This window comes from Vipera berus (assembly GCF_964194415.1).
Source record: "Vipera berus genome assembly, chromosome: 10".
NCBI classification, from domain to species: domain Eukaryota; kingdom Metazoa; phylum Chordata; class Lepidosauria; order Squamata; family Viperidae; genus Vipera; species Vipera berus.
The window spans coordinates 18651451-18723303 of NC_138213.1; the positions used below are offsets into that span (position 1 = coordinate 18651451).

At 46.1% G+C, this 71853-nt stretch overlaps 2 protein-coding genes across 6 annotated transcripts in view; both read left to right on the top strand.

Annotated features, from left to right (window-relative positions):
* Positions 1 to 17524: 17524 nt before the first annotated feature.
* CCDC102A (coiled-coil domain containing 102A) lies at positions 17525 to 51409 on the top strand (the record flags this gene model as incomplete). Of its 2 annotated transcripts, none has more annotated exons than XM_081335936.1 (8): positions 17525 to 18127; positions 24452 to 24678; positions 25995 to 26103; positions 27078 to 27194; positions 29592 to 29801; positions 33886 to 34056; positions 39704 to 39807; positions 51283 to 51409. In XM_081335936.1, the coding sequence occupies 8 exons, from the start codon at positions 17525 to 17527 to the stop codon at positions 51407 to 51409; spliced, it is 1668 nt and encodes a 555-aa protein (XP_081192062.1). The 2 variants fall into 2 exon arrangements, with proteins under 2 accessions (XP_081192062.1, XP_081192063.1); XM_081335937.1 differs by having other exon boundaries at positions 24461 to 24678.
* Positions 51410 to 71068: 19659 nt separating this feature from the next.
* DOK4 (docking protein 4) overlaps positions 71069 to 71853 on the top strand; it is a 78422-nt gene continuing 77637 nt past the window's right edge. For all 4 annotated transcript variants that reach the window (XM_081336108.1, XM_081336110.1, XM_081336109.1 and 1 more), the window contains exon 1: positions 71069 to 71187. The gene's annotated coding sequence lies outside the window, so the exon portion shown is untranslated. The remainder of the gene's footprint in view (positions 71188 to 71853) is intronic.

Here is a 71853-nt window from a genome sequence, read left to right on the forward strand (position 1 = left end):
GGCTGGCTCAGGAATTCTGGGAGTTGAAGTCCACGAGTCATAAAAGAGCCAAGGTGGCCTACCCCAGCCATTGACCTTTAGCGATGCACTTTGGGATGAACACCCTTTGAATGGTGCAGGAATTTGAACACATTTCCAGAAAACACTGCAGACTCCCAGGAACCCTTTGCGCTTCAGTTTGAGATTCAGACGGCACAGACCCAACGCTGTCATCTTCCCACCAAAGGGGTACCTATTTTATCTACTCACATTTGCATGCTTTGGAACGGCTACATGGGCAGGAGCTGGGGCAAGTAACAGGAGCTCACCCCGTCAGACGGCAGTCGGGTCCCGAACCGGACTGTCAGCCTTCCAGCTGACAAGCTCAGCGTCTTTAACCCCTGAGCCATTGCGCCTCTTCTTTTAACTACTAATAAAGTGTAAAGTCCCTTTACTCACAGGAGAGTTCGTTGTCTCTGGATCCCAAAGAACCAATTCCTGGGCACTGATTCCCTGCCCTGATCCTTGGCAAAACACTGTGTGGTCTGAGTGGATGTTAAAAAGGAGAGGGATTTGGATCGCACCATCCCGGCTGCTAGTCTTGAGGGTTAAGGCATCCCTTGTAGACGCTCCTGAGCACGATTGTCCCGTTGCTTTTGGCTGGAGGTAGTTGTGACTCAAGTCATTCAGCAGAGCCCCGCCAAAGGTCTGGAAAACTATCAAGCCCCCCCCCCCCCAGCTCTGACTGCTACCAGCTGGGCACTTTCATGTGGGCAGAAGTCTTTGGGAATAGGACAGTCTGCAAGCAATTAATGCTCACTGTGGTTGTTTCTCGTGGTTCTTGTGTTGGGAAGGCAGCGCAAAGGGGAAAAGAAGCACATGGTTGCGTGAGCTCCCGTAATGGCGTGTGGGGAAGACCTTGGGAGAGCAGGCAAAAGAGATGCTGGCTCCAGGAACGGTCAGATAAGAGACAGCTGAGCCCACAGCTAAAGAGAGGCAGGGAAAAAGGTTCAGAAGAGACCCTAGTTTCTCAGGTTGTAAAGGAGACAGTGTGGGGGACAATAGTACCCTGATTAATTTCAAGATTCTCTCAGTGTAACATTTTAATAAAAATAGAATTACTTCATCCGATTGTGATTCTTGTCTGGTTCACCCCACAAAAATATGATAGCAAAAGCCAGCTTCTTTTGTTTTCTAGAGCAGGGCTGGCAAAAAAACAAAAAAATCGTAAATTGCAGTCACATGACTGCAGGGGCACTGAAAATGGCCGCAAATGTAGGCCTGTTGCTGAGCAACTGACATGCAGTCATGTGACCCAGGGGCGGCAACTATTGGAACTATATTGCAAATTGTCCTAGGAAGGCCCACTGTGTCCTCCAGTGGTTACTAAGCAACCGGTTGTAAGTTGAGGACTTTTCAAGTGCAGGAAATTGGGAATCCAAGCAGTACAAATGAATACGGGTTTATTGCAAACTAATACTCTCTACAAGAATCTGAACTACTAACAGTCCAAGCAAATTGGCGGTAGATAAGAGTCAGTGGAATTCAAGGAGGGCTGGACTTAACACTTGTGGGGGTGAAGGGACTCCAGACTGATGATGCACTTGATCCTTCCCTTGGGCTCAGCCTGGTCATCTCCTGCAGCAGAGTTCCCCAACCTTTCCAGGTTGGCGGTCTGGTGGGGGCGGGAGGAGGAGAAAGAGGGGGTGGTTTTGTGGGAGAGGCAGGTGTGAGCGCACACACAAGCACCCATTGCTTGCACAAGTGGGAACACGAGCGCCTGCAACACTTGTACAAGTGGGGCTGCGAGTGGTTGTGATGCTCATGCAAGTGAGGCCCCGAGTGCCCATGATGCTTTGTGAGTGGGCTCATGAGCCCCTGCTGTGCTCGTACGAGTAGGGCCCCGAGCAACCACGATGCTTGGGCAAGTGAGGCCCCAAGCCAGCAATTCACGCGGCCGGATTGCGAATAGGCCACGAACTGGTAGTGGGCTGTGGCCCACAGGTTCTACAGGACTACCTACATATTCTTTGGAAACACACAATTGTGCTTTCTATTGTGAAACAGAGACACAACCACCACTTTACCTCCTGATGACTCTCACCTGATGTGACCTTCCCATAAGACCCATCGCAACACCCTCACTTGACATGAGCTCCCCATCAGAAGACCCACCAACCACACGAAGCACTTATAAGCAGAAGACCACCGACACTGACGTCCCCTAAATTTGGCTGAAGACGTTACCCAGCCTGGTAACGAAATGTTCAGAAACCAACCCACAAGCTCAGAGAACGAGCCTTCACTCCCATCCTACAACTGAGCTATAGATATTCACCACTGTCGCAGAGACACCACTGTTTTCTCCCCTCCCTTGCCTGTTTATCGTCAGGGAAGCCCTGAGAAGCTTAGGGCCCCAGCCTCACCCAGGTGTGATACCTCCAGAGCAAATTTACCAACCTACCGGTGTCTCCTTGTCCTGTTTGATTTATTTAACTTCATAATTTAAACAATTATTCTTGTGGATAAGCCTTCCTTCAACACAAGCAGTGCATGTCTGGATTTGCAGAGTCTTCTGTTTCGCCCTGTGCTGTGATGCTGCCGCCCCCAAGGAAACTGGACTGTGCCCCAACCTAGGAATTAAGGAATTAATTCATTAGGCTGATCTTTGCCATGAGAAGCCAATTTCCAAGGAATTTGATGAAGATGATGATGATGTAATGCATTTCTCAAAAAGCTTTCTTCTCCACGAAGGATATTTCAGTTATCTAATTGGGTATTTCTCAACCTCAGCAACTTCAACTATGAGTGAAGTGATTACTGCGACTAGCAAGATAAAATCTTGGGTGTGTTTTGGCATGAATGTTTGTGCAAATCAATGGCGGGTCGGTCATAGCCCTGCTGCTACTGAGAGCCCTGGAAAGGGAGGAAGGTTAGCCTGAAAGGTCAAAGGGCAGGGCTGTTGATCTAGGCTTGTCCTGGGACAAAAGTGAGGGGACCTGTGCAGCTGTTCTTGGAAAACAAAGGTTTAATGAACTGATTAGTAATTTATCCAAATGGAGGACTGTAAGACATCACAGTCTCCGGAGGAGAAGAGAGAACGTCCATAAAGCCAAAGTCTTTGATTTAGGATAGTAGATCCAGATGTTCTGATTCATCATTGACCAAGGACCGACTGGATTTTTCCAACATGCAGGCATCCAAGTTAAGGTCAGATAACTTGGATTGTTTAATCCTCTTGTGACAGTCTTCCTGCATGTAGGGCCTTCCAGAACTGGGTGGGGGGCTGTGAATCCTGTTATTTCCCAATTCACCCCCGTCAGCGTGTTCTAGAAAGGGCGGTGCAGCCCTGAAATCTCCAAAACACACATTTTTGCCCCTAAACCCAAAGGTGCTTTGGTACTTCCACGAGCAGAATGGTGTGCCTATTGGTAGGGTTCCCATAACTGACCTTTTTACCTTCAGATTCAAAGCACAACTGATAGGGGTGAGCCACTGTTAAATTTCTTAAAGGTAAGGTAAAGGTTCCCCCGCACATGCGTGCTAGTCATTTCCAACTCTAGGGGCCGGTGCTCATCTCCGTTTCAAAGCCGAAGAGCCAGCGCTTGTCCGAGGACATCTCCGTGGTCACGTGGCCGGCATGACTAGATGCCAAAGGCGCATGGAATGCTGTTACCTTCCCACCGGAGTGGTCCCTATTTTTTTACTTGCATTTTTTACGTGCTTTCGAACTGCTAGGTTGGCAGAAGCTGGGACGAGTAACAGGCGCTCACTCTGCTACGCGGCACTCGGGATTCGACCCGCCAAACTGCCCACCATCTGATTGACAAGCTCAGCGTCCTAACCCACTGAGCCACCGCATCCCTTAAATTTCTTACCAAATGAGAAAAATCAGCTTTTGACTTTGGGAATTGAGAATTACATCTGATCTGACTAGAGAATATTTCGGAGAATAGTTGAGCCCTGTTCTCTGTGTCAGCCCCTCAAATATTGGAATACTGCTATCATATCCCCCCTTCCCAGTCCTTCTTTTCACTAGACTAGACAAACCCAATCCCTGCGACCGTTCTTCACATGCTTTAGTCTCTAGGCCTTTAATCATCGTAGTTGCTCTTCTTTGCACTCTTTCTAGAGTCTCAACATCTTTTTTCTATCGTGGTGACCAAAATTTGGAAGAGTTGAAGTCCACCTATCTTAAAGTTGCTAAGGTTGAAAAACATCACTTTAGTGATTTCCTTAAACAAAACAAAACAAAAATATCCATGAAATGACACAGAGATCTATCCCACTATTTCTTGCTCCGTTGCAAACATTCCTCTTGGTGCAGTTTTAAGATAGTGTGAAATTTCTGGGCCTAACCGGGCCTCTGAGAGACAGTTTGGAGACCTCTTCAGACATTTCAAGGCTCTCAAATGCCTTCCCCAAACCAGCTGCCCACCTCCCGTTCACTCTTCTGTTCCCTATGCCTGTTCTCTCCACGTCCAGTGATTTATGCCAGGTCCCCTTTGAGTTAACAGGTCATCTCTTTCTTAGCAGCCTTTCCTAGAAAAAAGGGTTAAAAGTCAGCGGGGTGGCTAAGAGACTTCTTTAGACTGGCGAGGGATGGGAAGGGCTGGCTTTCTTTTCTTAAATACAACCCCCCCCCCTAGTTCTTGTGGAATGTTTTAAACCCTCCTTCCCTCACTTCTGACATCTCAAAGGCACCAACTTAGCAACCACAGGTAAGATGCTGGGTTTTTCAATCTTGCCAACATGTTTTGGCGTTCCCAACTATTGTGTGCCTATTGGCCAATTCCTACATTTAGTTAGTTAATTGTTAGTTAGTTAATTATTAGATTTATTTGCCACCCATGTCATCTAAAAGGGATGCGGTGGCTCAGTGGGTTAGGATGCTGAGCTTGTCGATCAGAAGGTCGGCAGTTTGGTGGGTCGAATCCCGAGTGCCGCGTAGCAGAGTGAGCGCCTGTTACTTGTCCCAGCTTCTGCCAACCTAGCAGTTCGAAAGCACGTAAAAAAATGCAAGTAGGAAAATAGGGACCACTATGGTGGGAAGGTAACAGTGCTCCGTGCACCTTTGGTGTCTAGTCATGTCGGCCACATGACCACGGAGACGTCCTCGGACAAGCGCTGGCTCTTCGGCTTTGAAACGGAGTTGGAAACAACTAGCATGCATGTGCGGGGGAACCTTTACCTTTACATGTAATCTAAAGGTGACTGGGTGGCTCGCAAACATTAAAAACCAGCAAACATCAAAACGATAAAACAATAACTGTGATAATGGTAATTTACAACTGAAAGATGGGGAGGAAGAGAGCAGGGAGAGGAGAGGGTCTTAATACAATAGCCACCCCCTTTGGGGGGCCCGGTCAACTGGCAGGGCCAGCTCTTCAGGTCCCTTATAAGGTCAAGAGGGTGGGTGCAGATCTCACCTGGAGGACCAAGATGTTCCCAAGGGCAGGAGCCATGACAGAAAAGGCTCTTCATCGTAGCCAAAATTCCTTGACCACCAGGATCCAGAGCATGCCCCTTCTGGTGGCACAGGTGGGGCAGGCCATTGGAATGAGCTGGTTCCTTAGCTCAGTGGTCCCCAACCCCCAGTCCAGGGACTGGCATCGATCCGTGGCATGCTGGAAACTGGCTGTGCAAACAAGCAAAGCATCGCATCCGTGGGATGCAGGCAGCACACCGGTCCACGGTCCCTCCGGTCCGTGGAAAATCCTCTCTCCACGGAACTGGTCCCTGGTGCCCAAAAGGTTTCAGGCCGCTGCCTTAGGTAGCCTGGCCCCGTGCCATGAAGAGCTTTAAAGGTGACAGCCAACACCTTGAACTGGACCCAGAAGCAGCTTCCAGAATAGCAGCATGACATGGGCCAACCTGCCCCCCCCAAAAAAACACCAGTCCATGCTGCTGTATTCTGCAGCAGTTGTAGCTTTGGAATACTCTTCCAGGGCAGCCCCATGCAGAGCGCATTGCAATAGTCCAAATGTGTGATAACCAGGGCTTGAGTGACTGAGCACAGGGACTCCAGATCCAGGAGGTTTTAGACAGCTAAGGAGGCCACGAGAGAGCAACCAAATTCTCCGTGGGTCCTCGTGAGCTGGCCCATCCTTTTCTTGGCATCTGTCTCACACTCTCTGTTTTCCTCTGCAGTTTATTTTTGAAGGCTCTGCTTAGTTAAAAATAAGTTTGTGAAAAGCTGGTCAGCTGCAAAGCCAAGCACCCTGAATCATCTGGATTTCCAAAACTGTCTCCAGCCCTGTAGATATATTTGGAAGGGGAAAAGGCTCACTATTCTGGGGTCCAGGACACACGGTGTAGGGCAGCCCGGCCTGCTTCTTCTCTTTGAGAGAGAAGGTCTTTGGAGTTGGTGCAGGCTCAGCTGGCAGGATCTTTGGCAAATGCGCAACTGTCTCGATCCTGGCTCTTTCATGAGCACAGACAGAACAGCCTCACTCTGAACGAGCAGTTGTAGAGAGCAGCTCCTGAAGCCCAGGAAATGAGGCAGCTGCTTTAATGAGCTGCAGAGAATGACGTGGTTGTGCCCCCTGCAAAAGCAGCTTTCCGGCTGGTTCCCACCCCCAGGAAGTGGCATCCATTCCATGGCACCTTAAGGATAAGAGGCATTCTGGAGCTGGCGTAATACAAGAGGTCCTCGGCTTACGACCAGAAATGGGACCAGAATTCCCATCGCTAAGCAAGGCAGTTGTTAAGTGACTCGCGCCCGATTTTATGACCTCTTTGCCATGGTTGTTAAGCGATGCACAGCTGTTGTTAAGTGAATCACGTGGTGGTTAAGCAAATCTGGCTGCCTCCATTGAGTTTGCTTGTCAGGAACCGGCTGGGAAGGTTGCAAACCGGGACCACGTGACCCCAGGGGTGCTACAACCGTTGTAAATTTGGGTCGTCCTCAACGTACGACCACAACTGAGCTCAAAATTTATGTTGCTGAGTGAGAAATTTGTTAGGGGAGTTTTGCCCTATTTTGTCATTTTTCTCGCTAAACTTGTTAAGCCAATCCCTGCAATTCTTAAATTAGTAACACGGCTATTAAGTGAATCTGGCTTTCTCCGTTGACTTTGCTTGTCAGAAGGTCGCAAAAGGAGACCGCAGGACCCCGGGACACTACGACTGTCGTAAACGTGAGTCAGCTGCCAAGCATCCGAATGTAAACCCACGTGACCCTGGGGATGGCTGCACATGGTCGTAAGTGTGAAAAACGGCCCTACGTCACTTTTTCCATGCCATCGTAACTTTAAACGGTCAGTAAATGAACTGTTTTAAGTCGAGGACTCCAATACATCCTGGTTGCCAAAGCACCCAGATTTTAATCTCACAACTATAGGGATGCTACAGTGGTCATATTACGACCGATTTATTTCACTTTCTTCCGTGCCCGTAACTTTGAACTGTGGCTAAATAAATGTTTGCAAGTCAAGGACTATAGAGAGTCCTCAACTTACAACAGTTCATTTACTGACCATTCAAAGTTACAAGGGCACTTAACAAAGTGATTTATGACTGTTTTTCACACTTACGACCATTTGCACCATCCCCGCCATCATGTGATTAAAGTTCAGACACTTGGCAAATGGTCCGCATTTATGACGGGCGTGGTGTCCTGGGGTCATGTGACCCCCTTTTGCGACCTTCTGATAAGGCAGGTCAATGGGGAAGCCAGATTCACTTAACAACCGGGTGACTAACTTATCAACTGCAGTGATTCACTTAACAACTGAGGCAAGAAAGGTCATAAAATGGGGCAAAACTCACTGAACAACAGAAATTTTGGGCTCAGTTGTGATCGTAAGTCGAGGACCACCTGTACCTGTATATGAAAATCATTTCTGCCTAGATTGGTTCTCCTGGTGGCCTTCCTTTCTGCTTTTGCTTCCTTTGGAGGTAATCTAGCAAGCCCGCTTCTCATTCCTGCTCCGAAATTTTGCCAAGTTCCTGACCTACATTCATTCCAGCCATTTTAACCCGGGCGTAAAGGCCAGAAGCATCCTAGGAAAAAGGAAAACTGCGTTGGTCCAGAGGCAACATTCTGCCTTTGCTGTTGCGTTCTGGGTTCGAACAGAGTGTGCAGCATCTTGAACTGAGTGCTTTCCTTTGCGGCTGCTTATGGACAGATTCTTGTCTAATGGATTTTCCACGTGGGATCAGGTTTCTACAACATTTTATTGTAGGATTTTAAAAGAAGGGTATTTCCCCCCCCCCCAAGCTGACATAAATTCTTCTTCATCCCACTTTAAGGATTTTAATTGCGGCACTGTTTGTTCACATATTCATTTCACCCTGTGCAACGTTGGGGTCTGGCTGAAAGTAAGGAATTCCACTCCGGTCCAAATTGGGAAGTTCGGGGGACGGGGGGGGGAAGGGGGAGGTGACAAATTGTTGAGGAAAGGCCACGTAGCTCGGAAGACCATCCACAGGTGATGTAGGACACCCGTAATACTAGCCATTTGTTTAAGTATTTTTGTATTTACTAGGCATTTACCTATAGCCACTCGTGTCTTAACCATATGGAGAGCAGTTGGCTCCAGAGAGAGGCAAAGTGGGAGGCAGCCAAAGAATTTGGAGAGAAGTGCCTAGAAAAGGCTCTCCAGGTTTTTTCATTTTTATTTTTTTGGCGTCTGTGGGTGGAAATAAACACAAGACAGGCGTCCTCCGACAGGCAGCAAAGGGCCCTTGAAGCAGCCAAGCGTCTGGAGCCATCGAAGCCGAGAGCGTGAGAAAGAGAGGAGGGCCGGCAGGCAGAGACCCAGCCCCCCCCCCAACTGGCTGGCAGCCAGTCCCCCTCTGGAAGGTCGAGCAGGCAGCCTCCGCACATGTTAGCAGCAACCCTGGTGAAAAGATGAACTAGGATTTGGTGTAACCTTCATTTGCAAGTCCCAGGCGGAGGGTAAGTTGGCCCACTTCTTGAACGCCTGCAGAGGCTAAAGAAGCGTTGACAGTTGTTTGTCTTTGGGATCTCCACTTCTTCCAATCAGAATAGAGCTGGAAAGGGACCTTGGAGGTCTTCTAGTCCAGCCCTCTATAAGTCTCTTCTTAAAAACCTCCAGTGATGAAGCGCCCACGATTTCTGGAGGCAAGCTGTTCCACTGGTTAACTGTCCTCACTGTTAGGAAGTTTCTCCTTAATTCCAGGTTGCTTCTCTCTTTGATTATTTTCCATCCATTGTTTATTTTCCTGCCCTCTGGTGCTTTGGAGAATAGGTTGAAACCCCCCCCCTTCTTTGTGGCAGCCCCTGAAATACTGGAACCCTGATATCATGTCCCCCCCCCCAGGCCTTTTTTTCTCTAAACTGGCCATACCCAGTTCCTGCAACCATTCTTCATACTGTATGTTTTTGTCTTTCGGCCCTTAATTATCTTAGTTGCTCTTCTCTGCACTTTTTCCAAACTCAGTTGGTTACCCCTGACTCTTGAGTTTAGTGTGGGAGGCTCCTCTTGTCCTCTCCCACCATTTCTTTTGTCATTCCTTCTTTTTGGAGGGGCTACGCGCACCTTCATCCTTTCCTCGTGCCCCCGCCCTTTGCCAACGATGGTTAAATTCTGTCAGCGAGACCATCATGCCTGGCATTTGCTATACATTGCGTTGCCTCCACTCAAAGTTTCCAGCCTCGGTTCCTCTTGTTGTGATTCAGGGTCAGCCTGTGGGTTCGGCATTTGGGTCGGACGACTCAGAGGGGGAGGAGGGTGGTGTTGGAGAGGTTGCTGAGGGGGTTGGAGAGCTTGCTGATGAGAGCCCTCAGCCAGGCCCCTCCCACCTGGTTACGACGCAGACCCAGCTGTGTGAGCCTGACAGCGTGGATGAAGATGACCCACAGCTGGCCCTGTTCAAGGACGCAGGAGGCAGTCAATCAGGAGTAAACAGGAAGGCAATGGGGCACCTCGGAAGGAGGCAGAGAGAAGCCACGCCCTGAACTGTATAAAAGGGGAATGCGTGGGAGGGCTGGTTTGCTGAAGGCAACCGCTTGAATAGCTCCTGTTTCATGGTTTGTGTCTTGTTCTGTTTGCTTTTGTATCCATAAATTTGGCAGGCTTAGTTCCAGCCTCTTGCCTTCTTGTAAAAGGGGTTGGCCCTGCCTTTTCTGCAGGGCCGGTAGCAGGCTGGTACAGAACACCTCTCTTGGGTTCTTCATCAATTGAATTGTCCTAGCTGGGGATGATGGGGCTTGAAGTCTAAGCCCTTTGGAGGGTGTTAACTCAAATAGCTCGGGGTGAACGTTTTTCTCTCAGTTCTGTCCAGCTCTTGTATTGCCCCTTGCTTTTTAGGAGTTTTTTGGTTCATCAAGATCTGCCCCCCCCCACCTTGGTTGTCTTCTCTTCCATCTTGGGGGTCTTCCTAGCGCTCAGCTCCTGCTTGAAAAGCAGCTGTGACAAAGAGCACTTCAGCAGAGAACCATCTTGTGCACTCATTATGACCATTCTTGCATCAGGAGTACCTTCGGACTCATGGCCTAGTCATCTCACAGCCTGCCTAGTGCTACACATTCTACGTGGGGCTGCCCTTGAAGACTACTCAGAAACTACAGCTGGGTGGCAAGGCTCTGTCGATGGCGGTCATTTCTGACCATCAGCCCCATTGTTCCGTTCAAATCGCAAAAACAGTGACAATCAGCTGTTTCGCGGTTTGGGAATCCTCCCCTGGGGAGAAGAGGGGAGGGTGAGCATTCAGGTAGAGGTAGAGCTCCCCTAGACCCCCAGAATTATCAATCTGGGGGTCGAAGGGTGAGAGCTCCCTCGGAGCCTGAATTAACTCCGGACTTGGGGACTCCTCTGTTTTAAGGCTTTAAAACAGAGCAGGATGCTGCAACCATCCCTGCACTCAATATTGTACTCTGGATTACTTGGACACAGGCAGAGCTGAGCAGGAGAATATTGAAATAGCAAGTATATGATCTTTAACTCCGGTTTAACTTAAAAGAAGCGGAGGAAGATGGCGCCGGAATAAATTTTTTGGAGGAAGCGGGAAGAACAAAAGAATAAGGAAAATAATATAAAAGATCAAGGATGAAGACAGAAAGTGGATTTTTAAGGCTGTAAAAGACTCTGTTAAAAACATTTGAAGTTGGCTTAAAAGAGATTTAAAAGATTTGGATATTTAACAGTAAAGCAACAAAGTTGCAATTTGGGTGGAAAAGTGAAAGTGTGGGTGTTAAAATGGCTTCCAAACCACCTAGATTTACTGTTTCTAAAAGTGCGGGGGCATCACCAGTTCAACAATCTGGACTTTAGACATTGATGCTACCCCCCGCAGCACCTACACCCACATTAACACTAAAAGATTTAAAAGATGCTTTAAAACTTCAATCTGAGCAAATATCTGAGCAAATGGCAGAGCTCATTAATGAGAAAAATAAGGAAATACGAGAGGATATTTTGCTGGCATTTCAGGGACTGACAGTTTGTATTGAGAGTCTGGATGAACGCATGGAAGAAGTTAAGCAAAATAATTTGATATTGGAGGCTAAAATGTGTGAAGCTGAGAATAAAATGGATAAAATTGATGATGAGGTGGTAATGATACAATATAGAGACATGGAGTTTGCCTTGAGGATAAGAGGTTTGAAAGAAAATCCACAAGAAAATTTGGAAGAGATATTGGCAAAAGCTGTGGCGCCTATTTTGGGTTGGTGAGCTGAAGATTTTATATTGGAAATAGATAAAATATTTCGTGTCAACTCCTGGATTGCTAGGCAAAGAAAATTACCAAGAGATGTGGTTGTTTATTTTACAAAGAGAATGATCAGAAATGTGATTATTCAAGCCTTTTATAATAACAGATTTAAAGTGGCTGATCAAGAGGTCTTAATTTTGAAAGAAATTCCACCAAGAATTTTAAGAAAAAGGAAAGAGTTTGTTTTCCTGGCAGATGAATTAAATAAATGACAAATCCAGTTTAGATGGGAGATACCAACTGGGATAGTGGTGAATTATGCTGGTACAAGATATCGTCTTAATACAGTTCTGAAGACACGAGATTTTTACTGTAAGATATTGAAAGCAGACCCACCACCATCCCCAGAATTTAAAAGAGGGAAGGAAGAAGGAGTGCGACAGATACAATCGGAAGGTATACAGCGAGGTGAAGAAACCACCTCGCTGATTCCAAAAGAAGCACAGCAAACTCTGGAAATTGTGCAGCCCTTGGTCTCATTAGAAGAATCAAAGTCTCAAAGAGTGACATGGGCTGCAACCAGACAAAAGGAACAACAACAGCAACAGAAACAGTATCCTACAATTACAACTCAAGAATCTAATAGTGAAGCAGTGGGAGGAGCGAGACCAAAGAGGCAGATGCTTGTGGATCTGCAAGATATGCTCCGAAAGCTTCAAGTCGCAAAAGATGGCGACAAAGTTTCTAACATGGAATGTTAATGGTTTAAACTCACCACAAAAAAGAAAGAAAATATTTCAGTATTTGAAACAATTTAAAAATGATGTTATATGTTTGCAGGAGACGCATATCCGTGTATCTGATCAAAAATATTTGATAAATTCCAGACGGTATACAGTTTATAGCATCTGCTCCAGAAAAGAAAAATGGTGTAGTTATTTATGTGAAGAAGACTTTAACAGCTAACCTAATTGAAGCAGATAAACAAGGAAGATATATTATAATTGAACTTTTAATAGAAGCGAAGAAAATACTTTTAATCAGATTATATGCACCTAATCAACAACAAGGAGAATTTTACAAACTTCTACATAATAAAATAATTCAATGGGATTATAAATCATGTATTTTAATGGGAGATTGGAATGGAGTGCTGGACACACAAAAAGATAAAAAAGGACCTTTTAAAAGTACTCCAAATCATGCTAGATTGCCTAAATCTTTCTTTGAGTTGAAAGATGATTTGAAACTGAGAGATGTCTGGAGAGAACGAAACGTGGAAGAAAGGGATTTTACTTTTTTTTCTGATAGACATCAATCTTTTTCCAGGATCGACTTTGTATTAACTACTAATGATTTTTTTCTAGGGTTAAGAAGATTAAGATATGTCCAAGAACTTTATCTGATCATAGTCCAGTATGGATGGAATTGGACAAGGGGAAGGGAGATAGGAGATCTTGGAGGTTAAATGAAAATTTATTTAGATATGAAGAAAACGTGGAAGAATGCAAAAAACAAATGAAAGAATTTTTTATTATAAATATGCATAAGGGTACACCCATTGAAATGGTTTGGGATGCAAGTAAAGCTTATATGAGAGGAGTGTTAATATATTTGAATAATAAATATAGACGTAGATTGGAATATAAGCATAAAGAATTAGAGGAGGAAATAAAGATGAAAGAGAATGCTTTTATTTTGAACTCATCTAATAAGAGGCTGAAAGAAGCAATTAATTTGTTAAGAGGGCAGTTTGATATGTTGATGGCAGATCAAGTGGCAACTAATTTACGATATGTCAAACATAATACTTTTTACAATGCTAATAAGCCAGGTAGATGGTTAGCTTATCTGTTAAGGAAAAAACAGAAATCACGTAATATAGATAAGATAGAATATAAGGGTAAAGAGGTGTTTCAGCAAAATCTTATTAAAAAGGTTTTTGTTGAATTTTATTCCAGATTATATGCTAGGGATATAACTCAAGGTTTAGATATAGATAGGTATTTACAAGAAGTGAATATCCCTATACTTACACAAGAGCAAAGGGAAGGGATGAATCAACTGATAACTGCTGAAGAAATTATTTTAGCAATTAAACAACTAAAAGTGGGTAAGGCACCTGGAACAGATGGTTTGACAGCCATTTATTATAAAAACTTACAATTAGAGTTGGTGGAACCTTTAAAAGAATTATTTAGAACAATTCAATCTGGAGGAGAAGTGCCTCCATCGCGGAAAACAACATTTATAACATTGATTCCAAAGGAAGATCAAGATCTTACCCATTCTAAAAATTACAGACCTATATCGCTTTTAAATACTGATTATAAGATATTTGCAAAGATTTTAGCAAATAGATTAATGAAGGTTATGCAGCAAAAAAAATTGGGTCAGGAATGTAAAATTTACTCAGGCACAAAATTTAAGAGAAAATTTTTATAAAATGTTTTATAGATGGCATTTAGATCCTAAAAAATTAGCACGTATGTATCCAAATTATCAGCCTAAATGTTGGAGGTGTGGTTGTGAGGATGCAACGTACTACCATATATGGTGGACTTGTAAAAAAGTTAAAGCTTTTTGGATTAAAATTTGGTGGAATATGCAGAAGATATTTAAGAAAAAGATAAGGTTTACTCCACAGTTATTTCTGTAGGGTATTATTACAGATTGTACCGTTATAGAAACTAAATTGATGTTGAATTTAATAACGGCAGCAAGACTTTTGGTTTTGCAATACTGGAAGAAGGAGGAGCTGCCTACTATAGAAGAGTGGACTTTAAAAGTTTGAAACTTGGCAGAAATGGCAAAAATGTCAGCATATTTGAAAGAACAATCGCAACAGAGATATATTTCGGAATGGAGAAGATGGATCGATTATATTCAGAATAAATATGGGACTAAAAAAATTCATTTAGCATATGAATGAGTATTAGAATTATAAGATGTATTATTATTTAGTTATGTTTAAGTGGAGTTAAAGTGTGGTAGGATTTAAAGTGTAATTATAGATGGTTAGCATATTTTAGCTCGTTTGTTAGAGGCAATGCCCTGTATTCAGCTCTGGGAAGTCGGGGGGGGGGGGGGGGGAGGGGAAGCTGGGGGGGAGGGGGAGGGAAGGAGTTTATGCTTAAAATGTATTGTAAAACTTTTTAATAAAAAAAGGGAGAGAAACTACAGCTGGCCCAAAATACGGCAGCCATTGGCACTCACAGGCCGCTGCGTGCTTGTCTGACATCCCTGCTCCATGAGCTTTACTGGTGGCCAGTTAGCTTCAGGGCGCTGATCTATCACTCTTTTGTGGTGTAGTGGCTGGCTATATATTCTTACCTCTTGATCGCTTCTGCTCTTCCAGCTTTAAGATGCATGGATTTCAATTCCCAGCTTTCCCCAGCAAGGCTGGCTGGGGAATCCTGGGAACTGAAATCCAGCCCTCTTAAAGTTGCCAAGGTTGAAAAACAATGGATTAAACAATATTTGGTGGCAACTTGAAAGCAGGCCTTCTCTGGAAGGATAACCCCCCCCCTCCCCGCCACTCCAAGAAGAGCCTTGGTGGAGCAGTGGGCTAATGCCTCCTTAAGTAACACCAGCTGCCTGCAATTAGTGCAGGTTCGAGTCCCACCAGGCTCAAGGTTGATTCAGCCTTCCGTCCTTCCGAGGTAGGTAAAATGAGGACCCAGATTGTTGGGGGCAATTAAGCTGACTTTGTAATAATGCCGCTTGGGGTGGGTGGGCGAAAGCCCTAATAAGCAGGCATATACATAGAATGAAGGCTACTGCTAAGCTTGTAAGCCGCCCTGAGTCTTCAGAGAAGGGCGGGATATAAATGGAATTTTTTAAAAAAAAGATCTATAGGGCTCTCTCCCTGATAATCTTCCAGAAGGCCTTGAAAACCTGGTTCTTCTTCCCAGGCCTGGGGGTAGAATGTTGGTAAACCCTATAAGATTTTGGAGGGGAGGGTTTGTTTGTTGGCTTGTTTGTTTTTATGGACACAAATTTCTAGCTGTTTTACGGTGCAAAGTTCCCAGAATTGATAGGAATTAGAGTTTTAAAGAAATCTATGTGAACAGACTGTAGCTGTCAAAGAAATTCAGTCAATGGCTATGAAGGATTAGGACAGGGGTAGGCAATCTGGGCTCTTTTATGACTCCTGGACTTCAACTCCCGGAATTCCTGCCATGCTGTCTCAGGAATTCTGGGAGTTGAAGTCCCCGAGTCACAAAAGAGCCCAGTTTGCCTACTCCTGCTTTTAGACCAGTAGCATCGTCTGTCAGTTTTGTAGAAAGTGTGCATTAACTTCATCAAAATAGCCGACTGAGGAATTCTGGGAGTTGAAGTCTACAAGTCATAAAAGGACCAAGTTTGAAGACCCCTGGTCGGGATCCATCAAAATGGCTGACTGAGGAATTCTGGGAGTTGAAGTCCAAAAGTCATAAAAGAGCCAAGGTTGCCTACCCCTGGATTAGGGGGACATGATAACTGTCTTCCAGTACTTGAGGGGCTCCAACCTGGAAATGAGGAGGAATTTCCTGATTATGAGAGCAAGTAATCAATGGAACAACTTGCCTCTCCAGAGTTGTGGATGCTCCAACTCTGGAGGTTTTCAAAAATAAACTGGACAACAATTTGACCGGCTGGTGTAAGATCTCCTGCCTTGGGTAGAGGGTTGAGCTAGAAGACCTCCAGGGTCCCTCCTAACCTTATGATTCTTTGTTCTGTGAACAAGATTGTAGGGAAGCTCTCCCTATGTGGAAGAGGCATTTTCCCTCCAAATGTTCCCATTCTGAGGGTGGAGGCTATAGCTGGATCTCCTCCAACCAATTGAAAAACTTCTATTTGGGGGGCCTGTACCAGGACTGGGGGATGTCCACCTTCTACAGGTGTGGGCAGGTGTAGAAAAGTGTGGCCACCTCAAACATTAACCTTTTCAGTGGACCCTCAGTCTCTACTCCATGGCTTGCAATCCCTTTTCCCCTTGCATTTTTTTCTGTTTACATGAAGCTGGATGCAATTATTGTCTCTTTTGTTCTTTTCTTAGATTTTCTTTTTTTTAAAAAAAACCTCTACTTCTGAGAATCTTCTTCCTACAATTTCTGGGCATAGGTCCAGGTTGAGTGGAAAAATGGCATGAGGTCACTGCATATTCGGCGGCTGCTGTTGCCGCCGCTACCAGCTCTTTGCCAGGGTGTGTTGCCAAAACAGAGTGAGCTGTTTGCATTCGTTTAAGGAGGAGGAGGAGAAAGACTTGATCAACTTTCAATTTTTTGGAGTCTTGCTCAAGTCCCTCAGGAGTTCTGGAAAACCGAAGGAATGCAAGACAGATGCCTAGATAGCAAGTCTTCATCTGGGTTGAGGAACTGGTAGCCATCTTGGCATTCCTGGACCACAAGTCCCAGCAGTCTCAGCCAGCTGGGCCAAGGGGAAAGATGCTGAGAGTTGAGGTTGAGCAACATCTGCAGGCCCTTCACATTCCTTATCCCCAGTTTCCATTGACTGCCAGATGTTGGATGCACAATGCAGTTCTCAAACAATACTCTCTAAAAGTTTCTAAAGCCCATCCAGGAAAGTCCAACTGAAAATTCCCAATGTTGTGGCTTGGGAGGATAATTCACGTTTTCTTCCTCTCTTGTTTTCAGGTAGGCTTCTGCATTCTCCAGTTGCCATCATAACTGTGATCTGTTAAGGCAGACAGCTGGACGCCTGGAGCACAAGTGTCTTCTTCCTTGAAGTTGCAACGTCTCCTGGCTCTCACGGTCTTCTAGCATCTTCCTGGCTCTCACGCTCCTATCCAGGGAGATTCTGGAAGGACGGCTCCGAGGCCTCTGACCCGTAAGGGGAAAACCACTGGGCAGCTCATGGCAGTGTGGACACCTTCCCCACTCACCTGTTGACAGGAGATGTTTCCACCACCCGTTGCAAAATGAGCCACGGTGCCAGTTCTCAGCTGGCTGATTCTCCTCAGCTCTCTAAGAGGAGCTTGCTCAGCATCCTCGGGAGCCCGCAGCCTGAAAGAATGAGCTTGTCGGACTCCATGTCCCCTACCCCGAAGAGTGGCACTCCTTCCCCTGGCCCGCCGCAGCTCCCCCTGTTGAACTCCACCTGCCACGACAGCGACTGGGAGAGCCGGGAAGAGCTGCGCCTGCGAGAACTCGAAGAAGCCCGTGCCCGAGCCGCCCAGATGGAGAAGACCATGCGCTGGTGGTCCGACTGCACCGCCAACTGGCGGGAGAAGTGGAGCAAGGTCCGCGCGGAGCGCAACAAGGCGCGGGAGGAGGTGCGCCAACTGCGCCAGAAGCTGGAGACCTTGAGCAAGGAACTGACCGGTCTGAAGCGGGAGAAGCAGGAGGCTCTGAACGAGAACCAGCAGCTGGGCAAGGAAGTCGCCCGTCTGAAAGGGGAAGACAAGGAAGGGGAGAAGGAGAAAGAGCTGGACAACCGCATCGTCTCTGAGAAGGAGAGCGAAGCCTCCCCGGAACAGGAGCCGGTGCGAGACGTGGGCTCTGAGAAGGAGGTGAAAAATAAGGTAAGGGACGGGAGGGCAAAGCCCCAATCTCTCCTGCCACATGGACTCTGTTAACGTGTGGCTTCTGCAGTCTTCCCCCCCACCCCCGCAACATTGACCTCACCTGATAACAGCCGTGAACAACCAGACCCACACGGGTGGAGGTCAGGCTAGCGCCGTGGTGGCCGCGCGGTTGGAATGTAGTACTGCAGGCTACTTCTGCTGACTGCTGATGTGCAGGTTGGGAGGTTTTGCTTGACAACAAAATCCAGGAAACCAGAATTTGCCTTTTAAAAACATACGTGTTTATTCAGCTGAATAGAGACGGGCTTTTCCAAAACAAATGCGGCAAGCATCACATAGCAAAAATGTCTTTATACTATTTTGGTTATATAAGCACTTCACCCAGCAAAGCTGGCACTTAGTAGATTAAGACTTCACCCCATAGGGCTGGCATACTATAGAGAAGGGACGTGGTGGCTCAGTGGATTAGTACGCTGAGCTTGTCGATCAGAAGGTCGGCAGTTTCACGGGTCGAATCCCGAGTGCCGCGTAACAGAGTGAGCACCTGTTACTCGTCCCAGCTTCTGCCAACCTAGCAGTTCGAAAGCACATAAAAATGCAAGTAGACAAATAGGGACCACTCCGGTGGGAACGTAACAGCGTTCCGTGCACCTTTGGCGTCTAGTCATGCCGGCCACATGACCACGAAGACGTCCTCGGACAAGCGCTGGCTCTTCAGCTTTGAAACGGAGATGAGCACCGGCCCCTAGAGTCAGAAACGACTAGCACGCATGTGCGGGGGAACCTTTACCTTTACCTTTACTCAGGGCTTTTTTTCTCATAGAATGCTCAGAACGGAGTTCCGGCACCTTTTTTGGATGGAACCTTGTAGGGTAGGCAAGGCAAGTTGTATGACATTTGTGAGTTCTGGCACCTTTTTCTTTTACAAAAAAAGCACTGCCTTTGCTATAGAGAAGAAACTAGAAAGCAGAAGTAGCTAGCACAGGGGTAGGCAACCTCGGCTCTTTTATGACTCATGGACTTCAATTCCCAGAATTCCTGAGTCAGCTAGCAGGTTCCTTGTTAGGTGTTTCCCCAGGACACCATCTGTTCACGAGTGAGTTAGAACATTGGGTGTTTCCTTTGCTGTCCTTTCATGACCCAGCATTCAGAGGCCTGCAAGTGACCAAAGAAAGAGGGGCCATCTGGACACATTCACTGTCCCCTAAGTCCTGGTCATCACTGCCAGCTACCAGCAGTTCGGCAGTTCGATCCTGACCAGCTCAAGCTTGACTCAAGCTTCCATCCTTCCAAGGTCGGTAAAATGAGGACCCCGATTGTTGGGGGGTTCTGCAAATCACTTAGAGAGGGGCTGTATATTGGTATATAAGTCTAAGTGCTATTGCTATTTTGTTCTCTGCCTATAATACAGTACGGCTTACTTACTTATGACTTACAATCCAGCCCAACATTGATGTTGCTAAGTGAGAAATTTGTCGAGTGACTTTTGCCCCATTTTTGTGACTTTTCTTGTCAGGTTTCTTAAGCGAATCACTGCAGTTGTTCAATTAGAAGCCTGGTTGTTGAGTGAATAGGGCTTTCCCCGTTGACTTTGCTTGACCGAAGGTCGCAAAAGGGGATCACATCGCCCCACGACACTGCCGCTGTCATAATTGTGAGTCAGTTGTCAAAGCATCCGAATGTAAATCATGTGACCGTGGGGGGATGCTGCAATGATTGCTAAGTGTGAAAAATGGCCGTAAGTCCCTTTTTTTTCAGCGCCGTTGTAACTTGGTTACTAAATGAACTGTTGTAAGAGAAGGACTACCTGTACAGGAATCTCTCCAGACCTGGAGTGACCAGATAAGGCTCCAAGTTAATAGGGGTGGGATGTTCCTGATCCCGCCCTCATAATAATAATAATAATAATAATAAGTTGGAAGGGACCTTGGAGGTCATCTAGTCCAACCCCCTGCTCAGGCAGGAAACCCTAGACCATTTCAGGCAAATGGCTGTCCAGTCTCTTCTTAAAAACTTCCAGTGTTGGAGCATTCACCACTTCTGGAGGCAGGTTGTTCCACTGGTTAATTGTTCTAACTGTCAGGAAGTTTCTCCTTAGTTCTAGGTTGCTTCTCTCTTTGGTTAGTTTCCATCCGTTGCTTCTTGTCCTTGCCTTCAGGCGCTTTGGAGAATAGCTTGACTCCCTCTTCTTTGGGGCAGACCCTGAGATATTGGAACACTGCTATCATGTGTTTATGTAGCCAATCAGGGCTGATTCCTTGCTTGAGCCCTCCTCCCAACTGGGATGGTGGCTTTCCAACATCTGGAAGGGATCAGTAGCTGCCTTGGCCTCATTGGCATCGTATTGGTTTGCTTTGGCTGAACCTCAAGAGGGATGGGAAGCTCTGGGCTTTAGGCTCCCACCCCCACCCCCAAAAGTCATTTCATTGGATTATCGCAATAAATTAGGTGGGCCATAATGTCACGTTTTCCATAGCTTAAGTAATTATTTATTTACCAAATGCATTGGCATACACCCCTCACATTTAGCAAAGTGTTAAGTTGTGGGTTCTCCAACATTGGAGGTTCTGAAGAAGAGATTGGACAGCCATTTGTCCAGAACGGCATAGCGTCTCCTGCCTGAACAGGGGGCTGGACTAGAAGACCTCCAAGGTCCCTTCCAACTCTGTTATTCTGTTCTGTTAACTTCTCGTGGCCTCATTTCCTACCATCTTGGCAGGAAGGCTTTGCCAAATTTTGAATTTCTCAGAATATAGGTAATCCTCAACTTACAAACATTCATTCAGTGACCATTCCAAGTCGTAACAACACTTAACGGCTGTTGCAGCATCCCCAGGGTCACAAGATCAAAATTCGGCCACTTGGCCACTGACTCACATTTACGACGGTTGTAGCATCCCAGGGGTCACATCATCCCCTTTTGCGACTCTCTGACAAGCAAAGTCAGTGGGGAAGGCAGATTCACTTAACAACTGTGTGGCTGACCCAACAGCTGCGGTGATTCCCTTAACAACTGTGGCAAGAAAGATGTTAAAAATGGAGCAAAACTCATTTCACAACAGTCTCACGAAAATTCGGGCTCAATTGTGGTCGTAAGGCGAGGACTATCTGTGGATACGGAGCAGCGTAAACATGCTGATAGCTACAGTTTCTGAGCAAGGGAAACTCGTGGTTCTGCTAGGGCTCAGAATTCCACGTGAGAATTGGATGGTGTCAGTTGTAAATTGAGACAGGGAAATGCCAAATGTTGTGTAAGGATGGTGCATATGCCAGAGTTTATGCCCTCCGGTGACTCCGAGTGCCCTTTCATCCCAAACCATTATAATCAGTGTTGTTCACCTATGATGCTGTGCCAGAATGTGACTGGTTTGGTTTTGGCTTGGTGCCGTGCCTCAATTCGGCAATTATGGTTTGTGAGGCATGGTTTATCATGCAATGTCATACGCAAAACCAGCCAAAACCAGCTTATTCAGCAAAACATGACTCAAATGCAACGGTTTACAGTACTGTAGTGTTGGATGTGAATCCAGCCATTATTTCTGTAGGATGCATTTGATTCCTTTATATTTCAGTATGGAGCAACCCCACAAAAGCAGTCCCCCCCAACCCCAAAATTTAGAGCCTTGGCAACTTTAAGACTTGTGGACTTCAGCTCTCACAATTCCCCAGCCAGTCATAAGTCAAGGACTGCCTCCATAAAGGTAAAGGTAAAGGTTCCCCCGCACACGCGTGCTAGTCGTTTCCGACTCTAGGGGCCGGTGCTCATCTCCGTTTCAAAGCCGAAGAGCCAGCGCTTGTCTGAGGACGTCTTCGTGGTCATGTGGCCGGCATGACTAGACGCCAAAGGCGCACGGAACGCTGTCACCTTCCCACCGTAGTGGTCCCTATTTTTCTACTTGCATTTTTACGCGCTTTCGAACTGCTAGGTGGGCAGAAGCTGGGACGAGTAACAGGCGCTCACTCTGCTACGCCACACTCGGGATTCGACCCGCCAAACTGCCGACCTTCTGATCGACAAGCTCAGCGTCCTAACCCACTGAGCCACCGCGTCCCTACTGCCTCCATACTGACCATTAATAAAATCAGATGGTTTCCTAAACCTCAAAGAAAAAAAAAACCCTCACCCTCACGCTTTCCTGTTGTGTCAATGCCACCTCTAGTTTTCACTGACCTGGTTAAGCCTTTTGTGCAAACCCACCTTGGTCTCCAGCCACATAGTTTTTGGTGCTTATTTGTAAAGCCAGAGCTGTCTCGCCTTCTGCAGTTCAGCTACTATTCCTGTTTGATTTTGGGGGATAAAAGCAGCCAAAGAGACAATTCTTTTGATTGTACAAACGTCTTGGGGAGCTCTGAAAACTTTGCATTTTCACAAAATTGAAATGGTTTTGCAGCAGATTCTCCCCCATCTCCCTCCCTCTCTCACTTCCTCACTCCCTCTCTCTCTCACTCCCTCTCTTTCTTCCTGTCTCTCTCTCCCTCCTGTTCTCTTTCTTTCTTTCTATCTCTCTTTCTCGCTCTCTCTTTCTTGCTCTCTCTTTCCCTCTCTTTCTCTTTCTTGCTCTTCCTCTTTCTCACTCTCTCTTTCTTGCTTTCTCTCCCTCTCTTTCTCTTCTTTCTCTTTCTCTCTTTCTTTCTTTCTTGCTCTCTCTGTCTCTCTCTCTCTTTCCCTCTCTCTCTTCTCTCTTTCTCACTCTTTCTTGCTCTCTCTCTCTCTTATCATCATCCTCTGAGATGTTACATTTCTATGAGCATCAGAATCCTGCCATGGATTTATCCTTGCCTCTGAGTCTTCCTGACTCTGCTTTTCCTTTCTTTTTGTAAAAAGAAGGAAATGTAGAATACTTGAAAGAAGATCAAGGCTTATTACAATGCAACAAACACATTCTGCTGAGATTGTCTCCGGGATGGGCAGCTTGCCACTAATGAAACACTTTGTGGGTGAAAGAGAATTGTTGGCTCCCATCAGAACAGCTGGTGTACATCAAAAGAAAATTGCTCTGCTCAAAGACAGAGGCTGATGTGAACGGATTGCTAAGACGGGCATGTTTGCATTTACAGAATATAGATAATGAAGAATTAACTGTCCTCAAAGTAGTTACAGTTTGAAAAATTCCCCCCCCCCCGGTTCCCATGGATTCAGGGATGATGCCATGGTTTTGCAGGGACCCGGGTCCCTGGATTCAGGTTAAGAGAGACCATTGGTGTGAATGGCTGGCTCATTCATCTTCACTACACTGAAGACCATTCAAGGGCAGACCTGGCAGATTATTCTGCATCACTGACCTGATCCAGGTGATCCTCTGCACAACAAGGGTAGAAGATTGGGGAATGAGCCGTGTGGAGTCACCATCTCTTGAACACTCCTGCCCACATGGGTTCCCCTCTAGTTTTCTCTTCCACAAATATCATCATTTGCCATGGTGTGTGAACGACAGTCCTGGCCTCCATCTGCTCTAGCAACCCAAAGATGGAGTTTTAACATTTAGCCCAGATTGAACTGGCGTTTCAGGTTTTTAAGTTAGCTGCGCTGGCCGCCACGTTGCTTTCAGGCCCAGTTAAAGCTGTTGCTCAACACCTCTAAAGCTGTTATGGCAGGGGTCTCCAAACTTGGCAACTAGGACTTGTGGACTTCAACTCCCAGAATCTCCCAGCCAAGTGAGGAATTCTGGGAGTTGAAGTCCACAAGTCTTAGCGACTGGAGAATTCTGGGAGTTGAAGTCCACACACTTTAAAGTTGCCAAGATTGAACAACACTGGGTTAGGGTCTTCTGAACATAAAGAGGCTTGATGTGTGATGCTTAAGTTTAGAACATAGAACGTAGAAAAATAGAGTTGGAAGGGGTCTTGGAGGTCCTCTAGTCCCCCCTGTTCAAGCAGGAGACCCTATACTATTTCAGCCAAATGGTTGTCCCATCTCTTTTTGAAAGCGTCCATTGATTGAGCACCCCTGAAGACAAGCGGTTCCATTGATTGACGGATTGATTGGTCTCGCCGTTAGGAAATTTCTCCTTAGTTCTAGGTTGCTTCTTTCTTTGGTTAGTTTCTTGATGCTTAGATGTTTTTAAATCAAATGCTTGATGCTTAAGTGTTTAAAAACCGTTTTAAAACCACCCAGCTATTTTGCTGCCAAATTGGTTTAGCACGACCCTGTCGCACTCTTCGCATAAATGGCAGGTTGAGCATCCCTCTTGTATCTTAATCCACCTAAAGGATGTTAGGTTGCAGAAGATTCAGTTGAAGAATAAATGTCGGGTTGATTCCTTCCAGCTGGTGCCAAACAACTTAGGAGCCTTTATTTTTTTTCCTCTTTGTGACTCACAGCCCCTGCAGGAGTTTGAGCTGATGGAGAACCTCCTGAAGAACAAGCAGGAAGAAGGGGAATGCTGGGACCAGCGGAGCTCAGTTAGCATCCGTTCATCCTTCACCCGTCAGGAGCGGAACCGGCTGCTTTGGGAAGACGTTTCGGCCATTGAGGAGGATGCCACCAAGATCACCGCCCTGAAGCTGCGGCTGGACGAATCTCAGAAAGTGCTCCTCAAAGAAAGGGAGTGAGTGCCGCGTTCTGACCGCTCCTCTTCCCCCACCACAGGGCTCCTTCAGGAGTTGTGGTGGAATGTAGTCTGGATTCCCAGGAGGGAGGGGCTCTTTCCCAGAGGGCAAAGAGAAGGCAGAACTTGGAAGGTCTCAACAGGCAGGAAGATGAAAAGGGAGGGCCCTCCTTAATAGTTCACAGAGTATATCTAAGAGTGATGCAGAGAATTGCTTGTCTGGCGGGATTGATGTGAGGCTCAAGACCCCAGAAGGACACGTGGAGTTACTTCTGAGTAGTTTCCTTTATTGTTTGTTCGCCTACAGACAGAATCTTCCCAGGGTAAAGCAGCTATTTGAATAACTTAAAAGAATAGAATAGAGCTGGAAGGGACCTTGGAGGTCTTCTAGTCCAGCCCCCTCCTCAAGCAGGAGAACCTTAAATATAAGTAGTCCTCAACTTACAACCATACATTTAGTGACCATTCAGAGTTAACAACGGCACTGAAAAAGTGACATACGACCATTTTACACGCTTATGATCATTACAGCATCCCCGTGGTCATGTGATCAAAACTCGGATACTTGACAACTGGTTCATATTTATGACGATTGCAATCTCCCGGGGGCAGAGGATCACCTTTTGGGGCCTTCCGATAAGCAAAGTCAATGGGGAAGCCAGATCCAGATAACAACCGTGTTACTAACTCAACACCTGCAGTGATTCACTTGTGGCAAGAACGGTCGTAAAATGGGGCAAAACTCGTTTAACCATTGTCTCCCTTAGCGACAGAAATTTTGGGTTCAACTGTGGTTGTAAGTCAAAGACTACCCGTGCTTGAACAACTACACGTATACTCTTTAAGAGTAGCTTGAGAGGAGCCCTTTTTAACAATCTTCCTGCCTACCAGACTTTCCAAGCTACACTGCCTCTTTGCCTTTCGGGAAATAGTGCAGGTTCGAGTCCCACCAGGCTCAAGGTTGACTCAGCCTTCCATCCTTCCGAGGTAGGTAAAATGAGGACCCAGATTGTTGGGGGCAATAAGCTGACTTTGTAATAATTCTGCGGGGGGGGGGGCGAAAACCCTAATAAGCAGGCATGTACATCGAATGAAGGCTATTGCTAAGCACATTGATTTGTGCTTTAGATTGTAAGCCACCCTGAGTCTTCGGAGAAGGGCGGGATATAAATGGGATTAAAAAAAAAATAGCCCCTCCCTCCCGGGAATCCAGACTACATTCCACTACAGGAGCAGCAGATTGGGAGCTTCTGCAGAGGGAGCCTCCGTGCCTTCGATGCAGCTTCTCAGCCTTGCTGTTGCCTTGCCTCTTTCAGGGACAAGCTGTCCCTCAGCAAGAACATTGAGAAGCTGGAAGGTGACCTGAGCCAGTGGAAGATCAAGTATGAGGAGCTGAACAAGAACAAGCAGGAGGTGCTGAAGCAGGTGAGCTTCCCTTCACCCTTGGAACTAAATGCCATTGGACAAGGCCAGAAGTTCTTGCATTGGCTCATGCTGCAAAGTCGGGTTGCCCAATCAGTTTTGGTCTAAACCGTGGCCACTTGAAGGTGTGTGGACTTCAACTCCCAGAATCCCCCAGTCAGCTTGCTGGCTTGCGAATTTTGGGGAGTTGTAGTTCACCCATCTTCAAGTGGCCATGCTTGAGAAACACTTGCCTAAACCTTTCTCCACATTGGTGGGATGTTAGTCCGGAGATGTTAGACAGATGCACTTTCTGTGTCTCCAAAGACTTTGCACCTCAACATTTCCCTCTTTTGCTTTCCCTGATTTGAATCCAAATCCCCGAGTTACCCCTTTGAAACATTTGGGGGATTTGGATTCAAATTTCAACAGATAGTTCACAGCACGGTCCCCTGATGGGTCAGGGATGGTTACTGAAGTCTTGAAACTTCACGAATAAAGGCAGAGATGGGATGTAAATTGCAGAGGTTCAAGGACCTTATCATGAAGTACAACAAAATGTCAAATTTTCCATACTGGTGATGTTCAGAGCAATATATCTGTGCAGGCGGATACAGTAAACCCCACAGTGTACCCACAGTACCACTTTTCAGGGGAAACACGTACACAACACAACTGCGCATTACTCATCACTGCTTGCTCAAAACAGGCAAAGATATACACATGTCCATTTCATGTGTCTTGGTTATTTTTCCTTCTTCACCCCTCCTTTTCCTTCTCTTTCCCTTCTTCTCGGCCACTCCTCCCTCTCCGCCACCCCTCCTCTTCCTCCTCCTCCCTATTGTTACTACTATTTTGGAAGTCAGTGGGCACAATCTAGTGGGGTCGTGGTGGCTGCAGGCACAAAATTGAACGTCCTCACTTTGTAATGCCCCAATCTGATCCACCAAGACTGACGTTGCACAAATGGAATTTCCAATTCTTTCTCTTCTCTCTAGCTGAACATTCTCAAGGAGATTCACCAGGACGAGCTGGGACGTATCTCTGAGGACCTAGAAGATGAACTGGGGGCTCGCTCAAGTATGGACAAGAAACTGGTGGAGTTACGATCAGAGGTGAGACTGAAGGAAAGAGGGAATTCTCTATTGCTCATGGGCATTTTCTGAATCCACTTTTTCTCCCGATAAAGTTGTAACAGCTGCTGAGTTCCAGGAGTGCTTGCTAATGTTTTAGAACAGGGGTGTCAAAATGGCGGCTCGTGGGCCGATGCGTCACGTGCAGGCCACGCCCACCCCAGCTCTGCAAAGGCAAAAAACACGATACGTCATGATACGCCACGTGATGTGAGCAAAAACACTCCTTTTTCAACTGGCTGACCTGGACTGACAGGGATTTAATTATGTTTAATTTTTATTTTAATTATGTTTACAATTTTTAACTCTAATTTTTAATTTATTTTAATTTTTAATTTTAATTTATTGTACAGAGGCCTTTAATTTTAATTTTATCTTAATTTCTGTATTTATTGTATATTATTGCTGTTAGCCGCCCTGAGTCCTTCGGGAGATAGGGCGGGATATAAGCCCCATTAATAAATAAATAAATAAATAAGTTTGACACCCGTGCTTTAGAACCTGTGCCATTGAATTCTCAGGAGCTGAGGTCAGCGTGTTGATCTAGAACAGAGGTCCCCAACCTTTTGGGCACCAGGGCCCGGTTCCATGGAGAGAGGTTTTTCCGCGGCTCGGAGAGTGCGTGGTTTTGCGTGCCGCCTACATCCTGCAGGTGGGGCTTTGCTTGTTTGTGCGGCCTGCTTGCTGGTATGCTACGGCCCGGTACCGGTCCACGGACTGGGGGTTGGGGACCTCTGATCTAGAACCTTAAACCTTTGACTTGGGATTTGATTTGTGATTTGGAGGAGGAAAGAGTTGAAAGTCTTTTGAGTCCAGATTCCAGCAAGAGATTTTGCTGCCTAAATGTCAGAGCTGGAGACCGTTGGCCACAGATCCTTAGGACCATTGACCGGTGACAGGTGACCAACTCTTGGTAAGGAATCAAGTGCAGCTTCTTCTTTCCTCCCAGAGTTTGTTAGCTGCCCCCTCCTCTCTCGGTCTTGATCTACTCTTACCTCTATAAAACGCATCCACATGTCAGCCTTGTATGGGAAAATATTGTGTTCGCACCTAAAAGCTTAAAATAATTAAAATTAACCAAGCATAGCATGTGCTGAGAATGTAGCTTTATCGTACTTCAATACATTGGGGCAACATAAGCACAAATGTTGTATCTATCGGGCCTTTGTGGGCTGCCATATGATTCATGGCTACCTTTGTAAGCGGTCTATATATTAATATTTAGGCCATTTAAGATAAGGTAAGGTAGGATGAGATGAGATAAGGTAAGATAAGATAAGATAAGATGATAAGATAGGATAGGATAGGATAAGATAAGATGATAAGATAAGATAACCTTTATTGCCATTTTTTACTGGGACACACTGGCACACATTAAAAATGAAATTCTGTTCCCTGCTCTCAAAAAAGTGTACACATACATAACACCCATATAAACATGCTGTATACAACATATGTATATACCTACACCCTTACGTATAAAGGTAAAGGTTCCCCCGCACATGCGTGCTAGTCGTCTCCAACTCTAGGGGCCGGTGCTCATCTCCGTTTCAAAGCCAAAGAGCCAGCGCTTGTCCGAGGATGTCTCCGTGGTCATGTGGCCGGCATGACTAGACGCCAAAGGCGCACAGAACGCTGTTACCTTCCCACCGTAGTGGTCCCTATTTTTCTACTTGCATTTTTACGTGCTTTCGAACTGCTAGGTTGGCAGAAGCTGGGACGAGTAACAGGCGCTCACTCTGTTACGCGGCACTCGGGATTCGACCCGCCAAACTGCCGACCTTCTGACCGACAAGCTCAGCGTCCTAACCCACTGAGCCACTGCGTCCCTTCCCCCTTACGTATAAACACATATAAATATTAATCACTGTCCATCTTGAATACGTAGCGGAAGGAGGAAGCTTGAGAGTTCAGAAGGTTGATGCTATATGGGGCAAAACTGTCACTGAATCCAGATGTTCTGCTTCGGGGAGCGGGGGGATCTCTGGTATCCGAAGCAGAACATCCGGATTCAGTCACAGTTTTGCCCCATATAGCATCAACCTTCTGAACTCTCAAGCTTCCTCCTTCCGCTACGTATTCAAGATGGACATTGACATGGGCAGGATTGTCTGGGACGCTAGAAAGAAAACGAGTCGTGGAGAGGATGTGCAGCATCCCAGACAATCCTGCGGGCCCTACTTAAGCATCGTTTATATATGCTACGTCCTGCCAATAATCGATTAAGCGCAGTGTTGGTTAGCTGGAGAAAGTCTGCTTATCCTCCCGAATAAGCCCTCAGGTGATCCACTGTCCGACGAGGGGACCCCACAGTCACGTGTGGTTGCGGCTAAGTTGCTGACCGGCCTCACACCGGTCTCTTTTCTCCCCCTGCCAAAGATGGAGCGTCTCCAGGCTGAGAACGCAGCTGAATGGGGCAAGCGAGAGCGGCTGGAAACGGAGAAGCTGAATCTGGAACGGGAGAATAAGAAGCTGCGGGCCCAGATTGAGGATCTCGAGGAGATCCTGACTCGGAAACGGAGGCAAACCACTTGCGCTCTCGATACGGATTTTAAAACCGTCCAAGCGGAGCTGTTTGAGAAGAATAAGGTAACTCGGATTCCAATTTTGGTGGGGAAGGAAACCCCCTCTGCTCTGGGACTATGACTTGGGGGAGAGGGTTGCATGCAACTCTTCTGGGCCTGATTTGGATTCTGGATAGTACAGGTAGTCTTCGACTTGCAACAGATCATTTAGTGACTGTTCAAAGTTACAACGGCACTGAAAAAAGTGACTTACGACCGTTTTTCACACTTATGACTTTTGTGACGACCCCAGGGTCGCGTGATCAGGTGCTGGGCAATTGGTTCATATTTGTGATGGTTGCTATGTCCTGGATCGTGTGATCCCCTTTTGTGACCTTCTGACAGGCAAAGTCAATGGGGAAGCCAGATTCACTTAACAATCCTGTTACTAACTTTACAACTGCAGCAATTCACTTAACACCTGTGGCAAATGGGGCAAAAAACTCAGTTAACAAATGTCTCACTTAGCAACAGAAAATTTGGGCTCAATTGTGGTCATAAGTCGAGGACTACCTGCACATTGGGGTGGGGGGCAGCCTCCTCACAGTAGTGGGTGGGCTGGGAAAATGCTACATGTATTGCCTTTCTAATTACATATAATTTAAATTAAATTAAACACTGTTATTATAAATCCTGTTGCTTGGGCCCCACGTATTTCTGTAGGTCTGCTGGATCTTGAAATAATAAATTGTATACGTTCCCAAGGCTGTTGGTTAATCACAGTTTGATATTATTACAGTTGGGTGTACAATCAGCCAGATGTTTAGACTGGATTTGGCATTTTTATCCACCTATTGCAGGGGTAGGCAACCTTGGCTCTTTTATGACTCGTGGACTTCAACTCCCAGAATTCCTGAGCCAGCCACACTGAGGGGAAAGGGAGAGGTTTCCAAGCTGAGCCATGCTGGCTCAGGAATTCTGGGAGTTGAAGTCCACGAGTCATAAAAGAGCCAAGGTTGCCTGCCCCTGACCTACTGAATCCTTTCTAAGGACTTGAGGTAGGCAGATGTGGCCGTTTGACTGTATAGAGGTATCACTTTTAGGATGTCAGCTGTTCCAAGAAAATTGAGGGATTGCAATTGAGGGATGCTGAGTTTGTCAATCCCAGTAGTGTTCAAATGGTGCTCCAGATGTTTTGGGATTGCACTCAAGCCGCCTACGATACAGTTGGTTGCACAGTCAGCAGAAGTTTAGATTGGATTTGGCATTTTTATCCATCGATTGCCTCCTTCTCAAGGTCCTGGGATATGCAGATGTTGTTGTTTGATGGCGTTCAAGGTATCGTCGCAGGAGCTGAGCTGTTCCCCGTAAAGCTGCTTTTTGCAATTGACTGATTTTGTCAAGATGACAGTGATGTTGATGAAACCTTTCAAGTTATAAATAATTCTGCAAAGAACTTTTACTATTGGGCAGATGCAGGTTTAAATTAAAAAAAAAAGGAAAAATGCATCAAAGTCAAAATCAACTCCTGGTGACTACCTGGACATGTGCATGTGGTTTTCTTGGCTGTAAAACAGAGGCAGCTTCTGCTTTTCTCCTCCCAATTTCTGACAAACCAAATTCTGGTGGTCTGCCATCCAACCCATAACTGGGTTTGGCTTTTCTCATTTGTTTCTATGATCCAGCTTCCCCCCCCACACCTAATTATGAGGACCACAAATCATAAGTACATATATTCCCATTTTATGCAGAAAAAAAATCTATAATGGGTTTCCATTCAACAATAAACATTTCCTCTAATCAAACAAGTCAATTTGACCATCTCTGCAAGTAGCATTACCATCAGCAACCATTTCTGTGTTGTGGGTCAAACGTTTTTCCGCTCTTGGGTGCTCACATCTTTTTTTTTTCCTCCCAAAACGTACTATTTTTTATTTAAAGTTTTGAAAGAATATAAATGGGGGGGGGGGGGAATTCATTTAGAAGAGACAAGTGAGTTATATTCACAAAACATTTCTAACTTTCAACAGCAGGGGACAGTCAAACCTTACTATTGGCAAAAATGTGGTTTTAAAATTACTGTGTCTTGCAAAACTCAGACTTCTTGTGGTGGAGTGAATGCTAACACACACACACACACACACACACACACACACACACACACACACACACACACACACACAACCACCACCACCTCCCCAATCCAATGAAAGGGCCCTCTGAAAGAGGCAGTCTCTGGCCAGTTCTTGTGTGTAGAGAAGGTTTAAATGGAGATTCTCCGTGCTTTTTCGAAAGGTAACTGTACTGGGTTTTTTCTTGAAGAAGAAGACATTTTGCCTCGCACCCAAGAAGCTTCATCAGTGGTGACTGGATGGTGGAAGGATGAAAGGATGGGTTCTTGGTGTTCCTGTGGGAAGGATGCAAATGGGCCCACTTTGAAAGCCAGGCTGAGGGAGAAAAATGAAGATCTCTGTGCATCTTTCCATACATGCTTATACGTAGAAACTTTATTCTTATCGATAGGAGAAATGATTTTTTTTTAAAAAAAAGGGCATCGGATGAGGAAAAAACAGCAAATGAAAATAAAAATCCAAAGGATGACCTTTAAACTGAAACCACTTTGCCTACCAATAACTTAAACCTCCTTCGCTTCTGAGACCCAGAATCCAGGTCAAGTCTTCAACTTATTTAGGACAGGGGCCTGCAACCATGACAACTTGAAGACTTGTGGACTTCAGCTCCCAGAATTCCTCAGCCAGCATAGCTGGCTGAGGAATTCTGGGAGCTGAAGTCCACAAATCTTCAAGTTGTCAAGGTTGCAGGCCCCTGATTTAGGGACTGTTCGAAGTTACAACAGCATTGAAAATGTTGACTTATGACTGGTCCTCATACCTACGGCCATCACGGCATTCCCACGGTCACGTGATCAAAATTTGAGCACTTGGCAATCAGCGTGTATTTACAAATCGTGGCCACATGCGAGGTGTGTGTGTGTTTCACATGATCACCATTGTGATCTTCCCAGCTGCCTTCTGACAAGCCGTGTCAAAGGGGGAAACCGGATCCGCTTAATGGTTGCACGGTTCACTTAACAGCCGCAGTGACTTGATTTAACAACTGTGGCAAAAAAAGCTTGTAAAATAGGGTTTAACAACCACCTTGCTTAGCAACAGAAGTTCTGGACCCATTTGTGGTCCTAAGCAAAAGGATTACTAGTTATGATTAAGTTCTCTTGAAAACTTGTATTCCTTTTCTACTTCTTGCAACAATTAGAGCTGTGCTTAAGCTAGGCTTAAACTGGGTTTATTTCTTTGAACAAGCAGCTTTGGGTATTGCGATGATTACTTAAATCGGGGGTCTTCAACCTCAGCCCTTTTATGACTTGTGGACTTCAACTCCCAGAATTCCTCAGCCAGAGTGCCTGGCTGAGGAATTCTGGGAGTTGAAGTCCACAAGTCATAAAAGGGCCGCGTTTGAAGACCCCTGGCTTAAATCCTAGTTGGAATCACTAGCAGTTTCCAGAGCTGTAAGTGTGGTTGGGAGTTTGAATCAGCCAAGGAATAAGGCAGCATCCCAACTTCCCTTCCACGTACAGGTGGTCCTCAACTTAAACGACCACCACTGAGAACAAAACATCTGTTGCTAAGCAAGACATTACTTAAGTGAGTTTTGCCCCATTTTGCGCCCGTTCTGGCCACCGTTGTTAAGTGAATCGCTGCAGTTGTTAGCAACACGGTTGTTAAGTGAATTTGGCTGACTTTGCTTGTCAGAAGGTCGCAAAAAGGCATCCCGTGACACTGCGACCATCATAAATATGAACTAGTTGCCAAGCGTTCGAATTTTGATCACATCACAATGAGGATGCTACGACGGTCATAAGGGTGAAAAATTGGTCATAAGTCACTTTTTTCAGTGCCGTTGTAACTTTGAACGGTCACTAAACGAACTGTTGTAAGTTGAGGACTGCCTGTAGTCACCAGGGATCAAATTCATCAATTTAAAAGCTTCTTTCTTTATCCCAAATTGGGATAAAGAGGGCAGAGATGTTCCTGCTTCCTGCTAGGTTGACTTCCAGACAGGCCGCATTCTGTGGGGAGAGAGAGAAAAACCATCCTTCTCTCCCCCCTGCCCCCCCCACACACAATTCAAGCTGGTCTTGTGTCCTTCAGGAGTTGGCCGACCTGAAGCACGTCCACGCCAAACTGAAGAAGCAGCACCAGGAGAAGATGGCCGAACTGGGCCACACGATCCGGCGAGTGGAGCAGCATGAGGGAGAAGTGAAGAAGTTGCGGTTGCGAGTGGAGGAACTCAAGAAGGAACTGGCCCAAGCGGAGGACGAGGTGAGTTTCCTTCTTCCTCTGCAATGTTGACTTTGGGGAAGTCACAAATATAGGAGAGCCCATAGCCGTCCCTTTCTCGTTCCGCCAGGGGCCCAGCAAAGCTGAGCTAGCCCGTTGGGTCTGAAGGGATCACGATCAGCTGGGCAGGTTCCGGATATTGCAGGTTACAGGAACTGGGCATGGCTAGTCTAGTGAAGAGAAGGACCAGGGCAGACATGACAGCAGCCTTCCAATATTTGAGGGGCTGCCACAGAGAGGAGGGGGTCCACCTATTCTCCAAAGCACCTGAAGGCAAAGCGAGGAATAACGGATGGAAACTGATCAAGGAGAGATTCAACCTGGAAATAAGAAGAATTTTTCTGACACTGAGAACCATCAACCAATGGAACAGATTTCCTCCAGATGTTGTGGGAGATTCTTCACTGGAGGCTTTCAAGAAGAGAACTGGACTGCCATCTTGTCAGAGATGGTGTAGGGTCTCCTGCTTGGGCGGGGGGGTTGGACTAGATGACTTACAAGGTCCGTTCCAACTCCTATTCTATTGTAAACTATGATAGAATGGATCTCACAGTTGAGGAGGCCTTTCCCACAGGGCTGACCAACCATTGTCCATCATCAAGGACATCTTGCTGCCAACTGAAAAGCTGAATGAGCTTCTTTTCTCCTAAAACTAGCCCTTCTCGGCCTAAATCCACTTTTCCAGATGTTTGGACCTTGATTCCTAGACTACTCTAGCCACCATGGGGTGAATTTTGAGAAGGCACCCAAATTCAACAAGACAGCTTAAGCGACCTAGAATTTCGGAGAAGATGTTCTCCTTTTATGCTCCCAGTCCCTACGGGATTGGCCAGTCACTCTGTGACCAGGACACACGCTGGAGCATCTTCAGTTTCCCAGAAATTGGTGTCCTTCTGAATTTGCTGTCCAGATCTTTCCCAGCTTGAAAAATGCTGGCCTTCCGCTCTCTTTGGGACGCACATTTATAAATCCTGTAATCCTGCCTTGGTGCATTTGCAAGTAAGTAGTCCTCAGTTTTAGAACCATTCATTGAGTGACCAATCAAAGTTATAAAAGCATTGAAAAAAAAGTGACTTATGACTGTTTTGCATGACGTCTTCCCTGTGGTCACGTGATCAAAACCTGGATGCTTGGCAACTGGCATGTACTTATGACGGTTGCAGTGTCCCGGGGTCATGGGGTCCCCTTTTATGACCTTCTGACAAGCACAGTCAATGGGCAAGCCAGATTCATTTAACAGCCATGTCCCCAACTTAACAACTGCAGAGACGCACTTAACAACTGTGGCGAGAAAGAAAATAAAACAGGGCAAAATTCACTTAACAATTTTCTTGCTTAGTAACAAATCTTGGGCTCATAAGTCAAGAACTACCTGTAGTTAGCCTGGCCTTAAAAGATGTTACGGCTTATTCTTAACCTCTTTAATAGTTTTTTGCTATTTGTTGTTTTCCCCTTAACATAGATCAGGAAGGCTAAATGTTTGCTCCAGACTTTAGCCAGATTTAGAAGCCAATGAAATAATGCAAAAAATACATGAGGGTTATTTTTAACCAAGCTCTGGTCATTATTGCCAAGGAAAACCCATTAAGGTCCACCATCAGCCATGATGAGGGAGAAAATGCATTTTTTTAATTTAGACGATTCTCTTTGGCCCCAGGATTGCCTTGTCGTGCCCAATGCTGGATGTGTCGTTGGTTGAGTTCACTTTAATTGGCTTCTATTGATTCTGTGGAAATGCTTTGCCATCTTTCTTTTTATGTCGTTTGCTTACGTCTAAGTACCATATTACGCTATTCATATTTTATGGCTTCTGGAATCATCATTTGATATTAAGACCGGACATCCACGGAGCAGAGACTGATGAATCCCATTGATTGACAAAGGAGCAACTGTCCCAGGGTTGTAGTTTTTTAACGATTGTCGTGCACAAATTCTCTAGGTCAGACATGTCAAACACAAGGCCCGGGGGCCGGATCCGGCTCGCAAAGTGGTTTCATGTGGCCTGCGAAGCCATCCTGGAAACAGTGAGGGAACCACCCCCACTGCCTTGACCCTGGCCCAGAGACTCTCCTTCTGCCAGAGACCCTCAGATCTGTCCCACTCCTGCCCAGGCCCCCCATAGGCACCCTTGATGAGAACGATGTAGAGCTGGCCACGCCCACCCAATAGGCCATACGCACTCTAGCCACGCCCACCCAGTAAGGCCACGCCCACCCTGGCCATACCCACCTGGCCCCTTGAGGGCAACCGCAATGCTGATGCGGCCCTCAATGAAATTGAGTTTGACACCCCTGCTCTAGGTGGTTCGGCTGGAGATGGGAGAGCATGCGCACCGCACGCAAAAGATGCTCCTAGCTAAAAATTCCTCGTAACGTGAGAAAAGAGGTTCAAACTCTTGAAAGGAGTGCAGAGAAGAGCAACAAAGTTGATTAGGGGGCTGGAAGCTAAAATATATCAAGAATGGTTGCAGGAATTGGGTATGTCTAGTAGTTTAATGAAAAGAAGCACTGGGGGTGACATGATAGCAGTCTTCCAGTATTTGAGGCAGAGGTCCTCAACCTCTTGGACAACGGACTAGTTCCGTGGAGAAAGATTTTTCCACGGACTGGAGAGTGCGTGGTTTTGTGTGCTGCCTGCATCCCACAGTTGGGGTTTTGCTTGTTTGTATGGACAGGTTGCTGGCATGCCGCAGCCCGGTACTGGTCCACGGCCCAGGGGCTGGGGACCCCTGATTTAAGGGACTGCCATAAAGAGAAAGGGGGGGTGTCAACTTATTTTCCGGAGCACCAGAAGGCAAGACAAGAAACAACGGATGAAGGAGAAAAGCAACCTAGAACTAAGGAGAAATTTCCTAACAGGGAGAACAATTAACAGTGGAATGACGTGTTTTCAGAGGTTGTGAGTGCTCCATAACTGGAGGTTTTCAAGAGGAGACCAGGCAGCCATTTGTCCAGAATGGTATAGGATCTCCTAGGGGGTTGGACTAGAAGACCTCCAAGGCCCCTTCCAATTCTGTCCTTCTGTTAGCTCGAATCGCTGCTCTCCATCCATCTTGGGAAGAGATTTCTTGGAAACCCCCTACGTTGTGCACCCAAACCAGAAAATTAAAAAAAAAAGACAGAACAGGCCCAAGATCCAATTTTGTCTAAGACAGTTTCATCTTGGTGTGATTCAAAAAAGAGGCATCAAATTGGGACACGAAGTGCTGGTTTCCATTACTGGCTGTGGTAAGATCTGTGCAGCCATTTATTTAAAGTGACCTTGTTCTGAACCAGCCAACTGCAGGCCTCTGTATTTCCATCTGCATTTTTATTGGGCCTGGCAAGAACATAAGGTGGAATTATAAGTCAAGGCCGCTGAAGGGGCCGGTCCCTTGCCTTCTGTTGATGGGGCTCAGGTTCAATAAGCCTATGGCAAGCTGCAGATAGTCCTAGACCAGGGGCCTGCAACCTTGACAACTTGAAGACTTGTGGACTTCAGCTCCCAGAATTCCTCAGCCAGCTGGCTGAGGAATTCTGGGAGCTGAAGTCCACAAGTCTTCAAGTTGTCAAGGTTGCAGGCCCCTATCCTAGACTTACAACAGCACTAAAAAAGTGACTTACGAGGGTTGCAGCATCCCCAGGTTCACATGATCAAAATTCAAGCGCTTAGCAACTGACTCATACTTACGACGGTTGCAGTGTCCCAGGGGTCACGTGATCCCCTTTTGGCGGCCTTCTGACAAGCAAAGCCAAGGGGGGGGAAGCCAGATTCGTTTAACAACCATGTTACTAACTTAAGAACTGCAGCGATTCACTTAACAGCTGTGGCCGGAAAGGTCATAAAATGGGGCAAAATTCACTTAACCAATGTCTCACTTAGGAACAAAAGGGGGGGGCTCCATTGTGGTTGTAAGTCAAGGACCACCTATACAGGAAGAGTTTAACGGGCATGTTATTCTTCCTAGGACCACCCTTAGGAGACCATCTGTGATTAAAAAAATCTGCACTGCAAGGGTCGTCCATCCTTGGCAACTTTAGGATTTATGGACTTCAACACCCATCCACCCAAATACTTCTGAAATGTCTCTTCAGCAGTTCCTCCTCCTCCTCCTTCCTTCCTTCCTTCCTTCCTTCCTTCCTTCCTTCCTTCCTTCCTTCCTTCCTACCTTCCTTCTCCTCTGGCTTGCTTGCATCACCAACTCTGGCACCTAAGATGACAACTGGTGTTTGTATGTGTGGAAGATGAAATACAGGGGGGGGGTTCATCTCTCCTCTCTCCCTTTCCACCCTCTTGCCCACCCACTTTTGGCAACCTCTAACACCCATGGTTGCTGTTAGCCGATTCGATCAGACAGAGTCGGCACACTTTTTGAAATCTTGCAAGACCTCGGAAATGGGCTTTTTCCGGCGATTCAACAGCCCATCCCACTCCGTTCTAGCCTTTCAGAAGGCTGTTAAGATTTAGAATAGAATAGAATAGAATAGAATAGAATAGAATAGAATAGAATAGAATAGAATAGAATAGAATAGAATAGAATAGAATAGAATAGAATAGAATAGAATAGAATAGAATAGAATAGAATAGAATAGAATAGAATTTGGAAAATAGAATAGAATAGAATAGAATAGAATAGAATAGAATAGAATAGAATAGAATAGAATAGAATAGAATAGAATAGAATAGAATAGAATTTGGAAAATAGAATAGAATAGAATAGAATAGAATAGAATAGAATAGAATAGAATAGAATAGAATAGAATAGAATAGAATAGAATAGAATAGAATAGAATAGAATAGAACTGGGAGGGACCTTGGAGGTCCTCTAGTCCAGCCCCCTGCTCAAGCAGGAGAACCTTTACCATCTGAGGCAAGTGCCTTCTTAAAAATCTCCAGTGATGGAGCACTCACGATTTCTGGAGGCAAGCTCTTCCACTGGTTAATTGTCCCCACTGTCAGGCAGTTTCTCCTTAGTTCCAGGTTGCTTCTCTCTTTGGTCAGTTTCCAACCATTGTTTCTCGCCCTTCCCTCTGGTGCTTTGGTAAATAACATGACCCCCTCCTCTTCTTAGTGGCAGCCCCTCAAATACTGGAACACTGCTATCATCTCTCCCCTATTTCTTCTTTTCTTTTCTTTTAGGATTGTATGGGTAGATATTATGAATGGGGAAGTGGTGAGATTCAAATATGTGAACATCTGTGTGGATGCCACTTCCGGAAGTCCATTCTGGGCCTGGGCAACAAAAAATTAGCTACCGGTTCTGCCGAAGTGGTGCGAACCGGCTGAATCCCACCACTGGAAGGGGGGCATCTGAGCCTGCTGCGGGGTACCCCAAGGGGACGATTATGGCACAGGAGGGGTCTTTTTATTTATTTATTCTTACATTGTTTTGATCAGTCCTTTTTTGTAAAAGAAAAAGGTGCCGGAACTCACACATGTCATACAACCCGCCTTGCCTACCCTACAAGGTTCCATCCAAAAAAGGTGCTGGAACTCCGTTCTGAGCATTCTATGACAAAAAAAGCCCTGTTGATTGTTTCATTTTTTGGATTTATGACTGCTGTAAGCTGCCCATAGTCGCTTGAGGTGGGCGGGCATGTAAAACTATTGAAATGAATCAAATAGACACTCTGGTCTTTGCCCCTTACAGCTTGATGACGCTCATAACCAGGTCCGCAAGCTGCAGAGGTCGCTGGACGAGCAGACGGAACAGAATGAAAATCTCCAAGTCCAGCTGGAACACCTGCAATCCAGGTAGGGGGAAGAAGTAAGCGACCTCTATTTGCCGTATCAACCGAGGGAGGAGAATATGAGAAGGAACGCAGGCAGTCCTCGGCTTATGGCCCTAACTGAGCCAAATAAAGCAGTTGTTAAGCAAATGTGGCAGTCATTAAGAGACTGGACAGCCATTTGTCCGAAATGGTATAGGGTTTCCTGCCTGAGCAGGGGGTTGGACTAGATGACCTCCAAGGTCCCTTCCAACTTTTTTATTACTACTACTATTACTACTACTACTACTATTATTATTATTATTATTATTATTATTATTATTATTATTATTATTATTATTATTATTATTATTATCACATGCTGGCTCAGGAATTCTGGGAGCTGAAGTCCACAAGTCATAAAAGAGCCAAGGTTGCCTAGCCCTGCTCTAGAATGTGCTTCTGGGTTCCCACCTACAAGTCTGAAATCTCCTCGTTGTCTCCCATCCAACCACTTGCCAGGCTGAAAGCTGCTTGAATTTGCCAGTCAACCACAATGAACTGCAGCCTAGATTTCTGGGCGGTGGGACTTCTTCCTGGGCCTGTAAAGGTCTTCCTTCTTGGGAAAAGGAGAGTTGATCTTTTCTTGCCTACTTGGCACCTGCTTCCTCCAATTGTCCCTTTGGGCACACACAAAAACACACACACACAGCAGTTAAGACTGTCCTCGGGGCGGAGCTAGGAAGGTAGTCCTTGACTAAAGACCGCAACTGAGCCCAGAATCTTGGTCATTAAGCCAGGTAAAGGTAAAGGTTCCCCCGCACATGCGTGCTAGTCATCTCCAAATCTAGGGGCCGGTGCTCATCTCCGTTTCAAAGCCGAAGAGCCACGCTTGTCCGAGGACGTCTCCGTGGTCATGTGGCCGGCATGACTAGACGCCAAAGGCGCACGGAACGCTGTTACCTTCCCACCGGAGTGGTCCCTATTTTTCTACTTGCATTTTTACGTGCTTTCGAACTGCTAGGTTGGCAGAAGCTGGGACGAGTAACAGGCGCTCACTCTGCTACGCGGCACTCGGGATTCAACCCGCCAAACTGCCGACCTTCTGATCGACAAGCTCAGCATCCTAACACACTGAGCCACCGCGTCCCTCTGTCATTAAGCCAAGCTGTTGATAAATAAGAGGTCACAGGACTGCTTTTGTTCAGCGACTGTAACCCCAGCAGCCCCGATTGCAGTCATTAAGCATTTGCGTGAGCCAGGGCTTTTCAACCTTCTCACCCGTTGTGCCACTTTTAGGATAGGGCAACATCCGAGTACCACCAGTCGCCTAGCAAGGTGTCAAAAACCTGATGACAAAAAAAAGGAAAAAAGTGATGCAGTACAGGTAGTCCTCGACTTACAACAGTTCGCTTAGTGACTGTTCGAAGTAACAATGGCACTGAAAAAAGTGGTCCCCCCAAGCCACAGCCGAGCAAGACACCTGCCTGCCTGCCCGGCGGCACTCTTCCTCCTGTCCGAGGTTTTCATTGTTGTGAGCAATTCTGTTGATTGGCAGCGGGGGTGGGGTGGGGTGGGTGTTTGGTTTTTATTCCCCCCCCCTCCCATCTGCTGGGTGGTTGCAGAAGGTTTTGGTCACTTCAGATGACCCTGGGAGACTGTGACCGTCATAAATATGAAACAGTTGCCAAGCATCTGAATGTCAATCACAAGACCCTGGAGATGCTGCAACATTCCAGCTGATCGGCGCTTCTTCTGGGCTCAGAAGCGCCAGGATCAGCGCCAAGCTCCAACTGGATCTTGGCGCTGATCCTGGCGCTTCCGCTGAGCCCTGACAGCCCTGCAGCTCCAGCCGTCTCTCGCTCAGGCTTGTGCGGTGCTGCCACCGGTTCAGCCCATTCCCCTCCCCTGCTACCACTTCTCTAGGATGGTCGCGTACCACCTGCCAGGTGCCGATGTACCACAGGGGGTACCCGTGCCACTGGTTGAAAAGCCCTGGCGTGAACCATTAACAGGACAGAGTCCTGGGTAAAGAGGACTCTGGGAGGCAGTCCTGGGGGGCAGACTTCATTGGGAGGGGGGGGCATTTCTGTACCCTGCCAAAGGAGTTCACCTCTCCTTGGTACCCAGCTTTTTCAGCCAACCTCCAGAGACGAAAAGGGCTCTTCCTGGCACACAACAGGTTGCCAAGCATCCAGATCACAATCATGTGATGGGGGCGGCAAAGGCAAAGCTTTGTGATGGTCGAAAGCGCTTTACGTGGGTAAGGCACCGTTTCTGAGGCCCCTGTAACTTCAAATGGTCTTTAAATAACCAGTCATAAGTCAAGGATTATGTGTAGTCCACTGCTTCTCAAGCTCAGACACTTTTAAGCTGTATGGACTTCAACTCCCAGAATTCACCGGCCAGCATGAAACATTTTGTGATGGTCATATGTACTTTATGTGTGTAAAGCACCTTTTCTGAGACCATTGTAACTTCAAACAGCCATTAAGTGACCAGTCAAAAGTCAAGGACTATCCATAGTCCACTGCTTCTCAACCTCATGAACTTTAAGCAGTATGGACTTCAGTTCCCATGAATTCTGGGAGTTGACGTCCACCTAACGTAAAGTTGCTGAAGTGGAGAAAACGCTGATTTAATCCAATCTAGAGACTCTTCCACTTCCCTTTGCCCCTTGCAGGAGAAAAGTCAGGCTGAAAGAGGCTGTCTGCCATCGGTGGTCCTTTACAGAACAACCTACAGAACTTGTGTCCTGGTCTCCATTCCTATCACAGCTTCTGGTTTCTCCATAACCATCTCCTCCTCCTCCTCCTCCTCGTGTTCTTCCACTTTTAAAATATTGATTGCTCTCTGTTCTCAGCTTCCAATTTTGTTCCCTTCTCAGAAACTCCAAAGCAATTAAGAGAACAGCCTCCTCCTAGGAAACTCCTGGGTAATTTGTTAGCTGAACACAACATGCAAATTGGCCGCGGCTATAATTAGAGAAGAGAGGAAGGTGGGGGATTTTTCTCCGAGGGAGCGGCGGTTGGGCAAAAGAGGGCATCTTGGCGAGAAGCTGCCATGGGAGACCCAGCCAGGTTGGGGCCATTGTCTCCTGGGTCAACTGGGGGCGGGGGGAGAAGAAGGCGGCTTCTTTCACTAGCCAAGGGGAGAAAAGGGGTCAGGCAGAAGGCCTCGTGCCGGATCACCAAGCCACCTTGAGGAACGCCATCAGAGAAGAGGGTACTTGTGGCCTTCATTGTCTACTGGGGGAACAAGGGAAGAGCTTCACCTTTCTCCTCCTTCTGACCTTCTCATGCTTGACCTCCCACGATGCTGCGCTTCAGCAAAGGCAAGCTTACGTTCAGCATCTTCACCGCTTTGCTTCTTCCAAATGCTGGTGCTCAGCATGGCTGCCTACTCAGTGGCAACAGATTCATAATACTTACCTGGCTATTTATCTGAGCAAGTCGGGCGTAGCAATGAAAAGCACTGGATTAGAAACTGGGAGATGGTGAGTTCTAGCTCCCTCTGAGGCACCTAGCCGGCTGAGGAACCTTGGGCTGCTCCCCATCTCTCAGCCTTGGGAAGAAAGAGGAGGAAGTCAAGGCACACTACTTCCAGAAACCTTGCCAAGAACAGGGACTTCCACTGCAATCACATCCCAACCAGCATCTTTATTTATGTCTAAAGCACTTTCAAATGATAGTCAGGTAACATTCAAAGCTGAGCAAGTAAAATAAGTAGAAAATAGATCATAGAAATACAGCCCGTGCAAAAAGTATGTCAAATAACGAGGATTAAAACTAGGTGACCTTCATCCGGTATCTGGCCACATCGGCTGCATTTTCCCTCACCAGCATGAGGTCTTTTTCCATACCTGTTGAAGGACATCGTATGCACCAATGGCATACCTCAGATGGATTGTCCTACTCCACATTCACACAGAGCATCTTCTATAAGGGAAGCCCCATTTTCTTAGATTGTCTTTTTAATCTTTCTAGCCTGGCACGCAATCTCATTTTATGATTTCCATACTGGCCAAGGCTGTTCTTGACCAGGTGGCGGGCAGTTGTGTGGCCGTGCCCAATTGCTCGGGAGCTCCTTACTCCCGGGACGGTCCATGGCAGCTGCTTCTTTTGGTGGAGGTTTTGAGGAAGCTGTTCCTTGACCTCCGTCTTGACCTTGGAGGCTGTAACCCAGCCAGCATGCCAGAATTCTGGCTGTTGGTCCAACCGTCTTCAAGCTGCCATGGTTAAGGAACATTGCGGCGCTTCAGAGTCAGCTTCCAAACGATGCTTTGGAGCGTAGGGGATCATGAACATGAGCCTCATCTGCAGCCTCTCCAGCAGCTCTCGGTCTGGAGGGAAAATGCCATCAATTTCAGGTGCAACCGACAGAGCCTGGCTTGATCGTTCACAACCCTGGAGAGCAACTCCAAAACTCAACATAGTCTAATTAAATCACCTTGGAGAGCTGCCTCGGGGATTCTCTGATGAAATGTACAGAAGTCCTGCTGTCTCTGAGGTCCAGGGAAGATGGTCTCAGAGACCAACTAACTTCTTTCTTTCCTATAAAACAAGAAAGAGCATCTTCGTACCGTCTCGTCTTTTCACTTCCAAAAACTTCAGAACAGCCTTTGGGGGCGGGGGGGAAGTTAGATGTTCTTCAGCCAGCAACAAGATAGGGGCCTGGTTCCCACATGCCATAGTACGGTTTGCAAATATCTAGCTGTTGTATTTTCCAAAACAGATGGAAAAGATGGTGAAGCAGTTGTATTTTGGAAAGAAGTGAAGAGTGCAATTCAGTGAGGGATGAGTTCCCGCCAGTGGGAATGGCTGGGATTTTCTGGGGGTGTTCCTTATTGTTGGAGGAAGAGCTTGGCTTTTGAATTGGGTGTTAACAAAGTTAACACTGCATGTTTTCTCCATTCCTTGCTTTAATGTGGTGGGAAATGCCGTTGCTTTGGGCAGGCAGAAAAAGAGGCTCGGAGTCTTAACAGAGACTTCAGTTGCTCCACGTTGCTTACAATTTAGCAACCTGGGGGTGCTCCAAGTGTGTAAGCCAATATTATGCTTCGGTGTGTGAACACACCTAGAGAGGTTTTGGGACCAGATATGTATCAGACTCAAAGGAATGTGGAAAAATGTCACTATATACTAGGATTTGCCTGTTTGTGTGGGATGCTTATCTTCTCACAGCTTCTTCCATTCCTGCAGGTAGGGACATCCACAGAGGAGAGGTCAAAAGTAAAACATAGAATATTTAAAGAGTATATGATGAAAGGTAGTGGGAACTGGAAATGTCTAATCCAGGGGTAGGCAACCTTGGCTCTTTTATGACTCGTGGACTTCAACTCCCAGAATTCCTGAGCCGGCCACGCTGAGGGGAAAGGGAGAGGTTTCCAAGCTGAGCCATGCTGGCTCAGGAATTCTGGGAGTTGAAGTCCACGAGTTATAAAAGCTAAGGTTGCCTACCCCTGGCCTAGTCCTAGGCCGCTTTATGACTCGTGGACTTCAACTCCCAGAATTCCTGAGCCGGCCACGCTGAGGGGAAAAGGAGAGGTTTCCAAGCTGAGCCATGCTGGCTCAGGAATTCTGGGAGTTGAAGACCCCGAGTCATAAAAGAGCCAAGGTGGCCTAGCCCTGGTCTAATCTAACAAAGAGAAGGACTAGGGATCATATGATAGTAGTATTCTAGTATTTAGGGAGCTGCCAGAAAGAAGAGGGAGTCAAGCTATTCTCCAAAGAGCCTGAAGGCAGGAAAGAAGCAACGGATGGAAACTCATCAAGGAGAGAAGCAACCTGGAACTAAGGAGAAACTTCCTAACAGGGAGAACAATCAACCAGTGGAACGGCTTGCCTCCAGAAGTTGTGGGTGCTCCATCACTGTGTCTTAAGAAAAGACTGGACAGGCATATGTCTGATATGATATAGGGCAGTGATGGCGAACCTTTTAAAGACCGAGGGCCCAAACTGCAACCCCAAACCCACTTATGTATCGTCGGGTGCAGGGTGGGCGTGGCCCATTGGGTGGGCGTGGCTGCAGTGGTAATGGCAGACTGGGTGGGACTGAAAAGTTCAATCAATTCCAACTTTGTGAGATTTTTTTTTCCCTGCGAGAAGTTGAAACTGATTGATTGATTGAACCTTTTTTTTTGTACATGGTAGCGGAAGCCTAAAGCGAAAAGGTTTTATAAAACCCAGCTGAAGGCCTAGGACTGGGGCGACAGCACGCGTGCCCACAGAGAGGGCTCCGCGTGCCACCTGTGGCACACGTGCCATAGGTTCGCCACCACAGATATAGGGTCTCCTGCCTGAGCAGGGGGTTGGACTAGAAGACCTCCAAAGTCCCTTCCAACTCTATTGTTCTGTTAAAAAAAAAGTCAGGATGGCATCTGGGACAGTGGGGGGAGGTGTCAAAGCCCCATCTTTTTTCATGCATCATGGCGGCTTTTCTTTAACCGCTACCCCCACCCCACTTCCGCAGCCACCTTGCTTGCCTGAATCTCTTCCGCACGCTGCTCTTTTCTTTTAAGTTCACAACGTGCAGCTCCTTTTGCGACTGGAGGGGCAGGTGAATGTGGTGTATGAAGGATTCACAACCCAGGAAAATAAAAAAAGGCCTGGCGTGGAAGAGGAAGGTTGAGACGGCTCCGCTCTGAGCAAAGTGCCTTTAAGAGATACTTTAATTTTATGGGCCTTTTAGAAAGAGGTTTTTTTAAAAAAAATTTGCATGCGTGCTTCTCTAGCAATAAAACACTGAAATGTCTGTCAGACAGATCGATTCTGCTCTATTGAAAGACGAGGCAGCGAGTTTTCTCTCTCTCTCTCTCTCTCTTTCCTTTCTTGCAAAGAAAAGAGGGAGGAGGAGGAGAGAGGGGAGATGTGGTTTTTATCTTCTTATTTTATTGGGGAGGTCGCCATTAAATCAAAGGAGAATAATGGAGCTTTCCTTGGCAAATGGGATCCGAGAGATCCCATTTCCCCTCCCCACCTTAAATAATGAATGCTTTTTCCAGTAAAAAGCAGCTGAAGTCAGGTAGCTGCGTGCCCCAGAGAATGCAAGGCCAGGCCTCGCTCCACTCAGGCTTTGTGGCTTTGGATTGGAAACTCCGGAGGTAAATTTTCTCGGGGTGAAACCTAATGCTGGGAAGATCAGGGAGCGCACAGTGCTGAGAACGCCCAGTTGAAGAGGCCAGCCGGATAAAGACTTGCCTGCCCCTCCCAGCACGCGCCCCCCCAGCAGCAGCAGCAGAAAGGGGGAGGGCAGGCAGCTGCTGGACCTTCTCCAAACTCACCCTGGACTTCAGGACGTGCCCAGCAGCTGAAAGCAAAGTTTAAGGTGGCACAACATTCCAGATAAAGGTCATCTGATATAGAATAGAATAGAGCTGGAAGGGACCTTGGAGGTCTTCTAGTCCAGCCCCCTGCTCAAGCAGGAGAACCTATATACCATCTCAGACAGGTATATAGTCTATATACCTCAGTCTAGTCTCTTCTTAAAAACCTCCAGTGATGGAGAGCCCACAATTTCAGGAGGCAGGCTGTTCCACTGGTTGATCGTCCTCACTGTCAGGAAGTTTCTCCTTAATTCCAGGTTGCTTCACTCTTTGATCAGTTTCCAACCATTGTTTCATGTCCTGCCTTCTGATGCTTTGGAGAATAGTTTGACCCCCTCTTCTTTGTGGCAGCCCCTCAAATAATGGAAGACTGCTATCATGTCGCTCAATTTCTTCTTTTCTTTAGACCAGCCAAACCCAAATCCCGCAGCTGTTCTTCGTAGGCTTTAGTCTCCAGGCCTTATGATCATCTTAGTTGCTCTTCTCTGAATTTTTTCCAAACTCTCAACATCTTTTTCGTGATATGGTGACCAAAATTGGCTGCGGTATTCCAGGTGTGGTCTCACTAGGGTTTTATAAAGCGGTACTAATACCTCGCGTGATCTTGATTCTATGCCTCTGTTTATACAACCCAGGATTGTATTAGCTTTTTTGGCTGCTGCTGCACATTGCTGGCTCTTAGTCAAGCAATCATCCACTAGGACTCCAAGGTCCCTCTCATGGTTACTGTTTTTGAGCCAAGTCTCCCCCAGTCTGTACTCAACTTATGACCGGTTGCTTAGTGACCATTTGAAGTTCTGAATCTACCACGGGCATGTATGTCAAATGATTGCCGTGTCACAAATTGTCGGTTGCCATTTGTGATCTTCCCAGATAGCTTTTGACAAGCAAAGTCAATTTGGGGGGGGGGGAAATGGATTCACTCTGATTGTCTGATTCACTTAACAACTGCAGTCATTTGTTGAACAACCATGGCAAAAAAAGCTCATAAAATCGACTCGATTAACAACCAGCTTGATTAGCAATGGAAATTCTGGTCTTCATTGTGGTTATAAGTTGAGGACTAGGGGTGTGTGTGTGTGTGTGTGTGTGTGTGTGTGTGTGTAAAGAAATCTACACTTCTTCAAGTTGCCCAGGCTGAAAAACACTTGAGTTAAAGCAAGATCTCTTTAAGGCTGCTTGTAGCTTTAAAATCCAAAACCCAAATTCTCAATTTAAATCTAATCTAAAATCTATGAAGAACGGCTGCGGAACTTGGGTTTGGCTAGCTAGTCTAAAGAAAAGAAGAAACAGGGATGACATGATAGCAGTGTTCCAGTATCTGAGGGGCTGCCACAAAGAAGAGGGGGGTCAAATTATTCTCCATAACACCAGAGGGCAGGACAAGAAACAATGGCTGGAAACTGATCAAAGAGAGACGCCACCTGGAATTAAGGAGAAAGTTCCCGACAGTGAGGACAATTAACCATTGGAACATCTTGACTCCAGAAGTTGTGGGTGCTTCATTACTGAAGAGACTGGACAGCCACTTGTCTCAAATTGTATAGGGTCTGGAGGTTGGACTAGTCACTAGAAGACCTCCAAGGTCCCTTCCAGCTCTATTCTGAATCTGGATTTGAAGACTGCTTGCAGCTTTAAAATCCAGATTCTCAATTTGAGAATGTGTGTCAGAACCCACCCCAATCCACATCTTAGGAAAGAAGAACTCTTGGAGACAGGATTGTCCAAACAGGAACTTTTACTAAAACGTGGTTGACAGTGGATAATCTAGACAGGATCTGGAAACTGTCTCGCAGGTCGATACTTTTAAAGTGTCCCCGAGTAAAAACCCCTCCCCTCAGTCCATTTGGTCCGTCCCGGATCAGTCAAGTTTCAGGTGTCAAAACCCCTTGTGGGAAAAGAGAAACACCAGTAGTTTGCAACATTATTACTTCACATTCCCTTCACATTCCCATCGGAGATACAAACCAGAATCCCCCCCCCTCTTTCTTTGTTGTTCTTAGTTCAAAGGTTTCTTCCCTGGTCTGTTGTGATGGCCTCCAGGCAGGCTGAATACACAAATCTTGCATCTAAGGGATAGAGATGGGCAATGAACAACCCTGTCTTCTCTTCCCCTCCTTGGGAATGGCAGAATCCAGTAAGGGGGTGAGATTTAGGTTTGCACAGACAGGGAGTTAGAAATGAAATATAAATGGATTCTGACAATGTGGGAGCATTGAACAGTTCTTGATATGCCTCTTATTTCGGCTGTGCTCCCAGACCAAGAAGCCTGTGTGTAAAAGAGAAGCTCGGAATTGCCCCGTGATCTTGTATATTGAGCATAGGTCTTAAATGTTGCAGTACCCCATCTGCAATCTTCTGTCTTTCGACTGACTTTGTAGAGCAACCCTTGGAGGCTTAAGCAGCTTGACCTACTTTTGGGTGGGTGGGTGGGGTGTCTTCCAGTTTGTTTTTTTTAACTACTTGCTTGATAACAAGGTCTGGAGAATTCAGAAGCTCGCCCATATATCTTTCTATTCTCCATCTTTTCCGTTGCATCCTAACTAAATTGCCTCTGAGCGACATGCAGGCACATTAAACGGTTGCAAGTATCTGCAATGGGTGTGTGTGTGTGTGAAGCATTAGACTTTTATTTATAAATAACGAACGTCTGGGGAGATGTAAATCCTTCCATCAACCCAGCCTCCTCCTACCCTGTTCCTTGAAGGCGCCTACTAATGACTTGCCTCTGTGGCCTGATGGGTCCAGGAAAAATAGTTTTGGATTCCATCAAAAAATGCATTGCGCTACTGAAAACGTTGGGAAGGCTGTGGGGGAGATTGTCCAGATGCAACTTTATCGGCAAGCTACACCCTCTTAATTGGGTAACATTTAAATGCAAAAGGGTAGTTTTGGAATCAAGTGGGCAGGGATCTTATTTAAATGGCTTGATCTTTCGGTGGAAAGGACTGGTTTCTTTTTTAAGCATTTAAAGCAGGGTTTGTCAACCTTGGCAACTTGGAAGATCCGTGGACGTCAACTCCCAGAATTCCCCAACCAGCCAAGCTGGCTGGGGAATTCTGGGAATTGACGTCCATGGATCTTCCAAGTTGCCAAGGTTGACAAACACTGACCTAAAGTAAAAATGAACAAAAAACTACGAGCTTTGATTATTTATATATGTATGGTTTATACACTACAGGGAATCAGATGGCCAAAAGTGACTACAGGTAGTCCTCGACTTTACAACCATTCATTTAAGGACCGTTTGAAATTGCAACGGCATGGGAAAAAAGGGACTCACGAACATCTTTCACACTTGCGACCATTGCAACAGCCCCATGGTCACATGATCAAAATTCGGACATTGGGCACCTGGCTCATATTTATGACGGTCGCAGTGTCCTGGGGTCAGGCGATCCCCTTTTGCGACCTTCTGACAAGCAAAGACAACAGGGAAGCCAGTTCCACTTACCATGTAGGTTCCCAGCTTAACAACTGCAGTGATTCGCTTAACAACTGTGGCAAGAAAGGTCATAAAATGGAGCAAAATTTACTCAATGGCCGTCTTGCTTAGCAACAGAAATTGTGGGCTAAATTGTGATCATAAGTCAAGGACTACCTGTAATTGTAATAGACCAGGAGGCTGCGCAGGTAGGAAAACTGGATAAAATTATGTTCCACCACTAACCATCTAATTAAATTGTGTTGACTGTCTGTTCTTGGATTAAGACATTCCCCTAGGCCAGGGGTAGGCAACCTTGGCTCTTTTATGACTCGTGGACCTCAACTCCCAGAATTCCTGAGCCAGCATGGCTCAGCTTGGAAACCTCTCCCTTTCCCCTCAGCATGGCTGGCTCAGGAATTCTGGGAGTTGAAGTCCACGAGTCAAAAGAGCCAAGGTTGCCTACCCCTGGCCTAGAATATCAGAGGTGGGGAACCATGGGCCGTTTATGACTTGTGGACTTCAACTCCCAGAATTCTTCAGCCAGTATGGCTGGCTCAGGAATTCTGGGAGCTGAAGTCCACAAGTCATAAAAGGGCCATCGTTCCCCCATCCTTGCCGTAGATGGAAGCTTTGGGTGATCCAGGATGGCTATTTTTAAAGCTTGGTGCCTCTTTGGGGCACCAACGCTTGCTTTCCCATCTGCTTAAATGTAATTGTCAAAATACAATGTCAACTATCTAAGGAGGCTTCTTTTCTGTTCCCTGGGACAGACTTCGCCGGCAGCAGAACCTGCCTCTTTTTGGGAAGATCCGTGGCTCACGCTTTGGTCCGGGTGAGCCTGGAGATTGCACCAGTGACCCGGATGAAGATGAAGACTTGAAAATCCAAGTTCCGTAGCAGCTGGTTCCACGTCTGGAGGCACCGAAGGTTGCATCTCAAAAGCCAGGAAATTGTGGAGCTGAGCCCAGGAGCTCTTGGAGGAGACAGTTCCTTCTCCCGCCTTACAGCCTTTTCTTTCACCTGACTTGAAGGATGATGGGAGCGCTCTGGACAAACGACATCAGCCGTCATGCGCTGGCCTTCGTCAGAAGAAGATTTTCTGCAGAAGTTCTGGGAAACGTCCTTGAAAGTCACGCCCCCGTTTCTCATTGGCCTTCTCCCCGTTCAGCCTCAGTCCCTCCAACACCACTCAGTCTACCCAGAGCAAAATACTATAAGCTCCAAAGCAGCGAGAATCATCTTCTCCTGGAAAGGAGAGAACATGCTAAGCGCACCTCTATGGCCTTAATTTCTCGCCCGCACACAGCTTCTGCGAATGCTTACTTTCCTTGGACTTAAAGTCGCGTGCAACTGCAACTCTGAGGATCCAAGATTTGGAGATGAGCTCATCTGATACTGCAGGCTTAGGAGGGGAAACCAAAGTGGGGGAGAGAATGAGTCAGCTTCTCTTGTTACCAAAGGTTCCCCCTGAATCCAGGCACTTCTGATGTCACCTCTTCCCCCAACCAACCAGCCCAAGAACTGACATATCCGTCCCTCCATATCTCCTGAGGTCTGAAGAGAAGGCAGTGGAGACACCAGAAAACCTGAGAGGTGGATTTCTCCGTTTCATTTGCCTACTTTCTATAGCAGTGGTGGGATTCAAATAGGTGAGCAGCCGGTTCTCTGGGTGGATGCCACTTCCGGACATCCATTCTGGGCCTGGGCAACAAAAAAATTAGCGTCCGGAAGTTCTGCTGAAGTGGTGCAAAACTGGCTGAATCCCGGCACTGTATCTACATAAGGTAAAGGTTCCCCCACACTTGTGTGCTAGTCGTTTCCAACTCTAGGGGCCGGTGCTCATCTCCGTTTCAAAGCCGAAGAGCCAGCGCTTGTCCGAGGACATCTCCATGGTCATGTGGCCGGCATGACTAGACGCCAAAGGCGCACGGAACGCTGTTCCCTTCCCACCGGAGTGGTCCCTATTTTTCTACTTGCATTTTTACGTGCTTTCGAACTGCTAGGTTGGCAGAAGCTGGGACGAGTAACAGGCGCTCACTCTGCTACGCAGCACTCGGGATTCGACCCGCCAAACTGCCGACCTTCTGACCCACAAGCTCAGCGTCCTAACCCACTCAGCCACCGCGTCCCCGTATCTACATATGTATGTGTAAATATATGTTTTGTACGATAACATTGAACTACCCATGAAATTCCTGCCTACCTACAGAAGTAAAGTTAAGAGTGAACCTGTTTTCCAAAGCACCCGAAGGCCAGACAAGGAATAACGGGTGGAAACTGGTCGAGGAGAGATTCAACCAGGAAATAAGGAGAAATATTCTGATAGTGAGAACAACCAACCAATGGAACAGAAGTTGCCTTCAGATGTTGTTGGTGCTTCATCACTGGAGGCTTTCAAGAAGGGAACTGGACTGCCATCTGTCAGAAATGGTGTAGGGACTCCTGCTTGGGCTGGACTAGATGACCTACAAGGTCCCTTTCATCTATTCTATTCTATTCTATTCTATATATGTGATGTCCCAAAGGTGTTTTGTTTTTGTTTTTTTCTTCCAAAAGGCAAATGGACTGATTTTTTGAGGAAGAAGACATTTCGCTTCTCGTCCAAGAAGCTTCATCGGTTGTGTGATGATGAAGTCATCAAACGGGTGAAGCTTCTTGGACGAGAAGCGAAACATCTTGTTAAAAAACAACAACAGTCCAGTTACCTTTTGAGGGGGGGGGGGGAAAAGCATTCTTGAGACAACTCTGACCAGGATGATAAGACAATGATGTGCTATGGTTCTTCAAACCATCTGCTTTGTGCCAAAAGATCTAAAATACCCACTTGAGGGGGGAGAGGTTAGGGCGCATCAATTTCTTTCCCAGCTGATGCTTCTCCAGTTAGTTTTTAAGAGCCTCCAGTATTAAACCATGGTTTGTGTGGCTGTCCCTAACAGGCTAGCTTACAGGTGATGCTTCTTCTTTTCCTCCTTTTCTCCACCCGTGTATTTTAAATCAACATGAGTCTTTAAAACGAGGAGAAAGCCACAAGTGCAGTTCTCTTGGGCGCTTCAATTATACCTTTTTTCACATTTAGCAGTTACTCAACAGATGGATTTCTAGACATCGTAGGCCTCGGACCCACATCTCTGGTACAAAGTGTGTGTCTTATTGTGGTGCTTGCTCAAAGGGAGGTGTTTTATCGTTTTTCTTCAGCCATCAGAACGGCTGTATTCTCAACGAGTTCTCATCCCAGCACTGGTAGGGTTTAGCATTCTACCTGAACATTCGCCTTGTTCACACCTTGCACTGTGCAATCATGGTTTCAAACTCCCAATAATCTAGAGTTGGTTGGATTCACGTAGGCTAAGCCAACATTAAACCTCATTATAGTTTAACATATTGGATGGAGCCAGGTGTTGTACGAGGGGATCTCTTGTTAATCGAAGGGTCTTTATACCAGGGCTGTCCAACCTTGACAACTTTTAAGACCTGTGGACCTCAACTCCCAGATGTCTGGCTGTGGAATTCTGGGAATTCAAGTCCAGAAGTCTTCATGTCGCCAAGGTTGGACATCCCTGCTATCTAGTAAAGGCCAAGAGTCAGTCCTTTTCAACCCTAGGAAGAAGACGGTGGTTAGCCACCTTTGAAAAAATTGTCTGCAGGCCTCCATCCAAGCAATTGTCCACAGACAGCATTGGCCTGAAGGACTAAAATGATTCTATTAGCTCCTCATCCTAATTCAACAGGGTTTCGTCTTCTTCACCAATGCTGGGTGCACCTTACAGCTCAGGTTTCAAGATCCATCGACTGGAGTGGTTCCTCTAGGTAAACCTTCTCGAAGTTGGTGTCCTCCAAAGCTATGGGGAGTGCAGCTCCCAAAATTCCACATAACACTTTTGCAAAAGTGCCACTGCTTGGGAATTCTGAACTTCCAAAGACATCTCAAGGACACTAGGTTGGAGAAGGGTGTTCTAGAGGCCAACACTCAACCGTGCCCGACAGCTTGCAAGCTGCCTTCTTGACCCAAAAAAGCTTGATGCAAAATCTGGAGCTCCCAACTAGCTGAACGTGGCAACTCACAAATTAGGCAGAGCTACTTGATAGTTTAGCCTCAAGCGCAAGGAAGCTCCACATGGTATCATTTTGCAGGATCATGGAGCAAATAAACAATCTGATCACCAGCAAAATGTTAGCACGCATAAGTCAACATAAGTTGTTCCACATCAAATGAAGGCCGAGGAACATTTCCAAGAAGGTGGAGCTTCCTACACAGGGGTCTTCAAACGTGGCCCTTTTATGACTTGTGGACTTCAACTCCCAGAATTCCTGAGAGTTGAAGTCCACAAGTCATAAAAGGGCCAAGTTTGAAGACCCCTGTTCCTAGATGATTGCTTTGGATCTTTGTCCCTTCCCTGTTCCATTCCTATCACCTTTTCCTTCTCCCAAAAACTTCCAGATCCTTTGCAGTTGCCAGCTCGATTCTTGAAATCTGGAGAGCTGGCAGCTAGTCAGGAAATACATGACAACACTCATGCTTTGCTGTGTGTCGGTTACATTGTTGAGAGCAGTGTTAAATCTCAACTGTAGCCACTTGAAGATGTGTGGACTTCGACTCTCCCGAATTCCCCAGCCGACTTAAGTCCACGTATCTTCCAAGTTGCCAGGATTGGGAAACCCTTGGTTAGAGACGTAGGAATCCTTGTCGCAATACATTTTAGGTTTGTTCAGTACTCAACACACAAAACCTTATTTGACCTGGTGCTCTTTCTGAAGCTGTGAGCAGATCTTGAGTGAAGATCTCTGGGACATGGAAGATTCCCATAGGCACCACTGACTTCACAGCAAAGGAATTATTTGTTCAACTTTTTAAAAAAAATAAAAATAAAAAATAAGAGTTTGTCCTAAATGTGTTGGGTGGATTTGATATAAAATGAAAAACTGCTGCAGGATTTGGGAATGGCCAATCTAGAGAAAAGAAGGACTGGGTGACGTGATAGCGGTATTCCAGTATTTAAGAGGCTGCCACAAAGAAGAAGGGGGGGGGGGGTCAACCTATTTTCCAAAACACCAGAGGGCAGGACGAGAAACCATGGTTGTAAACCCTAACCTTCCCAGCCAGCTTCTGACAAGCAAAGTCAATGGGGGAATCTGGGTTCACTTAATCAAAACTAATTAATCAAAATTAACTAATCAAGGAGAGAAGCAACCTGGAACTAAGGAGTAACTTTTTTTATTTTAATCCCATTTATATCCCGCCCTTCTCCGAAGACTCAGGGCGGCTTACAATCTAAAGCACAAATTAATGTGCTTAGCAATAGCCTTCATTCTCTGTATATGCCTGCTTGTTAGGGCTTTCACACACACACCCCAAGCGGCATTATTACAAAGTCAGCTTAATTGCCCCCAACAATCTGGGTCCTCATTTTACCTACCTCGGAAGGATGGAAGGCTGAGTCAACCTTGAGCCTGGTGGGATGCGAACCTGCACTAATGGCAGGCAGCTGGTGTTAGTTAAGGAGGCATTAGCCCACTGCTCCACCAAGGCTCTTCCTAACTTCCAACTTCCTAACAGGGAAGACAATTAGCCAGTGGAACAGCTTGCCTCGAGAAATCCTGGGTGCTTCATCGCTGGAAGTCTTGAAGAAGAGACTGGACAGCCATTTGTCTGAAATGGTACTGTAGGGTCTCCTATAGTACCAGGGGGCTGGACTAGAAGATCTGCAAGGTCCCTTCTCATTCTGTTCTAATTGATTGATTGATCAATTGATCACAGAGAAGGGGCATACAGGTAATCCTCAATTTACCACAGTTCACTTAGTGACTGTTCAAAGTGCACTGAAAAAAGTGACATGACCGTTTTTCACACTTAACGACCGTTGCCGCATCCCCAGGGGACACATGATCAAAATTCAGATGCTTCACAACTGACTCAAATTTATGATGGTTGTCCTGGGGTCATGTGATTCCCCTTTTGCGACCAGATACACTTAACAACCGGGTTACTAACTTATCAACTGCAGTGATTCATTTAACAACTGGGGCAGGAAAGGTTGTAAAATGGGGCAAAACTCACTTAACAAATGTCTCGGTAAGAGAAGGGTTGGGCTCAATTGTGGTCGTAAGTTGAGAACTACCTGTACGTGACTTCCCACCCTTTGCTTAACAACCGCTTGAAGGCACCGTGGCAATGAACAACAGGACTTACAACCATCAGACCACCCCCTGGTTGCACGATCAAAATTTGGGCGCCTGGCAAATTGACTTGTATTTTCAGCAGTTGCGGCTTTCCAGGGTAGTCTGGTCGCCGTTTGTGACCTTCCTCCAAAATCGGTGGCAGAAGCTCAGCGACATTGAACAATTGCAGTGATTTGCTTAACCACCGTGCAGAAAAGGTCATAGAATGTGCTGCAACTCGCTTAACAGCCACCTCGCTTAGCGAGGGAAATTCTGGTCCCCATTGTGGCTGCAAGTTAAGGATGTTTTGATAAGGGATTACAAAAGGATTCTACAGCTTTGCTTTATCAATAAAGGAGAATATTTGTAGCTCAGGGCTGGACCGGGGGTGGGGTGGGGGGTGGGTGTCCTTGGGGCTCTCTGAGCTGGGTGGTTTTCTTGCAGACATTTTATTTTATTTATTTATTTATTTATTTTATTTTATTGGATTTGTATACCGCCCTTTCCCGAAGGACTCAGGGCGGTTTACAGGGTATTTAAAAGAAGAAATACAAAAGTTAAAAACAATTTTAAAAAATTACATCAATCCCTGAAAAAAAAGTAAAAACCCCAATTAAAATTATTAAAATTCTCAGCCTGGGCCAGAGAGCTCGAAGAGCCAGGTATGAACGGAGGTCGGGGGCATGTTCTAGGGAACATCATCAGTGCTAGTATTTAAACTTCAACTAGCTAGCACTAGCTAACATTGGTGATGTTACCCTGTTTGGGTAATGAAATGTCTGCAAGAAAACAACCAAGCTTCAGCTTAGAGACCCCCAAAGACCCCACAGTTCTCCTCCTCCTCCTCCTCTAACTGATGATTTCACCTAGTTTGGGTAATAATGAAACGTCTGTGAGAAAACAACCAAGCTCAGAGAGCACCAAGGACCCCTCACTTTGCCTTCTATTTGTACAACAATCCTTGCAGGTAGCCTGTCTTGCCATAATTATCTTTGATGGGAAGGTTTCTTTTGTTACTACTGGCTAGTGGGAAGGGAAAGGGCTTATTGGAGGAGGCTTCCAATGATGGATTTTTTTGGGGGGGGGGGAGTTCCACTTGATGGTCTCTCTCGATCGATCGATATTCTGACAAGCTCGGATTCTTCCTTTCTCCCCGGTTTTATTTATGCGTATGCACGCACGGGCGTGTGCATTTAAAAGGATCCTCTCCATGAGTTGCCCGATGAATAAAACATGGAGTCTTGCAATTACCAGCCCACCCAGGCTTATTTGCCTTGACAGCTAATATGGTTTTTGGAGAGGAGCCCAAAAGAATGGTTAAAAATTAAGCAATAATGGGCCTGTGATAACAATTTTATAGCAAACCTGGAATTCGTGTTTCCACCATGGCAAAGTGATATAACCAGTGTGACTTTAGAACAGAACAGAATTGGAAGGGACCTTGGAGGTCTTCTAGTCCAGCCCCCTGCTCAAGCAGAAACTATACCGTCTCAGACAGGTGACTGTCTAGTCTCTCCTTAAAAATCTCCAGTGATGGAGCGCCTGCAATTTCTGGAGGCAAGCTGTTCCACTGGTTAATTGTCCTTACTGTCAGGAAGTTTCTCCTTAATTCCAGGTGGCTTCTCTCTTTGGTCAGTTTCCAACCATTGTTTCTCGCCCTTCCCTCTGGTGCTTTGGAGAATAGTTTGACCCCCTCTTCTTTGTGGCAGCCCCTCAAATACCGGAATACTGCTACCGTGTCTCCCCTATATCTTATTTTCTTTAGACTACTAGCCAAACCCAAGTCCTGCAGCCGTTCTTCGTATGTTGTTTTTTTTTAATTCCATTTATATCCCGCCCTTCTCCGAAGACTCAGGGCGGCTTACAAGCTTAGCAGTAGCCTTCATTCTATGTATATGCCTGCTTATTAGGGCTTTCGCCCCCCCCCCCAAGCGGCATTATTACAAAGTCAGCTTAATTGCCCCCAACAATCTGGGTCCTCATTTTACCTACCTCGGAAGGATGGAAGGCTGAGTCAACCTTGGTCTCCAGACCTTTGATCATCTTAGTTGCTCTTCCAAACTCTCAACATCTTTTTTGTGATACGGTGACCAAAATTGGCAGCAGTGAGCTCACTTCCTCCCCAGACTAAGATGCAGAAGCGCACAAGGCTTTTTTGGAAATGGTTTCCTGGGAAACTACAGGCTGTCTCCTCGGATCTGGACCTCCTTGTAAAGAGGGAATGCGTTGGGGGGGGGAACGCTTGCAAACTGTATGGCTGCAGGCTTCTTTTTTAAAGCACTCCTCAACTTAATTCCTCAGCTCCCCAAAATATCCACTTTCTGCTAAGCAAGAAAGTTGTTAAGTGAGTTTTGCTCTGAATTATGACCTTTCTTGTCACAGTTGTTAAGTGAATCACCGCAGCTGTTAATAACATGGTTCTTTAGAGAATCCGGCTTCCCCGTCGACTTTGCTTATCAGAAGGTCGCGAAAGGGGATCATGTGATCCTAAGACATTTATGCAGCTCACAAATAACTGGTAGTCCTCAACTTACAACAGTTCATTTAGTGACTGTTTGAAGCGACGGCGGCACTGAAAAATGTGACTTATGACCGTTTTTCACACTTACACCTGTTGCAGCATCCCCATGGTCAGGTGATCAAAATTCTGACACTTGGCAACTGACTCACATTTATGACGGTTGCCGTGTCCCAGGGTCACGCGATCCTCTTTTGCGACCTTCCAACAAGCCAAGTCAAATTCACTTAACAGCCATGTTGCTAACTTAACAACCGCAGTGGTTCACTTAACAAATCCACCAAGGAAGTTTGTAAAATGGAGCAAACCTCTCTTAACAAATGTCTCACTTAGCAACATGAATTTTGGGCTCAAATGTGGTCGTACGTCGAGGACTATCTGTACATGCCAGTTGCCAAGCATCCGAATTTTGATCGCATGACCAAAGGGATGCTGCAACCACTGTAAGTGTGAAAAGCCATCTTGTCACTTTTTCCCAGTGCCGTTGTAACTTAAAAGGTCCCTAAATGAATGGTTTTAAGTCGAGGACTAACTGTACTAAAGACCTGTCTTCATCACGGTAGCATGGCCTCTTAGGAAGCCACAAGCAGACCCCGAGGGAAGTGTGTGCACACAGGTGATGGGGTAAGGGCTGCCTCAACTCCACTACCATAGCAAGACATCTGCCTATTCCAGTGACTTGCTTAGAATATCTTCTTGTAGCTTTCAGATGCATTGGATTACAACAGCCATCATCCCCAGCAAGCTGCCCCAGAACTGCAGTCCAGCAGGACTCGGATGCTTTGACTAATCCTTTCCTCACGTTTCCAAGAAGGTGGCCTCTGATGAGCTGGGCAGATAGATCTGGCCTGCAAAGATGGCTCAGATCAAGCCGCCTTCATGGAAAGGTGTCTGCACACCGGAAAGGCATGCTTGCGGTTCAGATATGACACAAAAGCATTCGCACTTCAGACCAACAATCAAGGAAACTACACCCCAATCAAGAGCCATTAGTAAACAGTCCAACCAAAGAATCCCTAAGACCGCCCCCCAGATAGGCAAGACAGCAGAATATAAACTGACAGCAAAGAGCTCTCCTTACTAGCACTGATGATGTTCCCTAATTAGGGTAATGAAACGTCTGCGGAAAAAACGAGCTCAGAGAGCACCAAGGACCCCATTTTTCCTCCTCCTCCTCCTCCTCCTCCTCCTCCTCTTCCCTGCACACCCCACTCCTTACTAGCACTGATGTTAGCTAGTTGGGTAATGAAACATCTGTAAGAAAACCTCCAAGCTCAGAGCACCAAGGACCCCACAAGTCTTCCTCCTCCTCCTCCTCCTCCTCCTCCTCCTCCTCTTCCCTGCACATCCCACTCCTTACTAGCACTGATGTTAGCTAGTTGGGTAATGAAACATCTGTAAGAAAACCTCCAAACTCAGAGAGCACCAAGGACCCCACAAGTCTTCCTCCTCCTCCTCCTCCTCCTCCTCTGCATACCCCACTCCTTACGAGCACTGATGATGTTACCTAGTTAGAGTAATAGGTTGTATGTGCTTCATCAGCGGAGGTTTTTAAGAAGAGACTGGACAGCCACTTGTCTGAAATGATACAGGGTCTCCTGCTTGAACAAGGGGTTGGACTAGAAGACCTCCAAGGTCCCTTCCAGCTCTCTTCTGATCCTGATTCTGTTTCGCTACAGGAACCTTTGAACTTTGAGAACCAAACGTCTGAGGTTATTTTTCTGTCTGCTGTTTCCTCTCGGTGTCCCTTTTCCTTCTGTGCAGCATCTGGTTAGATTGGGTTAGGGTGGGAGCAGAAACTGCTAAGTCTTTTCATCTTTTTTCTGGGAACCACTCAGACAGAACCAAATATAAACGGGGAGGAAAACAGACAAACACAGGAAGCCTGTGTCACACCCAGCTAGTTCACGAAGGCCGCTCTCTGTAGGAAATGCCACATCCACCTTTCATTTTCTCTCCGACCTCAAGGTTGACTGCCCCCCCCTCCAGAAACCGTAGCTAGAGTTACACCTCTCTCTCTAAGGAGACAATTCCAGTGCTGGGCTACAATCAATAGCCGCTTTGGCTGTTGCGTAATAAATTGGTTGGTGTTCAAGGTGCCTCGCCTCCCTTTGACTGCAAAGAAGACTAAACAACTGCCCAGCTGGGAAATACGATTCTTGAATTAATTCTGCAGCAAATGATCAAGCAGGGATCTAACACGCCTTGTACCTCTTTATTTGACTCTCTGAATTCAAGCCGCATCTCGTCTCCAGGTCTTTGTCTGGAAGTACTGGAAGAATCTATCAGCCTTGTTCCCACATTCCAGCGCTCCCTTTATTTAGAGGTTCTTCCTTCATGGATCTATAGCAGGGATCTTCCAACGTGGCCCTTTTATGACTTGTGGACTTCAACTCCCAGAATTCCTCAGCCAGCTGGCTGAGGAATTCTGGGAGTTGAAGTCCACAAGTCATAAAAGGGCCACGTTGGAAGACCCCTGATCTATAAAGGTAAAGGTAAAGGTTCCCCCGCACATGCGTGCTAGTCGTTTCCGACTCTAGGGGCCAGTGCTCATCTCCGTTTCAAAGCCAAAGAGCCAGTGCTTGTCCGAGGACGTCTCCGTGGTCATGTGGCTGGCATGACTAGATGCCAAAGGCGCACGGAACACTGTTACCTTCCCACCGTAGTGGTCCCTATTTTTCTACTTGCATTTTTACGTGCTTTCGAACTGCTAGGTTGGCAGAAGCTGGGACGAGTAACAGGCGCTCACTCTGTTACGCGGCACTCGGGATTTGACCTGCCAAACTGCCGACCATCTGATCGACAAGCTCAGCGTCTTAACCCACTGAGCCACCGCGTCCCTTATCCCTGATCTATAGCAACCAACAATAAACCAGCTGGATCCTTCTTCATTCACAATTCCCATTTGGGAGAAGATGGTGGACTCCTAGTTTCTAATCTGTGCAACATTGTGCCGCGATTCCACAGCAATGCCAGTGTCAAAAGTCCAGGTAGTCCTCAACTTACAACTTTTAGTGACTGCTTGAAGTTACAGCGGCACTGAAAAAAGTGACTTATGACCGTTTTTCACACTTAACGACCATTGCAGCATTCCCAGGGTCAAGTGATCAAAATTCAGAGGCTTGGCCACTGACTCACATTTACGACGGTCACAGTGTCCCGGGGTCATGTGATCCCCTTTTACGACCTTATGACAATCAAAGTCAATGGGGAAGACAGATTCGCTTAGCAACCCTGTTACTAACTTAAGAGCTGCAGTGATTCACTTAACAAATGTGGCAAGGAAGGTCATGAAATGAAGCAACGTTCACTTAGCAAGTGTTTTGCTTAAAGACAGAAATGTTGGGCGCAGTTGAGGTCGTAAATGGAGGACTACCTGTATTCAGGATCTTGATTTTTAGGAGAGAAATACCCGTTGCCTACAGTGCGCGCAGCACGTGCATTTATTTTTCAAAACAGTTGAGTCTTGGGGAACCTTAAGGATTAATAAAGGTATTATCTCATAGCCTTTATACATCACAGTGGACTGTAAATGTGAGAAATAAGACCCGTTCATAGGAAGGCAAATATTGTTTAGTAAATTTAGGAGGCCTAGTGGAGCAATTCTCAGAACTGGAAGACAGCCACTGAACGCTGTACTGTAACTTATTCAAAAGGAAGGTAAATAATAGAAAGGAAGGAAGGGATCCATTTTCTGCTAAGAAGATCCTCTTTTGCATAGAAATCCAAGAGAATGACATCGGTGCCCGTTTGAAAACATCTCTACAGGTAGTCCTTGACTTACAACCACAATTGAAGCCAAAATTTATGTTGCCATGCGAAACGTTTGTCAACTGAGTTTTGCCCCATTTTACGACCTTTCTTGCAACAGTTGTTAAGTGAATCAGTGTAGTTGTTAAGTTAGTAATCCAATTGTTATGTGAATCTGGCTTCTCCATTGACACTGCTTGTGAGAAGTTCACAAAAGGGGATCACGTGACCCCGGGACACAACAACCGTCATAAATATGAGCCATTGGCCAAGCATCTGAAGTTTGATCACGGGACCATGGGAATGCTGCAATGGTTGTAAGTGTGAAAAATGGTCATAAGTCACTTTTTTCAGTGCTGTTGTAACTTTGAATGGTCGATAAAAGAACTGTTGTAAGGACTACCTATATATGTTTTTCCTAACCTAGCAACTTAAAGATGTGTGGACTTCAACTCCCAGAATTCCCCGGCCAGCAGGGGACTAGACTAGAACAGGGGTCTCCAAACTTGGCAACTTAAAGATGTGTGGACTTCAATTCCCAGCCAGCCATGCTTGAAATCTGCAAGTCTTCAAGTTCCCAAGATTGGAGACCCCATACTAGAAGATCTGAAGGGTCCCTTCCAATCGTGGGATTTTAAATTCCTGAAATTTCCCCCTTTCTTTCAACTTTATCCCGGGGGGAGCCTAAAAGTGCATCACTCTGTTCCATTTTGTAACCTTGAACGGAAATCCTGCCTCCAGTTCTGATCACCATGATAAAAAAAGTTGCTGAGACTCTAGAAAGGGTGCAGAGAAGAGCAACAAAGATGATTAGAAGATTGGAGGCTAAAACATAGATGAAGAATTGAGGGAACCATGTATGCTTAGCCAAAGAAGAGAAGGTGTAGGGATGGCATAATAGCAGTCTTCCAATATTTAAGGGGCTGTCATAGAAATGAGGGGATCAACCTATTCTCCACAGCACCTGAGAGCAGAACAAGAAGTAATGGATGGAAGCTCCGGAGCTGTGGTGGCACAGTGGTTAGAGTGCAGTATTGCAAGCTAACTCTACCCACTGCCAAGAGTTCAATCCTGACCGGCTCAAAGTTGACTCAGCCTTCCATCCTTCCGAGGTTGGTAAAATGAGGACAAAGATTGCTAAGGGCAAGAGGCTGACTCTGTAAATTGGTTAGAGAGGGCTATAAAGCACTATGAAGTGGTATATAAGTCTAAGTGCTATTGCTATTGCTAAAGAGAGATTCAACCCAGAACCAAAGAGAAATTTCCTGAGAGGAAGAACAATTAACCAGTGGAACGGCTTGCCTTCAGAAGTTGTGAGTGCTCTATTACTCGAGGTTTTTAAGAAGAGACTGGACAGCCATTTGTCCAGAATTATGTAAGGTCTCCTGCTTGAGCAGGGGGTTGGACTAGAAGACCTCCAAGACCCCTTCCAACTTTGTTATTCTATATTCTAAATCAGGAGGTTGCAGTTAGTCACAAACAGAAGTAACCAAGGCACGATGAGGATAGACCTTGGGGACAACATGTTAAGGATAGTTAATTAGTACTTCAATCACTAGCCAGGAAAGACCCAACATGTTACAATCACCAGCAGGCAAATCAATTAGCTAACAAATGTCCTTAACAAATTGTGTGAACTGTGGACAGAATCAATCTTGATTTAGCAAATTATTTAACAAAGTAGCATATGATTATTCTAACTAGCAAACTAGATAAATAGGAGATGGCTGGCATGACTGCATAGCTGAATGCATAGCTGGCTTGAAAATTGCCCTCCGCGGATGTTCACTGGAATAGGCTCACGAAATTGCAGGAAGGGTCCAAGAAGAGAGCCCCCGATTTTCGTTCTGGGCTCATTATCTTTTAACATTTTCACCCAAGTGCTGTATTGAGAGGCAGGAAGAATGCTGATTAAATCTGCGGATGACACAAAATTGGTAAAATAGCTAATAGCATAGATGGCAAAAATAATACTCTTTTCTCGTCTTTAAAAGCTGGAGAAATGGGTTGAAAATACGATGGGCAAAAGGAACGGGGAGGAAAATACATTCATTTAGGAAAAATAGGTACACAAGGCTAGAAGAGGAAGTCTAGCTCACTAATTATACGTTTGGAAAGGATTTTGGAACTGTAATTGATCACTAACTGCTATGAGTCAAGACAATGATCTGTAAAGGGGAAATTCAGGTTTTGGCTGTCTGGTTGGAAGGACTGATTTCTTTTCATGTTGGTCAGGATCAGCTGGGTCTCCTTGAAGGAACCATCCATCCACTTGGTCTGGACTCAGACGTTAAGCCAGGTGAGGCCTTCAATCAATCAACAAGAAAAGAGCTGGAAGGGACCTTGGAGGTCTTCTAGTCCAACCGCCTGCTCAATTAGAAACAAGCGGCTGTCCAGTTTTTTCTTAACAACCTCCAGTGATGGAGCACACACAACTTCTGGAGGCAAGCTGTTCCACTGGTTAATTATTCTCACTGTTAGGAAATTTCTCTTTACAATTCCAAGTTGCTGCTCTCCTTGATTAGTTTCCATCCTCTGTTTCGTGTCCTGTCTTCAGGTCCTTTGGAAAATAAGTTGACCCCCATCTTCTTTGTGGCAGCCCCTCAGATACTGGAACACTGCTCTCACGTCACCCCTGGTCCTTCTTTTCTCTAGACTGGCCAGACCCAAGTCCCGCAGCCGTTCTTCGTATGTTTTAGTCTCCAGGCCTTGGATCATCGTAGTTGCTCTTCTCTGCACTTTTTGCAAAATCTCAACATCTTTTTTGTAACATGGTGACCAAAACTGGTCACCTTTTTAGTCACACCACCTTGTTAGTGTCTGGCTAGGAGATCAGGAAGGAATTCCAGGACTATAGGCTAGACCAGGAATTTGGTTGGGGGTGGGGGAGTTGGGGAAATTGCCAGCAAATTCAGTCACGCTGCCAAGAAAATTGCATGGATGACAGGAGTCCAGCTCAGTTTGACAGCATCTCTAAATTTTAAAAAATGGTTTTAGTTTGGGAAGGTGAGGAAGAGGATGAAATAGATAGATAGATAGATAGATAGATAGATAGATAGATAGATAGATAGATAGATAGATAGATAGACAGACAGACAGACAGACAGACAGACAGACAGACAGACAGACAGACAGACAGATGATGGATGATAGATAGATAGAGGATGATAGATAGATAGATAGATAGATAGATAGATAGATAGATAGATAGATAGATAGATAGATAGATAGATAGATAGATAGATAGACAGACAGATGATGGATGATAGATAGATAGATAGATAGATAGATAGATAGATAGATAGATAGATAGATAGATAGATAGATAGACAGACAGACAGACAGACAGACAGACAGATGATGGATGATAGATAGAGGATGATAGATAGATAGATAGATAGATAGATAGATAGATAGATAGATAGATAGATAGATAGATAGATAGATAGATAGACAGACAGACAGATGATGGATGATAGATAGATAGAGGATGATAGATAGATAGATAGATAGATAGATAGATAGATAGATAGATAGATAGATAGATAGATAGATAGATAGATAGATAGATAGATAGATGATAGATAGATAGATAGATAGATAGATAGATAGATAGATAGATAGATAGATAGACAGACAGACAGACAGACAGACAGACAGATGATGGATGATAGATAGATAGAGGATGATAGATAGATAGATAGATAGATAGATAGATAGATAGATAGATAGATAGATAGACAGACAGACAGACAGACAGACAGACAGACAGATGATGGATGATAGATAGATAGAGGATGATAGATAGATAGATAGATAGATAGATAGATAGATAGATAGATAGATAGATAGATAGATAGATAGATGATAGATAGATAGATAGATAGATAGATAGATAAATAGATAGATAGATGATAGATAGATAGATAGATAGATAGATAGATAGATAGATAGATGATAGATAGATAGATAGATAGATAGATAGACAGACAGACAGACAGACAGACAGACAGATGATGGATGATAGATAGATAGATAGATAGATAGATAGATAGATAGATAGATAGATAGATAGATAGACAGACAGACAGACAGACAGACAGACAGACAGACAGACAGATGATGGATGATAGATAGATAGAGGATGATAGATAGATAGATAGATAGATAGATAGATAGATAGATAGATAGATAGATAGATAGACAGACAGACAGACAGACAGATGATGGATGATAGATAGATAGAGGATGATAGATAGATAGATAGATAGATAGATAGATAAATAGATAGATAGATGATAGATAGATAGATAGATAGATAGATAGATAGATAGATAGATGATAGATAGATAGATAGATAGATAGATAGATAGATAGATAGATAGATAGACAGACAGACAGACAGACAGACAGACAGACAGACAGACAGACAGATGATGGATGATAGATAGATAGAGGATGATAGATAGATAGATAGATAGATAGATAGATAGATAGATAGATAGATAGATAGATAGACAGACAGACAGACAGACAGACAGACAGACAGACAGACAGACAGACAGACAGATGATGGATGATAGATAGATAGAGGATGATAGATAGTTAGATAGATAGATAGATAGATAGATAGATAGATAGATAGATAGATAGATAGATAGATAGACAGACAGACAGACAGATGATGGATGATAGATAGATAGAGGATGATAGATAGATAGATAGATAGATAGATAGATAGATAGATAGATAGATAGATAGATGATAGATAGATAGATAGATAGATAGATAGATAGATAGATAGATGATAGATAGATAGATAGATAGATAGATAGATAGATAGATAGATAGACAGACAGACAGACAGACAGATAGATGATGGATGATAAACAGATAGATAGATAGATAGATAGATAGATAGATAGATAGATAGATAGATAGACAGACAGACAGACAGATAAACAGACTGTTAGATGTTTAGTGCCAGCCATTGGCAGTTCCCCAAAAAGGTCATCAGATGGAGGCAAAGAGGCTTCTTTGCTTCCACTGATGAGCCAAGGGTCTCGGACCCACAGCCCCATTGGCGAGAGAGTTTTATGGTCAGGGAGGGACCAAGACCCCCCATAAATACCTCTGCACGAGGGGCTGTTCTTTGTTCTAATTCTAGCCTTCTTGCTTCTAGTTCTATCTCTACTCCTAACCTCTATTTTAGTCATGTAATCCTAGCTTGTTTTCTTTTATTTTATTTCTCTCTCACATGCAGGCATGAATGCTTTCATGCCAAGTATTTCTTTCTCTTTGATCTATCATGAATAAAGCTAATATGATTGCATCTCTGCGTGATGCTCTTTGCTTGGAAGCTCCTTTAACGATTCACTTGTGAGAACACCTCACACAGACAGACAGACAAGAGATGATAATAGATAGATAGATGGACGGACGGACAGACGGATGGATAGGGAAGGGAAGACATTGGTATAAAAGTTATGGAGAAAGGAGAACAAATGACGGTTTCCCGTCAGGCTTTCAACTATTTGGGGGTGAAACATAAAGGTTCCGTTGGTAGAAGGAATGATGGGGTTTCAAGATGGCGCTTTTTGAAACACTTAAAACGTCGTCAGCTGTTAGCATTCTCTGTTCAAACTCTTTTCCCTTCCCAGCATGAGAACTCTTCTCATTCAGAAGCCATGAGCAAAAGCCTGCAGCTGAGCGTGGAAAAATCAGGCTGGACTGATGCAATGAAAAGAACGCGGAGACGCAAGAGTATTAAAAATTGATATTCCAGCAAGATAATTCTGCTTGCTTACAAGCTTAGCAGTAGCCTTCATTCTATGTATATGCCTGCTTATTAGGGCTTTCACACACACCCCCAAGTGGCATTATTACAAAGTCAGCTTATTGCCCCCAACAACCTGGGTCCAATTTGGGAGGCCAATGAAATGTTGACTCCCACTAAAAGGACGGGCCATCTTGTAATTCTACCCACATGATGCATACAGAGATTAGAAGGGGGGAGGGGCGGCAAAGAGGGCTTAACCCCCCCCCCAAATTCTGCCCTGCTCATTGGCCGGCTTTACACAACCACTTAACCCCACATTCGTAACATCGTTTTGCATACTGTGGTGGCCTATACTGCAGAACTACGGTATTGAAACCCGAGTAGATTCCTGTTGGGTCCCATCTATTCAAATCATTGTTTGTTTGCTTGTTACAAATGTTTAGAACCACCCATCTTATGGCGAGATAATCCTGAGTGATCAGTTTAGCTTGGCGGTCTAGTCTAGTGCTGTGTTTCTCAAGCTAACCAACATTTCTATTGCTAAGTGTGTCATTTGTTAAGTGAATTTTTCCCATTTTTACGACCTTTCTTGTCACAGTTAAGTGAATCACTGCAGTTGTTAGTCACACGGCTTCCCCACTGACTTCGCTTGTCAGCTCACAAAAGGGGGATCACATGATCCCAGGATACTGTGACCGTCATAAATAAGAGTCAGTTGCCAAGAGTCTGAATTTTGATCACGGGATGGGGGATGCTGCCAACGGTCGGTCACAAGTACGAAAAACGGTCATGTCATTTTTTTTCCCCAGGGCCCTTGTAACTTTGAATGATCGCTAAATGAACTGTCGTAAGTCGAGGACTACTTTTAGCTATGCTGGCTGGGGAATTATGGTTATTGAAGTCTACCCATCTTCCAGCTGCCAAGTTTGAGAAAACACTGGTCTAGTGCAGTGTTTCCCAACCTTAGGAACTTGAAGATGCGTGGACTTCAACTCCCAGAATTCCCCAGCCAGCTATGCTGGCTGGGGAATTCTGGGAGTTGAAGTCCACGCATCTTCAAGTTCCTAAGGTTGGGAAACGCTGGTCTAGTGTGTTGTGGGAATGCAAAGAGAGGTGTTCTGTCTCAGCCTGTCCTCCTCCACAGGGTTGTTGCCAGGATCAAATATATGCTTGGAGAGAGACAGGAGCGAGTGAAGCAGGCAGATGTTGAAGCAGAGCCATAAAAGGGCCATTTTGGGGTCCTGGACCCCCTCACTCCAATCTCCCCAAATCCTGTTGCCCCCCCCAGCCCGAGGCCAAGGCCAATCCCGCGGCTTGAGAGCAGTGGGTTTGCAGCAGAGGACTCAGTTTTTTAAAACGGAGATGCTTACTTCAAAAGTGAGACCTTGGCGCCCCTAATTTAGGCTGAATCAAAGGCTGAATAGGGCTACATGAAATTAATTAAATGCTTATTTTCCCCACCTGTGTAAAAAAATCAAGTGGAGCCCCCCCCCTTCGGCAGGCATCCATGCAAGAACCTGGGCATTAGCCCTTCCCCATCTACAAGTACTGATAATTGGAGCGAGGCGCTGCTCTTTCAGCCTGGGGGGGCTCTCCACGGGGAGGGGGGGTCGACGCAGCTTTCTCCAGCCCCCCAAATAAGGGTCCCATCTCATCTGCTCCTCCCCTCCCACTTCTTCCTAAAGCTGAGTCCCTGGGGAGGGGGGTGTCGCCCCCACCCGCCATGACGTTTTCACGGGATGGGCTGGTTCACATGACTCGGGTTAACCTTCAGTAGCCTGGAATGGCCACAATTCGTCCCCAAAGCCGGATCCTCTTCCCCATCCGCGGATCTGCATCGGATCACCTGGGCTCCATCTCACCTGGACAGACCAAACCTCTTGGCCTTCCCAGTCTGGGAAAAGGTAGACTGCACTGCCACTGGAGGGTCCCTACAGCTCTCCCACTCACCTGGCTGGTTCATGCCAAGCCCAAATCAGCCCCTTTCCAGCCCGTGCCAGTCTTTCAGCTGGAGGGGGGAGTTCTCTCCATCCTCGCCCCCCCGCCCCTCCTCATCCTCCTCTCTCCATCCTCGCCCCCCCCGCCCCTATTCCTACTCCTGCTCTTCCTCCTCTCCATCCTCGCCCCCCCGCCCCTCTTCCTCCTCTTCCTCTTCTTCCTCCTCGCTTCCCCCCCCCCCCTTTAACAGAGGCCGCCGCAGCCCCCGAGACCAGGCGAGGCCGGGCGGGCCCGCCCCCGCCCTCCGCCGCCGAGGGGCGTGTTCCGACGTGCCCGGGCTGGGGCAGCGAGCGAGCGAGCGAGCGAGCAGGCAAGGAGGAGCGAGCGCCGCCAGCGCTGGGTTCATTCGGCGCCCGCCCTGGCGCCAGGCTCGGCGGGCTGCAGCCGCGAAGCCAAGCGAGCCAGCGAGCGAGCCAGCCCCGGCGCCCGTGGGCAGCAGCGCGCTCCGGCCGAGAGGCTCCCGCAGGCAGGCAGGTAAGCCCGGCCGCTCCCGCGAACCCCAACCTGGAAGGGGAGCCTGCCTGGCACGCCCGACCCGGGTTAACCGAAAGCGGGGAAGTGAGGGTGGGGGGGGGGTGGGCTCTTGGCAGCACGAGCGATGTTGGAAAAAAAAGATCAGCGCAGCCCGCGAAGGTTTCACGGGACGGGCTGGTTCACACGACGGCTTGAACCTTCAGACAATCTCTCCCAGAAGACTCGTCCCAGGTTGCTGTCGTTTTGCTCTGGGTTTTTCCCCCAGTGACTCCAGGCAGCATTCGGAAACGTTGGGCGGCGGTGGGGGGGGGGGGACGGGACCCCAAAAAAAAAGCATCCCGGGATGGGCTGATTCACACGACCTGCTGCGATGGAATGGGCAGCGTACATATTTCATAAATCATTAAGTAAATAACGACTGAGTTAATTGAAATGAAGTAAATTCTCATGCAGGCAGAAGCCAGTCGCTTTTACGCTAATCTATATGCCTTACTGGGGGGAGGGGGGACATGAGTCCTTCGGGAATAGGGCGGTATAGAAATTTAATTAATTAATTAATTAATTAATTAATTAAATTAAAAATAAATTAAATTAAATTAAAATTAATTAATTAAATTAACGCCGCGTAAAGAATGAAAAAGTTACTGTGTACCCTAACACAGAGGT